The sequence below is a fragment of the Vicia villosa genome, linkage group LG4 (assembly GCF_029867415.1).
Source record: "Vicia villosa cultivar HV-30 ecotype Madison, WI linkage group LG4, Vvil1.0, whole genome shotgun sequence".
Taxonomy (NCBI): Eukaryota; Viridiplantae; Streptophyta; class Magnoliopsida; order Fabales; family Fabaceae; genus Vicia; species Vicia villosa.
Window position 1 is genome coordinate 50305903 of NC_081183.1, and position 72089 is coordinate 50377991.

At 37.4% G+C, this 72089-nt stretch overlaps 3 protein-coding genes across 3 annotated transcripts; 1 reads left to right on the top strand and 2 right to left on the bottom strand.

Annotated features, from left to right (window-relative positions):
• Nucleotides 1-6692: 6692 nt before the first annotated feature.
• LOC131597184 (uncharacterized) lies at nt 6693-19668 on the top strand. The gene is made up of 2 exons (XM_058869894.1): nt 6693-8224; nt 19630-19668. Exons 1-2 carry the CDS (start codon nt 6863-6865, stop codon nt 19666-19668), a joined length of 1401 nt encoding a protein of 466 aa, XP_058725877.1. The 5' UTR covers nt 6693-6862.
• Nucleotides 19669-61014: 41346 nt separating this feature from the next.
• On the bottom strand, nt 61015-61443 carry LOC131597185 (uncharacterized). Its single transcript, XM_058869895.1, has one exon. The coding sequence runs from the start codon at nt 61441-61443 to the stop codon at nt 61015-61017; it is 429 nt and encodes a 142-aa protein (XP_058725878.1).
• Nucleotides 61444-61532: 89 nt separating this feature from the next.
• On the bottom strand, nt 61533-62048 carry LOC131597186 (uncharacterized). Its single transcript, XM_058869896.1, has one exon. It carries the CDS (start codon nt 62046-62048, stop codon nt 61533-61535), a length of 516 nt encoding a protein of 171 aa, XP_058725879.1.
• Between the last annotated feature and the right edge of the window lie 10041 nt (nt 62049-72089).

Here is a 72089-nt window from a genome sequence, read left to right on the forward strand (position 1 = left end):
AAGCCTTTGATTTCATTGACACTGGTAGCATGATAGCTTTTGAAGCTGTATTAGCCTTGCTCATTTATGGGTTGGTTCTGTTTCCCAACGTCAACGACTTTGTTGATATCAATGCCATAAAGATCTTTCTGATTGGAAATCCTGTTCCGACTTTGCTTGGTGACACGTATTTCTCTATCCATCATAGGAATCGCCAAGGCGGTGGACTCATTGTATGTTGTGCACCTCTTTTGTACAAATGGATTGTTTCACACTTACCTAAGTCCCCTATTTTCACGGAAAACCGAGAAGGTTTACGTTGGCCTCGAAGACTTATGTCTCTTGCTAATAATGATATTCATTGGTATACCTTGGCTCGCTGTGGTACAGAAACCATTGATAGTTGTGGGGAGTTCGCCAACGTACCTCTCATTGGCACACAAGGAGGAATTAACTACAATCCGGTCCTAGCCCGACGACAACTCGGGTATGCAAATTCAGTTAAACCAATTGGTCTCACAGTGGAATGCTACTTTTACCGAGAAGGGGAAGATCCTCAAAGGTTGAAGACAAGAATGGTGAGAGCTTGGTACGACGTCCGAAGAAAAGAAAAAGGTGGGGAAAGAAATTGCATTGCTACAAACGCCTATACCTGCTGGGTAAAGAAAAGAGCAAAGGAGTTTCAAATGCCTTATGATTATGAAAAACCCATGTTCCCTGTGGTGTCTCAACTACCCAACATTCCCATTGACACTACGGAAGAATACCAAGAGATTTTAGCCAAGATGAGGTTAGAAAAAGACGCTTGGGAAGAAAAGTTTCGTAAAACTGATGAGGAAAATAGAAAGTTGAAGAAAAGAGTGAAAGATCACGAAGAAACTCTCTATTACCAAGATGGATGGCTCATGAGCAAAGATGAGAAGATTCGTCGGAAAGATGCCGCAATCAGAAGATACATCAAAGAAAGCAAGAAGAATCTTGAAGCCTCGACAAGCAACGCTCCGACTCCTGATGATTGGAAGAATGTTGTCGACAAACTGAGAGCTGAAAAGGCCGAGTTGAAAGCTTACTATGGGAAAGAAATCATGAAGCTCAAGCTGCACAATGCATTAGGTTCTTCATCTGATGAAGATGTTTAGGATTTGTTTAGATTTTCATTTATCATTTGCTTTTGTAAGGAGCTACGCTCCAATGTTGTAACATTTCCCATTATTGCAAAAAAAATATATAATGAGTAAATAAAAGATTTGTTTATGTTCCAATGTTTGCAAGGAAATAATCTTAAAAAATGTTTGGAAAAATCATAAATTTCTTTTTGCATACATCATTCTGCATATCGAGTCTGTTGTATAGAGTCTCATCTTTTGGATCTTTCTCCATTAGATCGTCAAGCTGTCGCGTCTCAAAGTTTCTCGACCGCGCTCGCAATCAGATCACAGATACAATACTCGTTCGAACAAAAGAAGAGTAATGGAACACTCTGAACAAGAGAATATTGAGCTCCGTGGTACAGTGACCACCCTTCAGGAAAAGTTGGAAAGTCTCACTACTCTGGTTGACTCTTTAATGGCCGCACAGAATCAGCCGCCACCACCCAACAGTCAAGCAGCGGTAACATCTGAAGTCACTACTCCAGTTTCTACAGTTGCATTCGGTATTCCATCTTTCTCCATGCCAGAAGGTTGGGGCCCGCCTTTCAGCTTTGGTACAGGTTTCCGCCATAATTTCTCTGGGGTTCAAACAGCTACAACGGAAGCGCCTGCTGCGCAAGGTTCAACATTTACTCCAAATCAGGGGGTAACTTTTTCTCAAGTCACTATGGCACTTTCTCAACCCACTATGACAGTTCCGACCCCTACGGTTCACACTGTTCCTTATGATGGCAATGAGATTTATCATGATCAGGGTGATAGCACAAATCAGCGTAATCTTGTGGGAGATCTCCAAGAGCAGTTTAACAAGATTCAACTGGAAGTTAAAGCTATCCGTGGCAAAGATTTGTTTGGAAAGAATGCCCAGGAGCTATGTTTGGTTCCCAGTGTACAAATACCAGCTAAGTTCAAGGTCCCAGACTTTGAGAAGTACAAAGGAAGTTCTTGTCCACAAAGCCATCTTGTGATGTATGCCAGGAAGATGTCTACTTATGCAGATAATCATCAGTTGCTTATCCATTACTTTCAAGACAGTTTGACTGGTGCCGCACTAAAGTGGTACACAAGCTTGGATAGCACTAATATTCGGACTTTCAATGACCTAGGTGAGGCCTTTGTCCGACAATACAAGTATAACTCGGATATGGCTCCAGACAGAGATCAACTCCGATCCATGGCTCAGAAAGACCATGAAGCTTTCAAAGAATATGCCCAACGATGGAGAGAAACTGCTGCTTAGATTAATCCACCATTAAAAGAAAAAGAGATGACAAAGATCTTCTTGAATACTCTCAGTCCGTTTTATTATGAACGCATGATTGCTAGTGCTCCAAGTGATTTCACCGAAATGGTAAACATGGGGATGCGTCTAGAAGAAGGAGTCCGAACAGGACGTTTGACTAAAGAAGGTGGATCTTCGAGTGGAACCAAAAAGTTCGGAAGTGGTTTCCCAAAGAAGAAAGAACAAAGTGTTGACATGGTATCCCAAGGGAAGCCAAGAGGAAATATCAATCGTCGACAACAGATTGCTGCTATTGCGCCAGTCGTTAATTCAGCACCGAATCCGGGATTTACCCCACAGTTTCAGCAACAACAGCCTCGACCACAGGCTCAGCAGCTGAACAATAATCAGAATCGTGTGCAAAGAGCTCCACAGTTTGATCCGATTCCGATGACCTACACAGAATTGTACCCTGCACTGATTGAAAGAGGCCTTATTCAAACTAAAGCACCACCACCAGTACCTGAGAGACTCCCATGGTGGTACAAAGCTGAGGTCTCTTGCCCTTATCATCAAGGAGCACCTGGCCATGATCTTGAGCATTGCATAGCCTTGAAATATGAAGTCCAGAGGTTGGTTAGATCTAATCTTCTCTCTTTCAGAAATTTGAATCCAAATGTGCAAGCAAATCCGCTGCCCAATCATGGAGGGCATGTTGTAAACATGGTGTATGGGTGTCCTGGTCCATACCGGGTTTATAATATCAATTACTCAAGAGCCAATTTGGTACAAATGCACGCCACTCTTTGTCGGGGGCAGAATTTTCGCCAGCATCAATACGGTTCCTGTAGAATATGTTGTGTAGATCCTCACGGATGTTCAATTGTGAGAAGAGATCTCCAAGTTCTGTTGGATAATGGTACTCTTCAGATCTTCCGAAATAGGGATGAAAATGAAGTTAACATGATAGGATGTTATCCGCATGAGCTTTTAGTCTCAGATATCAACTCGGAAATGCCTACATTTAACGTCATCATTCCTCATTTCAACATGCCGGAGCGCATGGAAGTTACTTACAACAAGCCGAAGGTTCCTATTGCTCCTTTGATCATTTGTTTACCTGAACCTGTTCCTTATGACTCTGACAAGGCAGTTCCATACAACTACAATGCCACAATGATAAAGGACGGACAAGAAGTTCCTTTACCAACTCTTTCATCTGTCGTAAACATCGCTGATGTAAGTCGTGTAACAAGTGGACGTGTGTATACTCCACTACCTCCAAAGCAGCCTGTTGCTCCTGCAACCAGGCAAAATCCTGTCAATACGCCAGTGGGGAATCCTGAGGAAACTCCTGTCAGTAATACAACCATTGATGTTGGTCAATCCAGTGGAACCAATGTCAATCCAGATTTTGATGAAATTTTGAAGCTTATCAAAAGAAGTGAATACAAGATTGTGGATCAGCTTATGCAGACTCCTTCAAAAATCTCAATACTTTCATTGCTGTTAAACTCAGAAGCCCACAGGGAAGCCCTGATGAAGGTCTTAGATCAAGCTTTTGTAGACCATGATGTGACTGTTGATCACTTTGATGGGATAATAGCCAACATAACTGCTTGCAACAATTTAAGCTTCTGTGATGAAGAACTCCCCGAGGAGGGCAGAAATCACAATCTTGCTTTGCACATTTCTATGAACTGTCAGTCAGACTCTTTGTCCAATGTGTTGGTAGACACCGGATCTTCCTTGAATGTGATGCCAAAGACGACCCTCGCTCGTTTGTCTTACCAAGGAATGCCTATGAAGTTCAGTGGTGTAGTTGTCAAAGCATTTGATGGATCGCGAAAATCTGTTATCGGTGAAGTCAACCTTCCCATGACAATTGGTCCACATACATTTCAAATCACCTTCCAGGTCATGGACATTCAAGCTGCTTATAGCTGTCTGTTAGGACGACCATGGATCCATGAAGCAGGGGCAGTAACTTCTACGCTCCATCAAAAGTTAAAGTTTGTAACAAATGGAAAATTGGTAACAATAAGTGGAGAACAAGCCTTGATGGTGAGCCATTTATCCAATTTCTCTTTCATAAGTGCCGATAATGAGGAAGGAACTCAGTTCCAAGGTCTCTCTTTAGAAGACGAATCTTCCAAGAAGAAAGCATCGATCTCTTCTTACAAAGAGGCAGTAAAAGTAGTGAAAGATGGAACTACCACTGGCTGGGGGCAAGTTGTGATCCCGACCAAGAATGAAACTAGAGCAGGTCTCGGATGTTCACCAACATTCTCAAACTGCACCAAGAAGGATGAAACCCTTCGTCCGATCAAAGAAACGTTCCATAGTGGAGGGTTCCTTAACCCAATTCCTCAAGAGGTCAATGTCCTTATTGAGGAATGCATCGAAGAAGGTCTACCTGATCCTGAAGAAGAATGGAAATGTTATCTCAATGACTCGGGATACATATCTCAGGAAGAACCATATCCTCCGTCAGAGAAATCCAAAGGCAATGAAACTGAGCCTGTTCCTGCAGAAATATGGGACACTTTGGGACAACCAAGTGGAAAATTTGATTATATGGTGAAATACACTGCACCTGAAAGTTACAAGATTGCGATTGAGGATATCCAACCAACCGGATGGGGAGATTCCTTTGAATATAATAGTCAACCAGAAGAGGCTTATCAGCCCTGTCAATTTTCTCAGCAGCCTGAAGTTACTGAAGATTTCGGATTCGATGTATCTGCCAAGGTTCATAATCCTGAAGATGGTTATTATCACATAAATGCCATTTTTGAAGATGAAGGGGAAGATGGTCCCGCAACTGACTCGGAAAGTGTCGCTGACAATGAGTCTCTTCATCCTGAAGATTGGGAAATACACCCTGAAAATTCTGAAGATTGTGACTCGTCTTATGCTCTTCAAGAAGTAGAAGAAGACCGTTTCAACTCTACAAAGAACAAGAGTGATAAACCAGGACCTTCAAATCCTGCTCGACCAGCGGTCAATGTCAATACTGAAGATAATTCTGGGGAGAATTTTCCTGAATACATAATACACAGAGGAGTTCGTTGCTACTGGAAGGCTGTCGACGTTCCGAATGTTGTTCGCCGCTCAAAGTAATCACCTCGCTGTTATTTTGACCTCCTGCCTTGCCCAAAGCAGAGAGATGTTTTATAGGGCTTTGCTTTTAAATGTTCCGCCCAAATAACTTTGTGTATAGGGCTTTGTTTTTAAAAGTTTCCCTCTTTGTCTCGCCCAAGACAAATGAGTTTGTGTTTAGGGCTTTGTTTCAAAAATGAATCATAAATAAAGTGTCATTTTGAATTCCCTACATTATGTGTTTTATTTTTGCTTTTTCTGGAAATGGTAATCCTAAAAAACCAAAAAAAAAATAAAAAAAAAAACTTTTTCAAAAAAAAAAATCTGCATACACTCCTGCATTCATAAATTTTCTAAAATAGATATAAATCACATGTGCAGATTAACTATTGATAAACCCATTGAATGCAATAACCCTATGCCCTCTCCCAACTTTGAGTTTCCTGTGTTCGAAGCCGAAGAAGAGGAAGAAGAGGAGATCCCAGACGAGATTTCTCGATTACTTAAGCACGAGGAAAGAGCCATTCTGCCTCACAAAGAGCCTTTAGAAAAGATCAACTTGGGTTCTGAAGAAGACAAAAAAGAAGTGACCATTGGATCGCTGCTTGATGCTGATATCAAGAGTAAGTTGACAGACCTTCTCAAAGAATATGTTGACGTGTTTGCCTGGTCCTACCAAGACATGCCTGGGTTGGATACCAATATTGTTCAGCATTACTTGCCATTGAAGCCAGAATGTCCGCCGGTTAAGCAGAAATTGCGAAGGACTCACCCTGATATGGCTAACAAGATCAAAGTGGAAGTTCAAAAACAGCTCGACGCAGGTTTTCTAGTCACCTCAGAGTATCCTCAATGGTTGGCTAACATTGTGCCAGTTCCGAAGAAAGATGGAAAAGTCAGAATGTGTGTTGACTACCGTGACTTGAACAAAGCCAGTCCAAAAGATGACTTTCCATTACCTCATATCGACATGCTGGTTGATAACACCGCTAAGTTCAACGTCTTTTCCTTCATGGACGGGTTCTCCGGTTATAATCAGATTAAGATGGCTCCTAAAGACATGGAGAAGACATCTTTCATCACCCCATGGGGTACCTTTTGCTACAAAGTGATGCCGTTTGGATTAAAGAATGCAGGTGCAACTTACCAAAGGGCAATGACTACTCTCTTTCATGACATGATGCATAAAGAAATTGAAGTTTATGTGGACGACATGATAGCCAAGTCCAGTACAGAAGAAGAACACATTGAATACCTTTTGAAGTTGTTTCAACGACTAAGGAAATATCAGCTTCGCTTGAATCCTAACAAATGTACTTTTGGGGTTAGATCTGGAAAACTCTTGGGTTTCATTGTCAGCCAAAGAGGTATTGAAGTAGATCCCGACAAAGTCAGAGCTATTCAAGAAATGCCTGCACCAAAAACTGAAAAGCAAGTAAGAGGATTTCTCGGACGATTGAACTACATCTCCAGATTCATCTCTCAAATGACTGCTACTTGTGGGCCAATTTTCAAGCTTCTCCGTAAAGATCAAGGGGTTGTATGGACTGAAGATTGCCAGAAAGCGTTCGACAGTATCAAGGAATACCTGTTAGAACCACCAATATTGATTCCTCCAGTTGAAGGAAGACCATTAATCATGTACCTTACTGTGTTAGAAGAATCCATGGGTTGTATGCTTGGACAGCAAGATGAAACTGGTAAGAAGGAGCATGCCATCTATTACTTGAGTAAGAAATTCACAGACTGTGAGTCTCGTTACTCCATGCTCGAAAAAACATGTTGTGCTTTGGCTTGGGCTTCAAAACGTCTCCGCCAATACATGATCAACAATACTACTTGGTTAATCTCCAAAATGGATCCGATCAAGTATGTCTTTGAAAAGCCTGCCTTAACAGGAAGGATTGCCCGATGGCAAATGCTGTTATCCGAATATGACATAGAATACCGTGCTCAAAAAGCGGTCAAAGGAAGCATTCTCGCCGATCACTTGGCGCATCAACCAATTAATGAATATCAATCTCTCAAGTTTGACTTTCCTGATGAAGATGTCTTGTACTTGAAAATGAAAGATTGTGACGAACCGTTACCAGAAGAAGGTCCTGAGCCTGGATCAAGATGGGGCCTAATTTTTGATGGAGCAGTAAACGCTTTTGGCAATGGAATTGGGGCAATCATCATCACTCCCAAGGGTACTCATATCCCGTTCTCCGCCAGATTGCTATTTGAGTGCACCAACAACATCGCAGAATATGAAGCTTGTATCATGGGTCTCGAAGAAGCCATTGACTTAAGGATCAAGATCCTTGACATATATGGAGATTCCGCTCTCGTGATCAACCAAATCAAAGACAAGTGGGAAACTTACCACCCTGGCTTGATTCCTTACAGAGATTATGCAAGACGTCTGTTGACTTTCTTCAACAAGGTTGAATTGCATCATATACCTCGAGATCAGAATCGAATGGCAGACGCCTTGGCTACTCTATCTTCCATGTTCAAAGTCAATCACTGGAATGATGTGCCTAAAGTCAGAATTACGCGCCTTGAAAGGCCTGCCTATGTGTTTGCAACTGAAGCAGTCATCGATGATAAACCGTGGTTCCACGACATCAAGCGCTTCCTTCAAACTCAAGAGTACCCGCTTGGGGCATCAAACAAAGATAAGAAAACTTTAAGGAGACTTTCTGGAAGTTTCTTCCTGAACGGAGATGTGCTATACAAAAGAAACTTCGACATGGTTTTGCTCAGATGCGTGGACAGACACGAAGCAGACATGTTAATGCATGAAGTACATGAAGGGTCCTTTGGAACTCATTCAAATGGGCATGCAATGTCCAAAAAGATCTTAAGAGCAGGATACTATTGGTTGACAATGGAATCTGACTGTTATAAACACATGAAGAGATGTCACAAGTGCCAGATCTATGCAGATAAGATCCATGTGCCACCGACTCAACTCAACGTTCTCTCATCTCCATGGCCTTTCTCCATGTGGGGTATCGACATGATTGGAATGATCGAACCAAAAGCTTCAAACGATCATCGTTTCATCTTAGTAGCAATTGATTACTTCACCAAATGGGTCGAAGCAGCATCTTACGCCAATGTTACAAGACAAGTGGTTGTGAGGTTTATCAAGAATAACATCATTTGCCGATATGGTATTCCCAGCAAGATCATTACTGACAATGGTTCAAACCTGAATAACAAGATGATGAAAGAATTGTGTGAGGAATTCAAGATTGAGCATCATAACTCTTCTCCTTACAGACCAAAAATGAACGGCGCCGTTGAAGCTGCTAACAAGAACATTAAGAAGATCGTCCAGAAAATGGTCGTCACTTACAAAGACTGGCATGAAATGCTGCCATTTGCTTTACATGGGTACCGTACTTCAGTGCGTACTTCAACAGGGGCAACTCCCTTTTCTCTAGTATACGGCATGGAAGCTGTGCTCCCCGTAGAAGTTGAAATACCATCAATGAGAGTCCTCATGGAAACTAAGTTATCAGAGGCTGAATGGTGTCAAAGCAGATACGATCAGTTGAACTTAATCGAAGAAAAACGTATGACTGCTCTATGCCATGGACAGTTATACCAAGCAAGGATGAAACAAGCTTTCAACAAAAAGGTTCGACCTCGTGAATTTCAAGAAGGCGACCTCGTGCTTAAAAAGATCTTGTCTTTTCAACCAGATTCTAGGGGCAAATGGTCTCCTAATTATGAAGGCCCGTATGTTGTCAAAAGAACATTTTCTGGCGGCGCCATGATTCTTACAACCATGGATGGTGATGAACTCCCACATCCTGTGAATGCTGATGCAGTCAAGAAATATTTTGTCTAAAAAATACAAAAGAACAGCTCGGTAAGTCGAAAACCCGCAAAGGGCGACTTAGGCAAAAATGAGCGTCTCGGTGGACTGAAAACCCGAAAGGGCGGTCCAGGCAAAAATTAGAGACAATAAACAGAAAAAATTCATCCTGGTAGATTGAAAACCTGAAAGGGCAATCTAGGCAAAAATTAGGGATTTATGACAAAGTAACTGCATTTACTTCGTCACCTGAAAAGTCTGCACTTCATCAAAGGATCTTCAATCAAATCATTATCAATCTGAAGCGACAAGCACAGTTGGAACTCAAAGTTATTAGAGGGAATAGTGGTTATTGCTTTCAATGTAGCCTTTTCCGCATAATTACCATTTCCAAATTTTGTAAATACTCTATGGAATCACGCCTTTAGCGGATTTCCATCCTATTAAATAAATTTGAGCCTTGTGCCCATTTGTTTGCAATCTTTAATTTCTTTCAGCCTGCAAAATGACGCTTTAATTGTGTTATTCGTTTTTGAAAAAAAGAAAAAATAAGTTTTAAATGAATTTACTTCACTTTTCTTTTTCAAAATAAAAGCGAAATTTTCCTTTGAGTTGTGAACAACGGAAGGAACATCAGCAGTCGTCTCCATAGGATGAACAAAAAGGATTCTCCCTGAAAATTGTTAAGACAACGGTATTCTGGTCCCAGAAAGAATTTCTGAAGCAATTACCCCTCGAGGTAAAGAAGCTCTTCTATCCCCAGTGAAGAAGCTCTCCTATCCTCAGTGACGAAGATTTTCCATCTCCAGTGAAGAAGTTCTTCCATCTCAATAAGAAAAGATGCTTATCTTCCCCAGAGAAGTTTAAAGCACACAGCATCATTCATCACCTGTGTTATCTACACCGTGTTGAAGAACATTTACCAAGTATCTGGTTGTATTGCGACGTTGGTCCGTCTCCAGTATATACTTCTTTGTCTGTCAGTATTGTCAACATGCATGCGACATTCATGACATTCATCATTCATACATATTTGCATCATTTATGCATTCTTGCATTTTTTCAATGTTTGCTTTAAAATCACTTGTTTAGGATATATCTATCCTAAAAAAAAAAAAAAAGAAAAAAGAAGAAAAAGAAACAAAAATGGGCGTGTCATCTCTCCAAGTAGGTTGTCACCCATAAGCAGAAAAGAATATCATTCTTTCTCCAGTTCCCCACTGAGATCATTCCTCGTGGAAGAAGGTTGCTTTAGTTTCTCCTCTCAAAACAAAGGAGAAAATCCCCAGTTGAGTTCATTCCTCACTGGGTACAAAGTCTTGTTTGACTGTCTCTTTCCAATTCATTCTTGGTTAGAACCTTGTCTTTACCAGAGATTCAAATTCCGATTCCTCAAATAGAGTCGTGAAAAAAACAGACAATAAGCAATAGCCTCATCATCTGAGCAGTTTATGTCTCTTTCAAAAATTTTCCTCTCAAGGAAATCAATCATGAAGACCATTTGACAATCAGGGCCTTATTACTGTTCACAAGGCTGAATAACCAGTAATTTCCCTAGCAAAGTCTCCAAAATCATTTTATCACTCGGCTGATAATTGATCTTGTCCTCAAAACCGCTATCACAAGGCTGGTAGTCGGTAACCTTTTGTTCTGGTTATATTATTAAACATGTCTATCCCAATGCTGATAGTCGATAATATTAACCGAACCTTTGAAACTTTTTTTACCTTGTCAAGTCTATCACCATGCTGATAGTCGGTAATACAGTTTCATACCTTTCACCTTCGCATTATTAAACAAGTCTATCCCCATGCAGATAGTCGATAATGTTGATAGGTAAGCTTTTCTTACAAAGCTATCATTCCCAGGTGAAGCATACACTTGCTTTCCCGAAAAGACAAAACGGATTCTCTTCCTAAAACGGATTGAGACATCCTTCCCGATCTCTTTTCCCCAGCGGAGTCAGTTCTTGATATCCCTCGGTAAAGATATCCTTGCATCATTCGCAATTTTGGTATCTTAGGTCCAAAATTTGCGTCTTCTGATATTTAAGTCTCTTCCACCCTATCAAAACGAAGATTTTCAATCTTCATGTCTCAGGTTGAAGAAACTTAAATAGGGGCATCTGTCATACCCCAATTTTTGACCTAAGATACCACCTCATATCATCTGCATATGCATCATTTGCATCTCTAACAAATTGCATAGCTTGTGTTTGTTACTTGTGACTCAGCAGGATTTAATCAGGAAATCACTTATCAGTACAAGTAACAATCAATTAGGGTTTTGTTCTCCCTTCATCTCAAAAGAACTATCTTCATCAACAATCAACATTTGGTCCTCAGAGATCCATCTCAACAAGCTCAAAGGCTCTGAATCGACTGAATTAGGGTTTTGCCTGAAGATAGCATACTCTTGACTTTTGCTCAGAATTTGACCTAATGGCTTGGGACATGATATCAAGACCTCAAGTGCATCATTTTGACCTAATCCATTGGCTCATAACATCTCCTACACAAAGATTGATCAGACAAATCCTCATATCAGGGTTTTAAACTATTAGGGACTGAAATCAGGGATCACATTTGGGAAACCATAAAAACCCCCAGGAAGTCAATCAAAGGTTTCAATCATCCTCAAATAATCCCTATGACAATATCCCATGGAAATTGCATCTCAATTCAATACCTACAGTCATCAATTTCATCAGGTCGACAATTAGGGTTTTTTGACCTAATTCACTGAACAACTGACTTTTTAATCAGGACATGGTGTCACAACTCAAACCATGGCTCAATATCCTCTAATGCTTCAATATGATCCATTCATACCATTCATATGGTGAGGATAGCCTGTTTCATTTGAAATCTCCAGAAACGCGATTCGTCTGAAAAAGTCAACTCAACAAGATCACCATTGACTTTTGGGGAATTTTGGTCAACCATGACTTTTGAAGTTTTGAATCATCAATATATGATATATGAAGTCATTTGATCAAGAAAAATCAAGAAAATCAATCAAGAATCAAAAAGTCAAAGTTTGACTTTTCATACTTAGAAATTTTTTTAAGTGTTTTTTCATGGTTTTTTCTAAACTTTGAAAGGGAATTTCTCAAAATTTCACCTACAAACTGAAAAAAACTTCCAACATGAACGTTGTAGATTTTGATCCAATAAACAACTTTGACACATATAAATTTTTTCCATAAGATCAACCATTTAAGAGATATGGTGCTTCAAAGTTGGTACTTTTTGAAAACTTCACTTGAAATCTCATTTTTCTCAAAGTTCATGGATCTTTTTCACCCATTTCCTTAAAGAGTTTGAAGAAACTTTCAACTAGGGTTTTGAAGTATGCAACATGAGCTTTCTAAAATGTCCAAGAGCATGAAAAAATATGGAGTGTAGCTATGGTTTTGAATTTTGCCATTAGTGAACTTTTCACTTGAAATTTCAAGCCATTTTTGCAAAGTTATGAACCAATTTGCCAAATGATCCAAGTAATGATGCATAGAAGCAATGATTGAATGATATTTTTAATGGAAAGAGATAAGAAGCTTGGAAAATAACCATGGTTTAGTTACTTTTAACCATATGCATTAAATGCAAAAGATGCCATTTTATCTCTTAAGCCAAGTCATCATTCTTGATCAACTTGCAAGAGCTCTTCATTCAGAAACTTTGGCCTATAAATAGAGGTTCAAATCACTTCCAAATTCACACCAAAACCTCACAATTATAGGTTTTCTCTCTTCTTTCTTGAATTACAAGTCATGTGTTTCAAAGTGAGGTAGAAAACTCAACCTCCATCTCTTGCAAGTTCTGACCAAAGTGATGCTTCCCACAAACCACAAACATCATATGGGATGTGTTTGATCCATCCATACACCCCAAATCACCCTAAATCTCAGAATCACTCTTCAATCACCATATTTGCATAAAATGAGCCTTAACATATCAATTCTCATACCAGGCCATATCTGTCCAAGTTAATCATCTAAACATACTCCATATACTTCACATGAACTGTTCCAACCATCATACATGATCTGAAACATCAAAATCAACTAGCTTGATCCTCACTTGAGCTAAACTGCAGTTCGGGTACCACAAGGTGATCAAGAGGGTTCCAGTTCATTCCAGGCATTCAAACACATCACATAAGGTCCATTGAAGCTATCCAGATTGATACAAAGCATCTGTAACACCTCCAGGCACGATTTCAATTTCCAGTTTGGCCGTTTTTGAGGTAAGTGCTCATGAACTTCAAACTCCATCATACATGCATCATAAATGAAAAATGAATATGCCATCTTGTTTCTGCACCTATGAGGATCATTAACCCTCAATCAATTGCATCATAACTTGCACATACACGATTTCACATTGAATTTCAGTTTTAGGGTTCTTCATGTTCATGCGAAAATTGACCCCCTTAGAGTGAAAATAAATGAAATTAAAGACCACCATCATGTTCGTCATGAAAAACCAAGTGGAATAGACCCTTTACCTGATCAAAACAACACAGATTTGAAGAAATTCAAAATTCAGTTAGGGTTGTGTTCTTGGCGCGTTTTTTGGTTTGGAAATTTCAAATATTTGTTTTAAAATATAATTCCTTGGAAGCGTATGAATAACAAGCTGCACGCGCAGCTCGCTTGGTTCATGTTTTGAGTAGTAAGCACAAGGGCGTGGGTTCAAGCCCTTTGGAAGACAAAACCAATTTTTTGACACTATTTTTCTCTATTTTCTTTACAACTTTAACCCATTAATTAACCAATCAAATTAATTTATTTTCTCTTCATTTTTTTTACACTCTTTATTTAATATATATATTTTAAGAATATCAAAAAAAAATCATCAAAAAATATTTATTTGATACATTTTTAATTGGTTTTAAAATGACTTGTTTTTAAGTAATTTTAATACTTTTAAATATTATTTTTCATTTGATTTTCAAATTTAATCACTTGTAAATATTTTTTGAAGCAAACCCTAATCATCTAAATGTTATTTGAAGACAATCTTCTTGTTTATCTCGATTAAATTGATTTCTTTCAAAATTCAAATCGTTTTAAAAACGAGCGATCACGATTCTTTTCAAAAACGGTAAACCATTTCTTTTTGATTTTCAAAGGAAACTATTGATTAAATCTTTTTAATTGATCAATTGATTTTCAAAACGATGTGGGGCCTCTCGAATATTAGAGAGTATAAGTCCCTTTCGTCTTTCTTTGTACAGTTTTTGTTTTAACAGAAAACTTTTTCCAAATAAACTTCCAAACAGTTTTTTTTAACAAACAAATCTTTCAACTCTTTTTTAAACCATCCACCATGTTTTATGAAAATAAAACATGGGCCTCTCGAATATTAGAGAGTATAAGTCCCTTTTCTTTATACAGTTTTTCTTTGTACAGAAAACTCTTTCAAAACAAATCTTCAAACAGTTTTTCAAAAGCGAAACCTCGCGTCTGTAAATAAACAATCAACCATGTTTTGTAAATAAAACACGGGCCTCCACGTAGGTATAAGTCCCAAGCCCCTTTTGTACATACCCACTCTAGTACATGAAATTAGGTATTTCATTGTACGCCTTTTGTACATATCTCAATCAATGTGTTTTGTAACTTTGAATAACAAACCAAAAATGAAGGTTTTCTTTAAATCTTCCCAAAAATATACCATGGGCCTCCATGTAGGTATAAGTCCCAAGCCCTTTTGTGAATACCTGTTTACATAGTTTTGAATAAACTCAAATGGACCTCTCCCCGAGTGTGAGTCCCGAGCCGTGTGTATACAAATGGATCATGCTTACAGGTATATTTCCTTCATAAACTCCATTATATACACACACTTTGTCATATATAATTGTTCATACCTGTTCATATTTGTTCATACTTGTTCATGTTTGTTCATATGTGTGATATGTGTGCTTGTTTAACTTAGTACAACACTAGGTTCCCCATAGCCTCCTATTGGGCTTCGTGCAAAGAATCTCCACTAGTTTAGGTTAGGACATAGAGTATGGTTTCCCGGTGAAATCGCTCTAAGAGCTCAAACCAACTATACCATGCCTCCCCTTGGGCTTTGTACAAACGAGTGACCCTCCCATAGCCTCCTCTTGGGCTTACAATGCAAGGACCCTGGATTGTCCCTCCCATAGCCTCCTATTGGGCTTACAATGCAAGGACCCTCGGATAGCCTCCTCTTGGGCTTCGTACAAGGACCCACGGGCTTCTTATAAGCATCCCCAATATCCAAATCAAATACCCTAGGAGATTAGACATTTTTCATCTCTATGCTAGGAGTATCTCTTATATATCATCACAAACAATCAATTAATCAAACTTCTTTTTGCCACAAGGCTGGCTAATCAATCCAACTTTCTTTTTGCCACAAGGCTGGCTAATCAATCAAACCGTTTTACCACCATACTGGATGATTAATCAAAGTTTTTGTCACAAGGCTGACTTCATTGAAACTTTTGCCACAAGGCTGGCTGATTAATCAAAGTTTTTGTCACAAGGCTGACTTCATTGAAACTTTTGCCACAAGGCTGGTTAAACAAAAACATCTTTATCATTCTAAGCACCCTAAGTGGCATGGCCCCGGGCTTATAATGAAAAGATTTTCAAACAAAATCAAACAGATGTATGTGATGATATAGATTAGATACATCTAGCATTTAGACGACATTTGTCTATTTTTCTTTTCTTCCACTAGCATAAGTGGGAACTACGATTGCTCTGACTTTCTCAACATCCCTTTGAGAATACGTAGGCACAAGGTCATACCCTTGGCGAGCAAAACTTCTCTCTCAAAAACCATTCAAACCTTAGCACCCGTAGACCCCGAGCTACAGATGCTCTGATTCCCTTTAGGGGATATGTATGCAGAGGATTGCGATGATCTTTGCAAGCATAATCAAACAAACACCTTAGGTCCCACCTATTTCACAAGAGCCTCCACCACAACAAGAATGGAATAAAACATAACAAAGAAACCTATAGAGTACTATAGATACGTTGGGTGCTAATACCTTCCCTTCGTATAACCAACCCTCTTACCCAAAGATCTCTCCCCCCACTTTTAGGTTATTGCAGCTTTTTTCCTTTTCCTCCTTTGGAAACAATAAAAAGTTTGGTCGGTACAAAAGAAAAATCATTTTTTTTGAGCACTCGAGCCCAAAGAAGGCATCAGGTGTCTCATCTCGAAAAAAGAGGAACAAACGATTTTTCGCCCGCGACATTGTTACCTATGGATAGAAACATTCTTGATGCTGCTAGTGGTGGAGCACTTGTTGACAAAACTCCAGCTGCTGCCAGGGCCCTCATTGAAAATATGTCCTTAAATTCCTAGCAGTTCACCACTCGAACCAATTATGTCCAGACCAAGGGTGTACATCAAATTCAAGGTTCCTCGAACAGAGCTTTAGAAACCAGAATTGATGAGCTGACCGCGTTATTCAAACAAAATGCAGTAGCGAAACCTCAAACAGCAACTGTATGTGGCATTTGTACAGTTCATGATCATCCCACTGATACTTGTCCTCTTCTGAAAGATGATACGGTTACCGAGCTGCCTCAAGCTTATGCAGCCAACCTTTACAACCAGAACAGGTACAACAACACCCCTGACTTGTCCACCAACAAATATCACCCTAATTTGAGGAATCATCCCAACCTTCGATATGGAAATCAGCAGCCCTCACAACAACATCTCACCCCTCCAGCCACTACTTTCGGACCATCATTGGAAGATCTTGTTAAACAAATGGCCGTGAACAACCTTCAGTTTCAACAAAGAACCGACACTAGCATTCAGACCTTGACCACACAGATGGAACAACTTGCTACTCAAATAAATAATATGCAAGCTCAAGGTTCAAACTAACTTCCAGCATAAACTGTTGTCAATCCGAATGGTAATGCTAATGTGAGCGCTATTTCTTTGAGATCCGGAAAGGTTACAGAACCAGCCCCTGAAAAAAATAAAAAAGTCATTGAGGTAACTTCTGAACTTTCTCCATCTGAACTTTCTCCATCTGAACCTTCCCCTGCTGCACTTTCTTCTCCTTCTTCTGTTATGGTCGAAACTGAAAAAATTAAAGAAAAGGAGTATGTGCCACCAGTTACTTTCCCACATAGAGTTCTGAAAAATAAAAGAATTGAGGAGGGAGACAAAGAAAAAGAAATTTTGGATATGTTCAGGAAAGTAGCGGTAAACATTCCGCTTCTTGATGTGATTAAGCAAGTTCCAAGGTATGCAAAGTTTCTGAAGGATATGTGTACAAACAAGAGAAAAGTAAAAGGAAGTGACAGAGTCAACTTAGGAAGAAGAATCTCTACTTTCATTCAGCCCAAACAAAGTGTTTCGGCCATCTCTCAGGTCTTGCCACAAAAGTGCAAGGACCCGGGAACTTTTACTATTCCTTGTACCATCGGGGACAAGAAATTTGATAATTGTTTGCTTGATTTAGGAGCGGGCATTAATGTTATGCCTACTGGCATAGTGGAAGACGTCCTCGTTCAAGTTAACGATTTAATTTTTCCTGCAGATTTTTACATTCTGGACATGGAAGGAGAAACTAAGTCAAGCAGAGCTCCCATCATCTTAGGCAGACCGTTCATGAAAACGGCGAAGACAAAAGTTGATGTTGATGATGGAACCATGTCCATGGAATTTGGTGACATCGTCGCAAAATTTAATATCTTCGATGCCGTGAAACACGCTGTGGAGGAGCATTCAGTTTTTAATATTGAGTTGATTTCTAAACTAGTTGATGAGAGTTATTCTGAATTATTTGCACTTGATTTTCCATCTCTCTCTGATTTTGATGATAATTATTCATGTCCTGATTGCACTGACACTAACGTTTATGTTTTTTGTGCTGAGATTGATCCTTCCTTGCAGCCTGATACATTTCCTACAGGTGAAGTTGTTACCGATGAGGCTGTTTTTGCCGTCGATGCTCTTGACATCCCGGTTGCCCCAATCCTTCCATCCATCGAGCAACCCCCGTCCTTAGAGCTAAAAGAGCTCCCTTGGAACCTGAAATATGCTTACTTGGAGCATAATGAAAAATTCCTGTTATTATCTCTTCTAACCTTGATTTCAATCCAGAAGACAGACTTTTGCAGGTATTGAAGAAGCACAAGAAAGCAATCGAGTGGACATTAGCCGACCTTCCAGGTATTAGTCCTTCGATGTGCATGCACAGGATTTTACTTGAGGATGGAGCGAAAACAGTAAGGCAGCCCCAAAGGAGGCTTAATCCTTTGATTCTTGATGTTGTAAAGAAAGAGGTAACCAAACTCTTGCAAGCAGGTATCATTTATCCTATCTCTGACAGTAAGTGGGTAAGTCCAGTGCAGGTTGTACCTAAGAAATCTGGACTCACAGTGGTAAAAAATGAAAATAATGAACTTGTTCCCACTAGAGTCTAGAACAGCTGGAGAATTTGTATTGATTACAAGAGACTGAACCAGGCTACTAGAAAGGATCACTTTCCTTTGCCGTTCATTGACCAGATGCTTGAATGGCTAGCTGGTAAATCACATTATTGTTTTCTTGATGGTTTTTCAGGTTACTTTCAGATTCATATTGCACCTGAAGATTAAGAAAAGACCACTTTCACGTGCCCATTCGGTACATTTGCTTACAGGAAGATGCCTTTTGGCCTTTGCAATGCTCCTGGCACTTTCCAACGATGCATGATGAGTATTTTCTCTGATTTTATTGAAAATTGCATGGAAGTGTTTATTGATGACTTTACTGTCTATGGTTCATCTTTTGATGCATGCTTGAACAGTTTAAGCTTGATTTTAGAAAGATGCATCGAGACTAACCTTGTGTTGAATTATGAAAAGTGTCATTTTATGGTTGAGCAGGGAATTGTTCTTAGTCACATTATTTCTGAAAAAGGAACTTTTGTTGACCCTGCTAAGATTGATGTGATTTCTACACTGCCTTACCTTTCTTGCATTCGCGAGATTCGTTCTTTTCTTGGTCATGCAGGTTTTTACAGGCGTTTCATCAAGGATTTCAGCAAGATAGCTCTTCCGCTGTCAAACTTGTTGAAGAATGAGGTCACTTTCGATTTTGATGACAAATGCAAACAAGCGTTTGACTTCATGAAGGAAGCATTGACCTCCGCTCCCATCATTCAACCCCCTGACCTCATGTGTGACGCTTCTAATTATGCTGTTGGGGCTGTCCTTGCACAAAGAGTTGACAAGGCTGCCCATGTTATTTACTATGCTTCTAGGACTTTAGATTCTGCACAGTCAAATTACACTGCCACTGAAAAAGAACTGCTAGCTATTGTTTTTGCTCTTGACAAATTCATATCTTATTTGCTAGGTTCTAAGGTTGATGTTTTTACTGACCATGCAGCTTTAAAGTACTTGCTGAAGAAGCCAGATGCAAAACCGAGATTGATTCGGTGGATTTTGTTGCTCCAAGAGTTTAATGTTGAGATTAAAGACAAAAGTGGAGCTGAGAACTTAGTGGCTGACCACTTGAGCAGGATAGAGAGAGATGAAGACCCTTTTCCTATTCAGGATGACTTTCCTGATGAGCAGTTGTTTCTTTTGCACGGGATTACACCTTGGTTTGCTGACATTGTTAATTTTCTTGTTGCTGGTGTTTTTCCTACAGGTGCATCGAGATCACAGGTTCACAAACTCAAGTGTGATGCCAAGTACTATGTTTGGGATGATCCATATCTATGGAAGTTTGGTAGTGATCAGGTAATCAGGAGACGTGTCCCCGACAGTGAGATTGAATCTATTTTGAAATTTTCTCATGCATCTCAAGTCGGTGGACACTTTGGTCCTCAAAGGACTGCGAGAAAAGTCCTTGATTCAGGTTTCTATTGGCCAACTATTTTTAAGGATGCTTTTGAGACTTACCGCACTTGTAAAGAGTGCCAGATAGCAGGTACAAACATCACTCGTAAGAGTGAAATGCCTCAGCAGCCTATGCTTTTCTGTGAGGTATTTGATGTATGGGGAATCGATTTCATGGGTCCCTTTCCTGTATCATTTGGTTTCCTTTACATTTTGCTTGCTGTTGATTATTTTTCAAAGTGGGTGGAAGCTATCCCCACTAGGACTAATGATTATAAAGTTGTTGCAGAGTTTGTCCGCTCTAATATCTTTTGCAGGTTTGGAATACCGCGAGCTATCATAATGACCAAGGCACTCATTTCTGTAACCGCACCATGGAAGCCTTACTCCGAAAGTATGGAGTTATGCACAGAGTCTCTACTGCATATCACCCACAGACTAATGGGCAAGCTGAGATCTCCAACAGGGAGATCAAACAGGTTTTAGAGAAAATGGTGCAGCCAAACAGGAAAGACTGGAGCCGTCATCTAGAAGACGCATTTTGGGCTCAAAGGACAGCTTTTAAGACACCCATTGGGATGTCTCCTTATCGACTTGTTTTTGGTAAGGCATGTCGTCTTCCTGTTGAGATAGAACACCCTGCTTTTTGAGCGGTGAAAAGTTGTAATTTGGAGATGCAACAAGCAGGTATTGAAAGAAAACTCCAATTACAACAGTTGGAAGAGCTTAGATTAGAGGCTTATGAGAGCTCTAAGATTTATAAAGAGAAAACTAAGCACTTCCATGATAAAATGATTTCTAGGAAGGAATTTTCTGTGGGACAACAGGTTTTATTGTTTAACTTCCGCCTTAAGCTTATGGCTGGGAAACTTCGATCCAAATGGATTGGCCCCATTGTTGATACTAATGTTTTCCCTCATGGTGCAGTAGAAATAAAAAGTGCAGGTACTGACAAAGTCTTCAAGGTTAACGGGCAGCGGCTGAAGTTATTCCATGAATGTTCGGTGCCTGAAAATGTCAGCATAGAGGAGCTTTCTTTGGAAGCACCTAACTACACTGCAACTTGATCAGGGAGTCCTTCTTTCCTTCTCTCTACTTTATTTGTAATGTCCTTTCATTGAGGGCATTGCTTAGTTTAAGTGTGGGGGAGGAAATCGTGTGTTTTATTTGTTTTTGTTTGTTAGTTTTTTATTTAATTTCAACCAATAAAAAATGCATCTTCTTGAAAGTTTTAGGCTATAGACTGATTTGAGTCGGGTTTGCGGAGACTTGGGAAAAATTCACAAGATCGGTATCGTTCTAACACCGTAAGTCTCCTGCATACGGAAATTGATTTGAATTTGTTATTATGTTTTAGCCTTAATTTCTCATTTTTGACAGCTCTTGAGTAGTTTATTTCAGCAGTCGGCACCATCTTTCACACACTTTACGCAGGGAAACCGATGAATATAAGTGAATGTTCCGAAAAGAAAAAAAAAAGAAAAAAGAAAAAGAGAATACACCTTCTAAGTTTGGTGACCCTCACCCAGTCACTTAACCCAACGGTTGTGTAATCTTAAAAAAAAAAGTTTTCAAAACACTTTGTTAGTTGGTTCAGCGGTTTCTGGTGCTGAACTTGGTAGGGAGGATTACGGTCCGATCCCCCGCAACTACATCTGAGTAAACAAAGGGTTATGCCACATAAGTACCAGAACCCCGTGCAAAAGGATCAGTATCACTAACCGGTCGTCCTGCTATAAGTGTGTGGAGATAACGGGCTTAATGTGATTGCGCCTGAATGAAACAGAGCAAAAAGGATGAGTAAGTTAGGCTATGTTATAATAATATGATTTGAATTGGTTTGTGTATTTAGGAGGCTTATGTCTGCATTTCTATGGTTAGTGTTCTTACTATGTCCTTAGTGTGCAAGATTAGTACCTGTCGATGCAAACTTACCCGAAGAAGATTTGTAGCCTAGGATGAGTAACTGTTGATGTATTTGTGTTTTCTTTGTTTTGTTTTACATTTTGCTCGGAGTGTAAAAGTTCAAGTGTGGGGAAATTTGATCAGTGCATTTTAATGCACATTCCTCTATGGTTGTACTTATACATTTCCAAGGTTTGCTTGTCTTATTTTTGTATTTTATAATGTTTTGATATTTTAATTTATTTTTATTGTTATTTGATTTTCGTATTTAATTTTCAGCTTTAGCAGTCTGCACGAAAACGATCATAACTGGAGTTCCAGGAGTCCGATTGAGGAGTTCTAATAATCGACGGAAAGCTAAGAGAAAGAGCTAGAATTCTTATGTTGGAGTCGAAGTCAGAATCGGACTGTAGAAGGGCCAGAATATTCGTTGAAGTTGCAGTACTAGTTTTAGTTAAGTTTCGGGTCAATTAGTTTCGGGCCTGGGTCGTATGTTTGACCCAGTTGGATTGTAAAACGGGTTGTACTCTTTCCCCTTAGGGTAGCAGCCGCGGTTACTGTTGATCATTTGTCAATATTCACGATTTTGAAGCTTGGTACAATTTCTATGGAGAACTAACCAAATCCTGTCGAATTGCTGTATTCAGGTTCCAACCTTGAGATTATTTTAATGTTTATCTAGTATTTATTCCTTTCAATTTTGTTCTATGTTCTTGAATACTTAATTCGAATTTCATAGAGTATTTTGATTCAATTCGATTGATTGTATGACCATAACAAATTAACACGTTACCGTTTGCTTAATTCATTACCGTGTATGATTTATCACGTTTGCTTAATTCCTGAAGCTTAACTCCGTTTGCTTAATTCGGATATTAGGATTATACATTGTACAATACTCTTCACGCTTGTCACTGAGTTTGTAGTCGAATAGGGATAGATTATCCGCTTAGGAGATTAAAATTGCTTAATCGATGATAGATAGGAACCGAATCATAAATTCGACAGGATTTAGTTAGTTCTCCATAGAAATTGTACCAAGCTTCAAAATCGTGAATAGTGACAAATGATCAACAATAACCGCGGCTGCTACCCTAAGGAGAAAGAGTACAACCCGTTTTACAATCCAACTGGGTCAAACATACGACCCAGGCCCAAAACTAATTGACCCGAAACTTAACTAAAACTAGTGCTACAACTTCAACGAATATTCTGGCCCTTCTACAGTCCGATTCTGACTTCGACTCCAACATAAGAATTGTAGCTCTTTCTCTTAGCTTTCCGTCGATTATTAGAACGCCTCAATCGGACTCCTGGAACTCCAGTTATGATTGTTTCTGTGCAGACTTCTAAAGCTGAAAATTAAATACGAAAATCAAATAACAATAAAAATAAATTAAAATATACAAACATTATAAAATACAAAAATAAGACAAGCAAACCATGGAAATGTATAAGTACAACCATAGAGGAATGTGCATTAAAATGCACTGATCACTAACCACGCAGTTAATATCAGTTATAATATGCGGAGATTAAAATGCGAAAAGATAAATCCTAAGCTATTACAAGGCTTCGGGGATTAGGGATACATAGCCAAAAACCCAGGGAAAAGGAAATTAAAATGCGGGAAATTAAAGGCGTAAATTAAAGGCAGAAATTAAAGAGTCCTAAGCTATTACAAAAAAACCCTTTTGCAAACCTATACACATTTTCTAGAATTGAAATGACAGAATTTAAATAAATAAACAAGTTTTACCCAAAGGTCGGGAATTAGCATAAGAATACGACAATCACAGAATAAGAGGTGAGAAGAGAAAATCGCGAATATAAATACAGTTAGGAAAATTAGGGTTGATGGGGAAACCTAAAAAAAACCTAATGGTTATAAGCCTTATGGCTAAAAATCCTAATGACAACATTCACCTAAGGGACAAACCTACAGTTAATGGGCAACACCTACCTCATGAATTATCTATGGTTCTGAAGTCAATGGAAAAGTCAACCATCTGGGCCCACACTGATATGACCAGCCAATGGAATGAGGGAAAATAAAGCCTTTCGCTGACTAACCAACAAGAAGGTGACAATGTGCGGACAACAAGTCTCCCTCATAGTCATCATCTTTAACCTCGGTACTTGCGGAATTACTTGCAATTCTTTCCACGGAATTTCCTGCGGATTTTCCTTTGCTTCTCCATGTTTATTCCTGCACTCTTGGAACCTGCACTACAACACAAATAAAAAGCAAAGGAAGACCTTATCCCCCTAAACTGGACCTCCTGAGTCCATTGGTGATATTGGTTTCCTCTAAAAACGACCATAAATATGGTTACGACCTTGTGCCCTAACAATGGTGTAATATGTTCCCGGCTCCAAAACTTCGCTTCAATGATTCAAATTCTCTTTAAATATTACCAGGAGCTTGTTAACACCAAAAAATCACGTTTAAACGCAAGGATATATGAAGAACGAATCTTGAAAGTATGAACAACTATGATGATCATGATGCATGACTTTGGTATATTATTACAAGTTATACCTTACCTGAACCTACCTTATAACGCTTCAGGAGTAGAATGGAAGTAGTAGCTTGCCCTGAAAGTTGCTGGAATCAAAGAGTAATTGTGCCTTAGTTTCCTGTGTTTTTGTAACTTTGAAACCCTAGTCCTATAGCCTCTTTTTCTCGTCCTGCTTAGGTGTTAGTAGCTTGTATATTTATAATAGATGGAATTAGGTTAATAAAATTGTGTTGCATCTCCTTGAATCATGAAATTTGGATTTGATTGGAAATTGATTTTTAATCTTTCTAATTATGGCCAATTTCCAATCTTTTTTCCACCAATCTCCATATGCACAAATTTGGTATCAAATAAGGTGTATTTTGATGATTGATTATGAACGAAACTCTCTCAAATCAAATCTTTGAATATTTTCCAAATTATTTGATTTATATTGTATTTTTAATGAATTAATTTCAATAAAAAATCAAATATTAATCAATAATTCGTGGCTTTGGATATGGGCCTCTTTGATAACTTGATTAACAAGATTGGATCATAAAAAACGTTGGTCCCTTTTGTAAGAAAATCCATTTTGACCCTTATTTGCTTCATGTACCTCACCCAAAATTGACCAACTTTGACAAAGCATATCTCCCTCAATTTTTAAGGTATGGAAGTGTTCTAGGACTTTTTGGGAAGCCCAGCATGTCCTCTACAAGACACTTTGAATCCTTTTTTGCATTTGTAGATTTTATCTTGATGATATTGACTTTGACAAAAAACAGCTTTTGGTTGACTTTCAAAAGACCTGTAATGTTTTAGCTTATATCTCACAAATGAAGCATTTTTGCCTTGGCTTTAGAGAGACAAAAGTTATATATACTTCAAATTCCTTCAAAATGAGATTTGATTGGGAAAAGTTTTGTTGACTTTTAGGTCAAAAACCCTAATTTAGAAATTTAGGTTTTGTTGATTTCTGAAATTTCCTTGATGAATCATGATCAACCCTTGATCAAATGATGAATGTAACTTCAAAAGGTTGATGTTGACCAAAAACCATGAGTTTTGACACTATGTTGACCATAGTTGACTTTTAGGTCAAACTAGTCGATTGTTGACTTTCTGAGCATTTGAATGAGCAATCTTGTGAATCAGAGCTTGAAACTTGGTGTGAGAATTCTATGAGGCCTATGAGAAGCCATGAAGTCCATTTGAGGTATCAAAACTTGATTTTACCTTGAGGGAAGCCAAACCCTAGTTGTGGGTTGATTGTTAAGGAGAGAGATAATCAGGCTTATTTCTCAGTGCTTGAGCCAAAATATTTTAAAATATGATGGGAAAATTTTGGGGTATGACAGCTGCCCCTGTTCAATCTTCTTAAACCTGAGGATGTAGATTGGCTTGTATGCCTGTCGGAATCTGAAGGTGGAAGAGGATTGAACACTAGAAAACCAAGAAATTTGCCCTTGATGATGCAGGGACTTTTTCGGAGATGGGCTTTAAGATGCCATCTGGGCGAAGTATTGTCGGAGATGGGCTTAAAGATGCCATCCAGGAAAAGTATTGTCAGAGATGGGCTTAAAGATGCCATCCGGATGTTGACTGAAAGTTATCTGAGATGGGCTTAAAGATGCCATCTGAGTTTGATAATATGAAAGTATGAATGAGTCGTTCATTAGATTGTATCTGAGCTCGATGTATTGAGAGGTGTTAGGATGAGCCATACACTAGGCCATGTGCATGTTGAAGAGTCCTAGAATGAGTCGTCCATTAGGCTATATTAGATAGTACCATCCATTAGACTGTATGAGAATGAGCCATCCATTAGGCTATACAGTCAGCGGGATGTTTCGATTTTTGATATGTCTCCTTCATAGGTTTTGACTTAACCATTTTTTTCTTTTGATGGATGTTGGCTGCCTGACTTAACGACTACAGGAACCCATTACTATTTGTGTAAAAGGAATATTGGCATAACTGAGTTAACTGAGTAACTACCCTGCCGCAGGTCATGATTAAGGGTTTTAATAACTTGTACGCGAAAGAAAGACTTCTTCACCTTAGGCTCAAAGGGGTTAACTATGGATGAAGATCCTTATATCTCCATTGTTTAGGAATTGAAACAATGCATGTACATCGTCTAGAGAATTACTGGAGATGAAGGTTGACCTTACTGGAGATGTTACTCTATTGAGAATTTATTGATGGAGGCTGACCCTTCTAGGGAAGATCGTACTTCTTGTTTAAAGCCCAAGATTAAGGCTGACATTGTTTGAGGAAAACAGATGTGAAATCTTGACTGTACTAAGGAGAAGACTTAGTGGAGATTGAAAGTATGGGTGATAGTGACTGTCCATGTCTCTCATTTCAAAAGGTGAACTCAATACTGAGATTGAGACATACTTGGCTTATTTGAAGTCTGGTTTGAAGAATAGAAGAATCTCGCCAGGATGGGCTAAAAGGTAACTAAAGACCTATTCCTATGTTTATAAGAAACCTGATGGGTCCTTGTATACAAGCTCAAGAGGAAGCTGTGAGATGTGCTTTTAAGAAGCCCGTGGGTCCTTGTATTGTAAGCCTAAGAAGAGGCTAATCGATGGTCATAAAGGGTCCTTGTTATAGCACAAGAGGAAGCTATGTTGGCTTTGAACTTAGTTTGGCTCTAAGCAAATGGGTAAGAGGTTTCACCGGGAATAATTCCTCTTGGGTGGATGTGCCCTATTTTTTTTCTAAGGCTTTTTTCAAGATGTTTCACCGAGAATAATTCATCTTGAGGTAGAACTGTAGAAATCTAATTAGGAAAGAGCCTTCACCGGGAAGACATTCTCAATCCGTGGTCATAGTCCTATAATATATATACAGTTTATTTGTCCTAATATTTTTCTCAGAAGGAGTTCTAAACAGCGTATATACAGTTTATGTTTGATAGTAATTTAAATGAATGATGTAAACTGAAAGCTGTAAAGCCTAACCTGGATGAAGAGGAGGCCTTTGAAGATGTATGTACAACGCCTTACCATTAGTTTGGTTTTTTATTGGCAACAGTAAGAAATTTTTTTTGTTTTAAAAACAGAAGAAGTGAAGATGGACACTAGGTTACATAGGTATATGAAGAGTTTCGCCGATAATAATGCCCTTCGATACCGAGAAGAAAGTTTTGAAAAACAGATAAGGAGTTTACTGTTTAAAAAGAAATGTTTGAAAATGGAAAGAAAAAAAAGATGGGACTTACACTCTATTAGAGGCCCAAAAGATTTATATTGATTACTGTTATGAAAATAGTTGATTGAATGTATTTTGAAAATTTGAAAATTAAAAGGGTTGGGTCTTACACTCTCTAATATTCAAGAGGCCCAAAAAGATTTGAATTGATTACTGTTATGAAAACAGTTGATTAAAAAGAAATCGAATGTATTAAAAAAAGGGGTTGGGTCTTACACTCTATTAGAGGCCCAAAAGATTGATTGAAAATGAATAAGGTTTGATCACAAAATATTTACAAAGTGATTAGGTTTGAAAAATATAAAGAGAACTATTTTTTAAAAGTATTAAAAATACTTAAAAATACACCATTTTACACCTAATAAAAATATATCAAATAAATAATATTTTTTGTGATTGTTTGGATATTCATGAAATAGGTATGATAAATGAAAAGTGTGTGAAAAATCAAGTGAAAATGATTAATTTTGATAGGAGAAATGATTGAGTGAAGTTGTGAAAAGAAATGAAAAAAACATAAATGGTTGATTTTGTTGGTAGCGTGGTTTAAACCCTTGTCAAACTAGGGGGGTAACACAAACCAAAGCCACCTGTGCTACACTCCATATGTGTCAAAGGAATGGAAGCATTTTGTAATATTTGAAAACATGTTGCTTTTAAAAATGTTTGAAAAATGAATAGAACAAAAGGTCTGAGGGGGGGGGGGGGGGTCGAACCCCAGACCTTGTGGCAAGAGTTTAGACGCACGCTTTGACTACTGGGACAATACGATGAATTCGTAAATAACACGCCAACCATTCAATATATTATAAACTTTGCCCTTAGAAATTTGAAAATGGCGCCACCACCATCTTCGTCTTCAACCTCTCATCACTCCATTTTTGATTTTTTCAACTCTCTCAATTCTCAACCATTTGCCAAGATGTAAACATCAAACTTACTCTAAATTCACTCACGATTCCAGATATGTAACTAACATAGATTAAAATTAACTACATCTATTGAATTAACTAAAACACATGAAGAACCCTAAAAATTGAAAATGAAATTAAATGATGATGCTAATGAATAAATGATGATAGAGGGGTTTTGATCCTCTAATGATGCAGAATAGATTGGTATCGAGTTTTAATGAAAGGGGTACTTGAATTACAAAGATGAAGTTTGAAAATTTACATTTGAAAGTGAAGGTCGTGGCTATGGCAAACGACTCCCAGTAATGAACTGAGGATTGCAAAAGCTTCTTGGTAGCTCACTGGATCTAACTGGATGCTTGTTTCCCTTTGGAAACCTTTGAATTGTTCTACCCGACTCCTCTTGCTTGAGCTTCAAGTGAAAATGGAGGATGATGATTCTGCAGTTACAGAGGTGTTGCAGGCGTCTGTGAAATTCTTGTATGACAGACTCGGATGTCATTCACGATGTCAAGACATCTTATCTGTTATTAATGTAGCAGAGGCAGAACAAAAAGATCCCTCAATTTTTAATTACTCCTAAGACGGAGTCAATGAGACCTGGGATCACATATGTTCAGTCATCATAACCAAATTGTAAAGTTTATATGGTTTTGTAAAGGAACAACTAACACTTCTGAACCTGATGTTATACACGATGTAATAACATCCATGACTGAACAAACAAAACAATGCAGAAGATAAATAACACAGTCAATTGTTAACCCAGTTCGGTCTAACTACCTACTCTGAGGGCTACCAAGCGAGGAAGAAGATTTCACTATCAGTAGTACTATTTTATGTAAACAACCTTAGGTTTACATATAAACAACCTCTGGTTTACCTAGTCACTACCCAATGCAACCTTTATCTCAGACAAGAAAACATGTGCTCACTCCCTAGTGATACCTAACTGTTACAACCCTGCTACAGCTATTTACACAATTAACAATGAATAATAACTTGATCTTGCTTCACAGCTTCAATCAAGAATACAATATTCAACTCTTAGCTACAGGTTTCGAGTGAGAACAATTACTTCTCTTACCTACAGGTTTCGAGAAGGACATGGCAGCCATCCCACAACCTGGATGCTCTATCTATAGAAACCCAAATGACTACATCTTTTCTAAACGGGGTTTTCTCTGTCAAACTAGGTTACAAACATTTCTATTTATAACCTATTCCCAATTGGAATTGGGCTTACAAATCGTAGCACTTCTTGCTATTACAAATCTGCAGAAATCTTCTACTACAAACAAGGTCTTTTTAATCATGAGTTTCCTAATTTATCTCCTAAATTAGAAACTGCTGAATCTTCAATCTTCTGATCTGATTCTCCCTGAATCTTCAATCATCTGATCTGATTCTTCAAATATTCTTTAGACCCTTAAATTTGCACCACATAGGATTACAAAATATTCCATGAATATCCTGTATCTGTTGAGAAACAAACTGAATCTTCCTTCCAGTTCTGTAGGTGCGATGTCATGAGTTGATGTCATGACATTCCATATAACATCTTGCTTGCACCTATTTTGTTCTTTTTACATTTTCCAGATTACACTTGTATTATGTTTTACTGCTATTATGTTTTAGCCAAACATAGATGCCAATCATCCAATAAAAACACTAACAATCTCCCCCTTTGGCATATTTTGACTAAAACTAAACATTCATTAAAAATGGAGCTGTAATACGGTGAACTGACTTTTTATAATCGAAAATGTCGCGGTTAAGCAAGAGTCGCCACCGACTTTTATTTTATCCAAACTAAATCAGAAAGGCAAAAAGAAACAGAAAAAAACCTTTTAAAAGAAATCTAAGTTCGGGGGGTAATTTATGCAAAGGGAAGGTGTAAGGCACCCTTTGCATCCATGGTTTTCCATGGGCTCTTAATTGCTTTGCTTGCTCGTTTGTTTAGAAAATGTAGATGAAAGAGATAGGGACTTTAGCTTGTGAATAAGCGTTGCCCTTTTGAAAAAATTATGAGAAAGAATATAATAAAAAGGTTTGAGCATTGCAAGGCAATTAGGGGCAATTACCTTAAACTCAGATGATAGGTCTCTTTTTAGCCTTTCAGAATGAAAGGGTCTATCCTTGCCATAAGAGGGCAGGAAGCCTTTCGTTTGGAGGTTGAAGGGTCATCGAAGCATCCTTTGCCATAAGACTGTCCCATGCCATAGAGGGGCAGGTAGTCTAAGGCAAGGATCAGAATAAGCCATTTTTGTTAGGCAACCAGAAGATACCTCAGCCTTTTTTCGTGGGCAACTTCCGAGGGTCGAGGTCATATTGTGTATCGAAGGCAGCATCATTTAGGGTCGTATGACCTTTAGTATTCGAGGCAACATGGCTGAGGTATCCTCATATTCGAGGGACGTGGCTTATTCTGCAAAAAAACACAAGGCAAATGCAACAGGCAACAAGGCAACAGAGAGGTTACCCAAAAGTGTGCGTGTGTGCACCAATCACGTGATTCAATTCGGATATTTATCTTTTAATTAATTATTCTAAGTCAGTTTAAGGTTGCCACTCCCTATTTTACTAACCACGCAATAATATAAAGCAATAAAGGGGAAGGGGAAAATGAAACCAGCGGATCCCTTAATAGGGTTTGACATAAGTAATAATAATAAAAGGCATAAAATAAAATGAGGTTTAGGGTTACCAAACTCGTAGCTTTGGCGATCAACGAACCCTGAAAAGGCAGATAACAAATAGGGTGAGTGTATGACTAATTCAGAGGCGAACATTGCTAACCCTAAAAATAAAAGATAAAAAAAAATTTAAAATAAATAGATAAATAATAGGTACTTAGCTTCGAATTTGATCTGATATGGTTAGTAGTCGGAGGTAGCTTGAGGGTAACCCTGAAAAGTAGATAAAAATAGGCAAGGGAGGAAGTGAGTGTAGAAAGTGTTCGTTCAATCTCGAGGTCGACTTTGATAACAATTTTATCATGTAAATAACATTAAAAGAAAAATAAAATCAGAACTTAGCTTCTTAAAAGGCGTGGCACGTGATCGGGATGTGTCTGAAAATAACCCTGAAAAGAATACACAAAAATAATATTTTTCAGTGTATGACAAGTTCTAAGACGAAACTCGTAAACCCTAATCAAGGCACAAATTGCCCTAGTTAATAAAATAACAAATTAATTGAAATAAAACCAAAGTTATGAAGAAAAATCGAGAGTTCGAGTCAATACATCAATTAAATAACTATTGGATGTAATCCTAATTATTTAATTGATAAAAATATTTATTTAAAAATGAAATTAAAATTTAAATAATAATAAAACAATTAAGAATAAATGTGAAAACTCGAAATTTCGATAAAAACATCTATTATAACAATCCAATTTATTGGAGTAAATAAATATAAAAGAAATAATGATTATAATAGTTAAAAAGAAAATAAAAAAACAATTATGTAATTGAAATTAAAAAAAAAAAGAAGAAAAAAACTTAGCTGAGCGCTTGGGATCTAATGGCGATGATTTCTGGGGGCCTATGATAGTTCTGCAGGCTGGAACGTTTGATCAAATTCCCAGGAAATCTGATGGTCTAGATCGAGTGTGTATCATGGTCACACATAGCCGAGTGGTATTGGATCTGCAATCAAACAATTAGTAAAAATATTGAGTCCTTAACTGGGGATCGAACTCGGATCCCCTTGGTTACCAGCGTGCGTTCAAACCGTGTGTGCTGCGTTCGCTTCTTGCAAGTTTAACGTAATAACATTAATATGATAAACGAAAGAAAAAAAACTGAAAGTCAATTCGAATTGTGCAGCAACACGCGAGCTGCAGAACTTCATCTTCTTCGCGTTAACGCTTTTCCGTCCGAATCCCTCTGCCTGAACCGCGATCAATAAATGGCAAATAACACCGTGGTTTGAATCGAAATCACCCCATGAACATGAAAACGTGATTAATTTTGGTTAATTCGGTCTCTCCTCGTGTGGCCCCAAATTATGAATTCGGAACCCTAGCCATGGCCAATCCTTCAAACTGCAGCCAAAATCAAATTAAACCATCCAGAAAGTTTTCAAACATGATTATAAACATGATTATATGTCCAAACATGATTTATGATGCAGTTATGGATGAACTCGAATTTAAACAAGAATTGAGACAAAACTTGGATATGAGGATACGATTTAGTGTGTTTTAATCGATGGTGAAGGTTGGTTCACGCTCAGGAAACGGCCAGGGAACAATTGAGATGCTTTGTATGATCTGAATCGAACTCGACACTTCAACTCCTATCTCTTTTTGGTTCACGGTTCTTTACAGGCAATTGAGTAAGGTTCCGGCTTCAATCCCTCTTTTTTTTTTATCCACTGAATGCAATGTGTTTATATATGAGTAGGTTTTAGGTCAATGAAAAGAGAAAGAATCAAGTGATTGGAAATTTTGAGATTTGATTGAAAATATTGCATGAAATCTTTCTTCTTTTGGAAAATCTCTCTTCCAATCTCTTCCATCGTATGCTTTTGTTTTCAAGATTGTTTTGTATTGCCAAGAATATTTAAGGGACCAAATAATACCTTTTTATCTATTAACTTAGGATTTTATTTGATTTTAAATTGAATTTAAATAAATAAAATCAACTATAAATAAAATAGAAACCATAGAATAGATAATATTTAATCCATGTGCCTTTTGGATGATTAAAACAACTTCCCACAAATTAATTCAACTATTTTTTATATTTTACTTGATTTATTTAGATTTTAAATGAATAAAATCCAAAATAAAATAAGTAAATATTATAAGAATAAATGAATGTCATTATGGGTCCTTATTTAGGTCATATTCATGCTTTAAGTCCAAAACCTAGGCCCATTAGTCCAAATATCCAAAATTGGCCAAAGTTACTTTCATGCCCTTCTTTAATTTTGACCAACTTGTACACTTCATATCTTTCTCAATCTTGATCATATGAATGTGTTCTAGGACTTTTTTTTTTTTTTTAGAAAGCTCAAAGAGTCCTCCAAAAGCTCCTTTTGGTTTCATCTCAATTGAGTTTACCATGTTCAAATTATGAGCTTTGCCATTCAGATGAGCTTGAGTATGGAAATGTGATGGGCAAATTTTGGGGTATGACAGGAGCAAAACATAAATACTTCAACTTTCAAGACAACAAGGAAGAACAGAATTTTACATTCTCAGAATTGGGCTTTACCTTCTGTTCTTCAGGACTTGAACCAAATCATAACATCTTCAACCTGCTACAAGATCCTTTGTTTCTTTTTACAATAGCAAAATCAGAAGATGATATTCTCTCCCCCTTTTTAGACATAATATGACAAAGAATAATCTGATGTCATAATATGCAGTTGAACACCTTCATGCAACACTGAGGCACACGAGGAAGACGATGGGAGAAAACCTTTGTCTTGGCAGACCAATGGTGGCATAAGAGACCCCTTCCTTAGTCTTGAACCAGAAACAAAATCATATCTTAGACCCTGAGAGAGGCCTTGAGTGAAAATTTTCCACCAGTCCTAGTAACTCAGAACACAAATCACAATTGTGTTCATAACTCAGATCACAAATCACAACGACAATGGTTCCTATACTGAAGGTTGTATATGGTGGAACATCATTGTTGTTATTGCAGAAAAACCCATGGTAGAGACCATCAACATCCCCAGCCCGCGTTTTTCTTTTTCTGAAGAGGTTTTGGTACAGCAACCCATCATAATACCAAACCCAGACACGACTCATAAGAATACACACGAACGACATTTTGAGAGAGTTTGATTTATGTTATTCATGGAGATGCCATTATATAGCCATTGGAGATTATAGGAAATAACGATGGTCTTTGGTCTTGTTCAACGGTCAAACGGTTAATTAGGAAACAGTTCCAAAAGCAATGACTCTTTCCAAAGCAGTTTTTGACTGTTTTCTGATAGGAGTTATCTTGAAATACCAGTGCATGCATAATCATTGATTGTACTTTACACTTACCACTGATGTGTAGATAAACTTCAAGACAGATTTCCTTCTTTGACTTAGAGGATTCAATGTCTTTAAACATGTCATGACATCTTGTTAGACATTGTCACTTTTCTTCCTTTTAAGCACATAGCTCAAGATTCTTTAAAAGATTAAGACAAAGCCTCCTACGGACCAAGTAACAGACTCCCCACTTACTCACTAGTCATAGACATAGACTTCTGTTGTTCTGAACACCTTGAGACTGTTAGACATACATCTATCTCATTAGTGTAGAGAAGGAATTGTGGTTTCTAGTTGCACATGGTTAGTATAACCATTGACAAATAATTGAAAAAAAATGTCACATTTTCTTCATGATGTTAAAGTATTTTTAACCAAGAAACTTTTCTTCATGAGATAGTCTGAGCTTCTTCAAGGAATAAGCTTGAAATGATGAATGGAAAATATAAGACGCATCTTCATATCTTTAAGAGCCGCACCCTCTGTTCAAATATCCTGCTGAACACACTCACTATAGAAAAATTGCTCCTTTACATTAAATACTTACACCAGAAGTAAGATGTCATAACATTGTGTCTGACATTTGTACTACCAGTATTTTCCACAAAGTACATCTCTTTCTTCAACAGACCCATGTCTATTAACTTATCTCCTTCAGAAATGATCAACTGATGACCTCTTGACCCTAGAAGCACGCACAGAGAGGTTGCCATAATCTCAACATACAAAACTGCCACTTCTTGAACTTTGTTGAGCATAACCTTATTATGTTTGGATCAGATCATGGTCTGCTTAAGAAAATTCGAAATCCTTCTTGATATGGTGTTTCTCAATCTCACACATTGATTAACATGCTCCTTGAACCGGAAGGATTCTCCTTTGTCCTTAGCTGTGTTGATCAGATCATAGAACTCTTTGTCTTCATAGTCATTTTCACTAAGTGAAGTCTTCATCATGAAAGTAATTATGTATTTCCAGAACAAATTACTTACATCCATATCAGAACCTGCCCATTCTAATCCACATTATGCCTGAACTGCCACTTTAGACAATAATGTCGCTTTTTCTAACTTCAAATGCATATTCCTAGTCCTTCTTCCAGGATAAACGCACTTTGTGATGTTGACATTACTCAAGACATAAGTTCGTCTGAACTCAAACAAACTATGACTATCTATAGAGATAACACTTCTCTACAGAGGACTTGGAACACAATAAGCAATTTGTGTTCACGACACGAAACAGGACTCTTATTCTTTACCAAACAACTGTAAAGAATGACCTCAGACTTAACAATGTCTGAACACTATCCTTAAACCCTATGATTGTCACAATTAGACAACCATAACCTAGACTCTATATATTTCTCATATTCGAAAGAAGAACATGAGGGACTCAAACAAGTCTCAAACAAAACGAAAAGACTCTATAAACCTGAGCAATTTAAACAACATACATGGACTTTAACTAAAGTCTCGATCAAGAGATGTTATTTGAAGATGAACTGCACCACGTGAACTTGTGCATAGGTTGGATCATACACTAGGTCAGAACAAGTGATACACACCTTCAATCCATGTCTTCGAATGATAATGCAAATAATAATCTTTGCCAGTTTTTGAGAACAAACATGTTTTGAGTTATGTTCTGACATCTTGTGTGACTTTGTTCTTCTGGCTTCAAGGTTAGTCTTTGAAGGACTTTACATTAGGATAGAAGCAGAATAACATTGTCTTTGCTGATCTTCATACTCTTTTACTCCCCCTGAGATATACAAATTTAGGACATTTTGATGTTCGTCCTTGAAGTTCCCTTCATTTGGAAGTTGCCACGGTTTCCAAGTTTAGAAACCTCGGTTTACTTGCTACACAAGATTCAGATTGCCACTCTCTGCAACTTGAAGTAGAAGAAACTATGGTTGTAAAACCATAATTCAATCTTCATCATACACGTCTGAGTCAATTCATACAGAAATTGTAAATATCTAGCTCCCATCAAGATATTTAACATAATCAGTATGCTACACCAGATACTCTTGCCATTCTTCCTTCATGGGTGAAGATAATTGAGAACACAGGGCTAGAAGAACTTTTTCTCGTTCTAGCATCCAGGTTCTAAACTCAATAAGTACTAAGTCTCCCGTCAAAGTACTTACCAGCTTTTCAGTTAGAATTTGCTACTCAGGCTAGGTCATTCTGACTGATTACCTCTTCACATTTATACTTCTCTTGGAAAAAATACTACAAAGAAACTGAATATCTTGAGATGATGTTGTGACATCAGATATAACATCATCCTTCATGGTTCTTGGTTAACATTCTTAATGTCAAATTGACAATACTCGGGTGGGAATAGAATATTCCAATTATCAGCAATATCCAGACATATCAAGGAATACAATAGCAAGCATCTCAATAAGCTTTTCTTCAGACATTTATTCTGATTTTGAGATGATGGATGCCATAGTCTGTACCTATAGAGGAGATTCCCTCATTTTAGGTTTCTGGAGCAAACTTAATTATAGCATGATACAGAATTTGTCAGATTCATCTGACTTCCTTGATTCCAAACAACACTACCCTTTCTGGATAACAACTAGTGTAGTACACATTCTTGACCATATTTCACTGTGGTAGAATCACAATATTTAGGTCCATCAACTGCTCTATGGTTATAAATACACATATCTGGTTCCATTGATCAGAGGAAATGCCAGATGTAAGCTCTTCTTAATTTAATCATAAAGGATCGGAAAGGAATACCTTCATGTGTTTTCTTGAGGCACTGAGCTTTTACTTCTAACTGAATTGGAGTAGAAGCACATGTTAATTGTGTCCTGATCAACTTATAGATGTCTCCTCTTCCAGACCAGGAGTAGGTTCCAAACTAATGTTCTCACACTACATTAGTTTAGCACCAGAACATCTGTTCTTCAGCTGGTAGCAGCATACCAGTGCTAGTGTCCCAACATCCAGTAGGACATCTGTTCCTCCTTCTAGGAACTTTTCAGCCTTGAAATTTTTCAAGGATCATATTTGCATATGATTATGAATATCATTGATCAGTTGAGATTCATCATCTCTAATAAACCATGCCATTATGAGTGGACTTGAGAGATTACCCAAGTATCTTTGACACTTTAATTACAGTTGTATAATTCTGCCATACATTCTGTTGAATATACAAATCCCTAGAATATTTCTTATACACATGGGTTTGCACAGAGACTATGCAGCGGAAAATAGTCATAGTTCAACAGAATTCACACAATGCTTACTTTACGTGTTTGTTGTAAGAACGACAACTACAGATTGATTGCTGCTCAACCTTGCACAATGCTTGCTTCTGCACCAAGAAACAGACTAGACCAAACCAAAATCCTGACCTGATGAACTCACATATACACAGAGATTACCTTATCAATATCTTCACTCCCGCATGAAGGTTTTGATGTCATTCTTCTCTGTCCATAGATGCCGATCGAATTAGTTCTGAAATTCAACTTCTTCACTCCCGCATGAAGCCTTTGGATTTAGCACTCTTTGTTCCAGCATCACAGCTCTTAGTCAGGTTGATATAATCTTCCACACATAGGTTCATCCTCCACTTCAAGGGACCATACAATATGAACATTCCTTGTTCACACAATCTTCTACCTTTACCACAATCAGAATATATCCCTCATGGATCTCATCCAGAAACAGACAGGATGCTTGTTCTGATACCGATTGAAATTCTGGTATGACAGACTCGGATGTCATTCACGATGTCAAGACATCTAATCTGTTATTAATGTAGCAGAGGCAGAACAGAAAGATCCCTCAATTTTTAATTACTCCTAAGACGGAGTCAATGAGAACTGGGATCACATATGTTAAGTCATCATAGCCAGATTGTAAAGTTTATATGGTTCTGTAAAGGAACAGCTAACACTTCTGAACTTGATGTTATACACGATGTCATAACATCCATGACTGAACAAACAAAATAATGCAAAAGATAAATAACACAGTCAATTATTAACCCAGTTCAGTCTAACTACCTACTTTGAAGGCTACCAAGCGAGTAAGAAGATTTCACTATCAATAGTACTATTTTATGTAAACAACCCCAGGTTTACAGATAAAAAACCTCTGGTTTACCTAGTCACTACCCAATGCAACCTTTACCTCAGACATTCATCCAAGACAAGAGAACCTCTGCTCACTCCCTAGTGATACCTAACTGTTGCAACCCTGCAACAGCTATTTACACAATTAATAATGAACAATAACTTGATCTTCCTTCACAGCTTCAATCAAGAATACAATACTCAACTCTTACCTACAAGTTTCCAGTGAGAACAATCACTTCTCTTACCTACAGGTTTTGAGAAGGACATGGCAGCAATCCCACAACTTGGGTGGTCTACCTATAGAAACCCTAATGACTACATCTTTTCTAAACGGGGTTTTCTCTGTCATACTAGGTTACAAAGATTTCTATTTATAACCTATTCCCAATCGGACTTGGGCTTACAAATTGCAGCACTCCTTGCTGTTACAAATCTGCAAAAATATTCTGCTACAATCAAGGTCTTTTTAATCATGAGTTTCCTAATTTATCTCCCAAATTAGAAACTATTGAATCTTCAATCTTCTAATATGATTCTCCCGGAATCTTCAATCTTCTGATCTGATTATTCAAATATTCTTTAGAACTTTAAATTTGCGCCACATAGGATTACAAAATATTCCACGAATATCTTGTATCTGTTGAGAAACAAACTAAATCTTCCTTCCAGTTCTGCAGGCGTGATGTCATGAGTTGATGTCATGACATTCCATATAACATCTTGCTTGTACATGTTTTGTCAGATTACACTTGTATTATGTTTTACTGCTATTATGTTTTAGCCAAACATAGATGCCAATCAGCCAATAAAAACACTAACAATCTGGATAGCTTCACTACACCCCAAGGAACATGTTGGAATGCTTAGATTGAATTGACACCCTCTGAATTGCTCTGCATGACTCTAATTGCTTAAGCTCCAAGTTGAAAGTGGATATGGTGATCATCCACTTTCAGAAGTGTTCCAGGTGCTTGGATCACTTCTAATGAACCTCCTTAAGATATTAGAAGGCTTACTTTCAAAGGAAGAGCTTTGGATTGAAGAAATCGATTCTTCTTGCCAAAGAGCCTAAGAAAACAATAAGCAAGAGGGAAAGAAGGAGAAAGCAAGAATTGTAGTTGCTTTGGTGCGTTTAATACTGAAGAGAGCACTTCTCTTTATATGCAAAGTAATCAGAGTACTTGAGGGAGTGAGCTTACTTAGTGAAGTCATTTTGAGTTACTTGGTCATGAAGAAATTCAAAGAATATCCAAAATGCAATGATGACAATTTTGATTCCACTTGATCAACTCCCTACCCATCAATCTTGTATGATCTTAGGGGACAATTCTGTTGCAGAAGTGAGCTCCAATTGGTTGGGAAGAGATTCCTTTGGTGATTCACTCATTTGCCATAAATTCCCAAATATAATCATTACATAATCATATGTCTTTGTTTTTGGGAATATTCTTCAATCCTTATTGTAATACGGTGGGAGAACTGACATTTTGAAATGTTGCGGATAGCAAGAGTCGCCATCGACTTTTACTTTATCCAATTAGAAAGGCAAAAAGAACAGGAAAGACCTTTTAAAAAGACTTGAGTTCGGGGGTAGGTTATACAAAGGGAAGGTGTAAGCAACCTTTGTATCCATGGTTATCCATGGGCTCTTAATTGCATAGCTCACTTTTGTTTTCAAAATGTTTGAATTGTAGTGTGTGAATAGAAAAGGAATTTGAATAAGGACTTTAGCTTGTAAAATAAGCGTAGCCTTTTTTGAATTGATTTGAAAAAGAGTGGGAAAAGATATTTTGAATTTTTAAAAGAGCAAGCAATTAAAAGCAATTACCCTAAATTAAATTTTTTGTTCTTTAAGACTTTAGTTGGAAAGGGCTATCCATACCATAAAGAGGGCAAGTAGTTCTTTCATTGGATTTGAAAAGGGTCGTCGGAGTTATCATTCGCCATAAGACTGACCCTGCCATAAAGAGGGCAGGTAGTCTAAGGGAAGGATATAATAGTCATTTAATCTTTTAGGCAACAGGCGAGGATACCTTAGCAATTAGGACAATCATCATGTTTTAACGAGGCAACTTCGAGGGACTAGATCTTATATGATGATTTCAATGATTAAGGCAACCTTTGCTTTAGGTATCCTCGGAATTGAGGGACTTGACTTTTGGTTCAAAACCCTAATTTAGAAACTTTGATTTTTGTGGATTTCTGAATTTTCCTTGATGAATCATGATCAATCCTTGATCAAATGATGAATGCTACTTCAAAAGGAGGATGTTGACCCGAAATTATAAGTTTTGACTGTATGTTGACCAGGGTTGACTTTTAGGTCAAACTGGTCGACTGTTGATCTTTTGAGCAGTTGACTGTGCAATCTTGGGAATTAGGGCTTGAAAATTGGCATAGGGATTCTTTGGGACATGTGGGAAGCCATGAAGTCCACTTGAGGTATCAGAACTTGAGTTTCCTTTGAGAAAGGCAAAAACCCTAGTTCAGAGGCTTATTGCTTTGGAGAGTGGTACATGTTTCCTTCTTGTGTATCTTTGAACTTTTGAAAGTCAGGTGAATTGAAATATGATGAAATATGATAGGCAAATTTTGGGGTATGACAACTGACCCTGCTCAATCTTCTTACACTTGAGGATGTAGATTGGCTTGTGTGCCTGTCGGAATCTGAAGGTGGAAGAGGATTGAACACTAGAATACCAAGAAATTTGCCCTTGCTGAGATAGGGACTTTTTTGCCGGAGATGGGCTTAAAGATGCCACCCAGATGTTGGCAGAAGGTTATCTGGGATGGGCTTGAAGATGCTATTTGGTTTTTATAATATGAGAGTCAGAATGAGTTGTCCATTAGACTATATTCGAGCTCATAGTATTGAGAAGTGTTTTTTAGAGATGGGCTTAAAGATGCCATCCAGGCGTTGACAAAAAGTTTATCGGAGATGGGCTTATAGATGCCATCCGGATGTTGGGAGTATTAAGTGAATTGATTGTAGTGACTCTATTGTCATGACACCATTTTCGTATTGTCGTGACTCGATTGTCGTGACTCTATTTTTATGATCGTTTCTGAACTGAGTACCAGGATTAGATATGTGACTCTATTGTCGTGACTCCATTGTCGTATTGTCGTGACTTCATTGTCGTGACTCAATTGTCGTGACTCCATTGTCATAAATTCAATGTTGTGACTTTATTATCGTGACCCCGTCGTCGTGACTCTATTGTCATGATCGTTTCTGAACTGAATACCGGGATTAGATATGCGACTCAATTGTCATGACTCCATTGTCGTTACTCCATTGTCATCAGCTAATTGTCATGATCAATTGCGGTGACTCCATCGTCGTGACTCCATCGTCGTGACTCCATTGTTGTGACTTCATTGTCGTGACTCCCTTGTCGAGACTCAATTGTCGTGACTCCGTTGTCGTGACTTCATTGTCGTGACTCCATTGTCGTGACTTTATTGTCGTGACTCCATTGTCGAGACTCAATTGTCGTGTCTCCATTGTCGTGTTCTTTTCTGAATTGAGCGTCATGATTAAGTCTGTCTCTTTCTTTGATCGTGTCAGCACCATTCGTGATGATAGAATTAGATCTTTAAATGTTGATCGTGTCAGCACTGTTCGTAGTAACTGAATTAGATCTTGGAAAGATGATTGTGTCTACACCGTGATGATAGAATTAGATCTTTGAATGTTGATCGTCTCAGCACCTTGTGAGGTAACCAATTTAGATCTTGTAATGTCGATCGTCTCAGCATCGTGTATAGCCACTGATTTAGATCTTGGAATGATCGCCTCCACCGTTTGTATTGATGAATTTAGATCATGGATTGTTGATCGTCTCGGCGCCTTGTGGGGTAACCAATTTAGATATTTGAGAATTGGAGATATTGATTATCTGCTTGTACCTGTATCCTGAAAAAGGTAAAGTTAATCTTTATGCAATGCCATGATGCATGCATTATGTGATGAGTCTCTCAAAATAAATGAGAAACTTGTATGTTATGTATGAATTTATTAAGATATATGATGTGTGAGCATGATTTATGCTATCTAGAGTATATTAGTAATTTTTCTTGATTGAGAAAATAAATCTCTATATCATTGTGATTTTGATGTATGATCTTGTTTTGAAGATGCTCAGCTGGGGATTCATGATTTCTGCTTCGGGATGAGAGCCATTTGAATGATTGATCCTTGATGCACCCTGACTGGGGATAAGAGAGATGAATAGACCCTATTGGAGGAGGGATTAAAGATAAATACTTGAAGATTACTTTGCGGGGATATGATCCTGTGACACTGGCTCTGTGGGAAGGCATAGGTGCCTTGAACATTACCCCTAGTGTTATAGTGACTGTCATTCCTGGACTTGTATTGATTGGAACACACCGATGAGTATTGATCGAAGTGTCAAACTGGCCTTGCATAGCTTTGCCCTAGCTAGTAGGGTCCTTGGAGAGATTCTCCTTGTGAGGGCTTTCTGAGATATATACTATGGGTGATGCCCCTGGTACTCATAAGCTTAAGGTGATGCCCCTGATTTTTCGATGCTCCTGAGAGATTTTTTTTTAATCTTGACCTGATTGCCCTTGATTGGTTAGACAATAATGTCATGCCCCTTGTAGGAGATATTGCTTTCTAAGTGATCTTGTCTGTCGGGATAACTTTTGGTCATTAGTTGTACCCTGTGCAAATTCTTCCTGATGCTAACATTTGAAATTATGTAGCAAAATATGTTTAATAAAGAATTCATGAGATGCAATGCATATGTCTGTCTTGTTTTTTTGGAAAACATTAAAACAGGAGGTGTAAAAGCGTGATGTTTATAAAACATGATGCTTGTAAAAATGAAATATCAACTTAGCATGTGTGGTAAACCTTAAGGAGTCAGGATACCTTTTTGATGACAGTATGCTTTCGAACTAACCATGTTTTAGTTAGGACTTTCAAGGGTTGTAACGTGGCTTGGTTCACGGTTTAAGAAACAAAGAATAGTGGCTCAAAGTTTATTTGTATCCATCCCAATCTTCGTGATGTTCTTCGATCCTATGCTCAGTTAACTTTGCGTTTAAGTTCTAGCAGGTCTTGAAGTCATACCACTGACATTTGATGATGGTTAAGGCATTGTAAGTTTATTTGGACAGGCGGTCATCCTTTTTTTGTAATATATTTTTTTTCGAGGATTTATAACAACCTCTTTTGGTTTTTTGACTTTATTATCTCTAACTTTTGCCTGAACTGTTTATTTTGAGATTACAGTCAGCGGGATGTTTGGCTTTTTGATAAGTCTCCTTCATAGGTTTTGACTTAACAGTTTTTCTCTTTTTGGTGGATATTGAATGCCTGACTTAATGGTTGTGGGAATCCATCATTATTTATGTAAACAACAACTAGTATAATTGAGTTAACTGAGTAACTACCCTGCCCCAGGTTATGATTAAGGTTTTAATCTGTACGAGAAATAAAATTTCCACTTCTTAGGCTCAAAGGGTTGACGAGGGATTAACATCCTTATATCTCCACTGTTTAGGAATTGAAACAATGCCTGTACATCGTCAGCATAGTCCGTTCAGAAGCATACTATATGAGGTTGCGGTATCGTTTTCGTCATCCTCCCTCAAAAGGCATACAGCTTTAGCAGGAATCGAGTATCATAAAACATATACAAAGTAAAGACACAATTTAAAATGAGTGATAGAGAAATAATTCATTCAAGACAAACATATGCAATGCACTGATGATGATTATTAAAACAGATAATGTCTATCATAAGTCGAATGTTTAAACAAACAGAATAGAAATTGCGCATGAAAATAAGTCTAATGATTAAAAAGTTCATCCTTCTAGACAATAATCAGTCTTGTTGTGATTAGGCATGGGAGCAGTGATCAGTACAAGAGTCTTGGGAGGGTTGAATTCAATTTCCCGAGCATCAATCATATCTTAGATATTGTTCTTCAATGACCAACAATCATTCGTATCATGTCCAGGGCTATTGGAATGATATACGCACCTCGCATTGGGCTTATAGCTAGGAGCGGGAGTGTTGGGCTTCACAGGAGGATCCCTTACAGTAATCAAGTTTGCCTTCAGCAGATGTTGCAGTACCTGAGCCAGCGACATATTGATCTTTGTGAACTGACGCATAGGTGCACCTGGCTTGCTTCGTTGTTGTGGAACTGCTTAAATAGATAGGTTGCGTTCATTGTGACCTTTCTGGTTGTACATAGCATTAGCCATATGAGGCTTATCGTGTGAGTTGAAGTCAATGATCTTTTCGTCAATTAAGTCTTGAATCCTATGCTTCAATGGTCCACATATTGATGATGTGCCTACTGACACATTCCCTTCACGCCATTGGTGCCGATCAACACCTTTCCTTCCAGTCTCAGATATCCAAAACACAACCATCACCAACATCACAGCAATTATTTCCACATCGATCACAGTTTTGATTCAATCAAGCATTCACAGAGAAACACAAATAGACTGTAGTGGCAAAACAACAGATTCTCACAAATAAAATTCCAACACAGTAACACACAATTAACCATACATATTCAGAAAATTTCAATCGAAACACAAAGATAATAAAATTTCCCAAGCCCACATACAGTTCATCATGTCCCCAATTATAGAGCAAAAACCCCACCCTTACCTTTGGATCGAAGGTCGCTCTAATTTTCGTTCCCGTTGAAACCCTAAATTGCTCTACAGGCTATATCCGAAACTCTCTTCTCTTCCTATTTTTCTTCTGCTTCGGTTATGGAATTTTTCCTCAATGTTGTACTCAGTTTTTGCACCTTAGGATATCACTACCTCTTACTTTCCAATTGGGCCAAATTAATTCACTCGGGTAACACTTAGCCCAATTAATTCATTTTCACATAGCCCTTCTAACTCTTAACTCCTAATTTACGGTCTTATTTTTATTTACTCGGAATATTCCCAAAATAATACACGACCGTCTAATATTATTTTTAATACTGAAAATATTAAAATTCATGACTAAATAAAGATCCGCTATTCCGCACTAATACCAACTAAATTGTCCTAAAACGCGAAATTCTCAATAAATCTCACAAATATCAAAATTAAGCGAAAAATCAATTTTCCGGGCGTTACAACTCCCCCCACTTAAAATATTTTCGTCCTCGAAAATTTACCTGATTCAAACAACTCTGGATAAGCTTCTCGCATCCTGCTTTCCAATTCCCAGGTCATTCTTTCTCCAGCAGCTCCCGTCCATACCACTTTCACCAAAGCAACATCCTTGCCTCTGAGTGTCTTTGTCTCATGATCTTCAATTCGCACCGTCATCATCTCCACCGTGAGATTATCCCATACTTGCACGTCATCCATATGAATTACATGCGACAGATCAGGAACATACTTTCGGAGTTGCAATACATGGAACACATCATGCAAATTTGAAAGATTAGGCGGTAACGCCACTCGATAAGCCATGTTTCCAACTCTGTCTGATATCTGATAAGGACTGATAAAGCGAGGAGTAAGCTTCTTAGACTTCAATGCTCGCCCAACACCAGTCACAGGTGTAACTCTCAAAAACACATTATCACCAGCTTGAAACTCTAAATCCTTTCTTCGCATATTATGGTAACTCTTTTGCCTACTTTGCGAAGCTTTCATCTTCTCTTGTATCAGTTTCACCTTCTCGGTAGTTTCTCGAATGATCTCTGGTCCAAGTACTACACTTTCCCTAGAATCATGCCAACATAACGGAGTCCTATATCTCCGACCATACAGGGCCTCAAAGGGTACCATCCCGATACTAGAATGGTAACTGTTAATATACGTGAACTCAATCAACGGAACATTGGTATCCCACGAACCTCCCTGTTCAAGAACACACGCCCTCAACAAATCCTCCAATGATTGAATAGTCCTTTCAGTTTGACCATCTGTCTAAGGATGATACGCTGAACTCAACCTCAGCTTAGAACCCAACGTCTCTTGCAAACTCGTCCAAAAATCCGATGTGAACCTCGGGTCTCTGTCTGACACGATACACAAAGGAATACCATGTAGCTTCACAATCACACTGGTAAAAATCTCCGCCAACTTCGACACTGGATACGTGATGTTAATAGGAATAAAATGAGCCGACTTCGTAAGCCTATCAACAATCACCCAAACAGAATCACGCCCTCTTGAAGTGTTAGGCAATCCTGTCACAAAATCCATTGAGATACTATCCCACTTCCATTCCCGAACCTCCAACGGTTGCATCAATCCTACAGGCTTCTTGTCATACCCCAAAATTTGCCCACACTTTTTAGTGACAAAAAATTCTCGAAATTATTTTTAAAATTGGATTTTATAAAATCTCGGGTTCGTTTACGTTGACATCTTGAATTTTATAAATATTCGATTTAAAGTCTATTTTAAAAATATAGTAGTTTACTCTTAAATTGCTTTTATTTTAATAAATAGAAAATGTTGGCCGATGCTTCATATATTTTCAATTGGCTTTTTATTTCAAATAAATAACATAGCACAATTGGTAAGAATGAAAGGCTTGCAAACAAAAGGTCACGGGTTCAATTCTCGCTTGGTGCATTTTTATGTATTTTAACTTTTTTTTTAATCTTTTTTACACCTGGATGCACCTGGACACAAGTACGTCCAGGTTCTTAATCTTGTTCATCAAGGAAGGTCCATGGGCCTTTGGGTTGGATCATTTCCTTTTTAGGATCGATCTTGACCTAATTTCAGTCTATAAATAGTGGCTCTCCACTCTCTCATTTTCACTAACAATTCTCATCTTCTCCTGATCAACAATTTTCAAACCTTCATCAACAATCACTAACACGGTTTTCATATTTTTTACAAATCGTTTTTCATAAACTTTTTCAAAATCTTTATTTTTCTTTGGCCAATGATGATCTCTGAGGCCTACTTTTTTTTTTTCTTTTCAAAATAATTTTACAGTACTTTTTGGCCGATGATTTATATATGAGGCCGCCCCCCTCTTATTTTTGATTTTTACTTTTCAATTTATTTGCGGTTTCCACCATATGATGATTTCTGATGGTAACTTATTTTAGAATTATATTATCATATATATTTTATTTCTGGTAGGAAATTCACGTACATACACCATGAATTTTTATTTAGTCAAAACCTATATCACATTTTTCCAAACAAATTCACACTAACAATTAACCTTTTCTTTTCTAAACCAAAAAAAAAAAAAGAGCTCTCTTCCCGAAGGAAGTCACGTAGAAATCATAACTTTTTCCGTTCATATTTTATTCTTTCTTTCACATAAACCAAACCACCATATCATAACATTTTTCATCACTAAACCATTTCCATAAAGCTTTTTAATATATCTTAACAATTCTCACAACAGAATCAGAACGTATGCAGTGGATAAAACATAATTAATCAACCTTTTTTTCTTTTCATCTAAACACAACACAAACAATAGTTGAAATTTTTTGAATTAGAAGAGAAAAGAGATCTTAACAAATCATCATCCTCACATCACTAATTCAATTTCAATTTCAAATGGATTTTGTTTTACAGGAAAAGATCAAGAACAAAAAAAAAGGAAAAATCAGATGTTGTTCATCCTCTCAATCGCAACAGCGACACCGCGGCCAACACTGAAATCGCAACCCTCCAATTACGCTCTCTCGCAAGCTATCGGCGCCGACAAAGCAGACGCGCACCATCAAAAGCTCCACCGCATCCAGCATCGGATGCCGCCAAGCGATGCTTCCGATTTCAATCAAACAACAACTCGCAAACGATTCCTCAACTTCGCAACCTCTGATCAGCCATCAGAGCCATCACATCCCAATCGGTATTCACTTCTCAGCTTTTGATTGTTGTTGTTATTGTTTGAATCTCTTCATAAGTCAATTGTTATTACTGTTGTTCATTCTGAAATTTTAAGGAATAAAATTGAGAATAGAGGTGATTAGAAAGAAGGGGGAGAGGTTGTTGTTGCTGTTGTGTTCATAAAACCGGGAAGAAAAAACTGAGAGATTAGAGACTTTATTGTTGCTGATTTGTTCATTTCAGAAACAGGGAAAATATTAACAGGGGAGAGAACCGAAAATGATGATGGAGGAGGCAGACTCCATATGGCCTCTTTAGGGTTTCGTTGCTTAAGTGTATTTGGGCCTGGTGTTGTTCATAAAGCCCAATCCGCCCCTTTATTATTTATCACCCTTTCCCAATTATACACCCCTCTTGGGGTTTGAATTATTTGTTTTGGGCCAGTTTACACTAAGCCCAGCGTGACCTTGTTCCACACCTCTATTTTCTTCTTTTAACCCTTGTTAATTGTTTGTTTTGTTATATCTTTCTCTTGTTTATTTTATTTTATTTTAATAATATGATAAAATATAAAAAAAAATATTAGAATTAGATTTTATTTTTCATATTAAAAAATACAAAAAAAATATATATGATTTCTTTTTAATATAATTTCTCTTTTAATCCATTCATTTTGGTTCATATTCTTACTTCATTATTCCATGTTATTTTTTCTAACATTTTATTGTTTATTGCGAGGTAATACACTTAAGGCTCTCGGATTATCTTCATGAACATTTACAAGTTATTTAATTTTGCACACTTAATCGCTTTATTTTTATCCGAGTTTGTAATAATTTTTCTATCCCCATTTTTGGTTATGTAATCCCCTCCCCGAAGCCTTGTAATAGCTTAGGTTTACGTTTCCGCACTCTATATTTATGCAAAATTATATCTGTTTAGATGTATGCTTAGGATTGTATGGCAAGATTTAAAAGCAACGTTAGATCACTAACCACAAGATTAACATAATTGTAATTAACACACTCCTGTGCACACACTCACCTCTAAGGTACGCCCCTCTTGGTTGCCTTTCGAAATAAGGTCGTGTCCCTCGAAATGTAGAGGTACTCTTCAGCAAAAGTCCCTCGATTAAAAAATCATCGCAAAGATCATAAGTCCCTCGATGACCCACGATGTTGCCTACGATGATATGATCTAGTCCCTCGAATGGTTGCCTACGAAACGATGATTGTCCCTCCGAATATTGCTAAAGGTACCTCTATCATGTTGCCTTCAAACGACCATCGATGACCCTTCGTTGTCCCGTACGTCCAATATAAACAAGGACTACCTACTTCTATATAGTATGGATAGTTCTAGGAACTTTAAAAAGCATAGGAAAAGACCAACTATTAAGGTAGTGCTCTTAGATTGCTTGCTCAAATACAAAAACTATTTTCACACTCCTTTCAAAAACAAAGGCTACGCTTTTAAGCTAAAGTCCTTTTATTCAAAAAGAAAAACTCTTTCAAACAAATCAAGCATTTCAAACAAACATGAGCTAAGCAAACTAAGAGCCCGTAGATAACTACGGATGAAAAGGGTGCTTACACCTTCCCTTTTCATAACTTACCCCCCGAGCCCGTTTTCTTTTAAAAAGGTCTTTTTCTGTACTTTTTACCTTTCCTAACATTGGACAAAATAAAAGTCGGTGGCGACTCATGCTCACCGCAACATTGTTGCTTTTAAAATAAAAGTCAGTTCACCGAGTTACAGAACTGGCGACTCTGCTGGGGATAAATAAAAAGAGGGGTTACCTTAGAGCTTAGATCATTTATAACTTGTTTGTTTTGATTGCTTTACTTTTCAAAGTTGTTATGGGCATTGAATAGAAGATGAATCCTATACCCGGATTCGAGTGCACCTTAAGATAGGAAGTGGCATAGTCATGGCGACCTCCTTCATGTATGTGGAGGATTGGTCAATATGAGAGTTCACGCTTAAGTTAGGCCTCTATGGGTGTTTGCATGCTTCTCTTGTATGAGGGAGGTTCGTGTGGATATCTGTGGGTGAGTCGGAGCTTAAGGACCTTTAGTTACCTTTAACCCATCTTGGCCTTTAGGAATGTAGTGGGGGGACTACTCTTGATGTATGTTGAGGGCATAGTCGCTACCCGATACTACAACTCAGATAGGTTCTTTCTCAAAGTATCATTGCATGGTATGTATGTATCATGTTCGAGGGTGCTTTAGAAGGACTGACCATTCTGAGTAACTTTGTAGAACCTGTTGCTGATTTCATCCTTATCCTTAGAAGTACCTATTTGGGAGGGGTAGTCACCTGGTCATACTTCACACAAGCCTTTAAACCTAAGGACTCTTGTGTGACTTGTTTGTTATCTAACCACTTGATTTCCTTGCAGGTTCTGTTTGTAGAACATACTTGTCCATACTACCTTATGCTTTTACATAACCTGTTGACTAACCTTTTTCAAGGATCTTAGGGATTCATGGCGCAGGTAATAGGGAAGGACTATCAAGAGCCTAAATTTATGTCAAGGGGCAAGAGGATTTATTTTCCTCTGGCCAGATGCTTTTCAAACTTGAAAAAGAGCCTAAACTTCTGTCAAGGGGCAAGAGGATTTATTTTCCTCTAGCCAAATGCCTTCAAACTCAAAGGTACAATTCCTATCAAAGGGCAAGAGAATTTATTTTCCTTTAGCCAAATGCCTTCAAACTCAAAGGTACAATTCCTATCAAGGGGAAAGAGGATTTATTTTCCTTTAACCACATGCCTTTAAACTCAAAAGTACCGTACCCCGAATCAGAGGCTATGACCCACTGGATATGGTGAGCTTGATTCTTATAGAAGGACGTCCAAAGGTGAAAAGTCAAAGTTCTTCAGGTGAAGCTGCTACCAACAGACAAGTTTCTCATCTTACTATTTTATTCTCCCTGGAGCTGGACACTTGCAACTCTTATGTGACTTCGTCAGAATCTCCTTCCTAAAAGTAATTTGGAGTTTCAAATACTAACACTTGGTTTTTCTCCCGCTCTGGGGCACTTGACCCTTCGATTGATGATTGTCCGCCATTCAGAAACAAGGTTCAAAGCCTAATCGATGCAAAGGTTATCATCATTTGTACCTGAAAGTTAGATTTGAAGTTCTCCTTCGACTCAATGGATCTTCTGAATCAATAAGTCCATACGGAGAAAATCTCCTCAACTTTGACAATCTCTATATCATCATGCATGTTCTTGTGTAGTATTTCTTGTTTTGATTCAATACTGCTTATATGTCATACTTGTTTTGTTTTTAAACTATAATAATGATGCATTGAATATGTTTGTCTTGGAAAAATTCTTTCACTTTCGCTCTAACATGTTTTTCTTTGCTTGTCATGGCAAACTCTCGGCGATAAAGCATGACAACTCCGAAGGGAGAATGACGAATACATAATACCGATAACCTCAGTTGGTGTGCTTTCGAGTAAAACCCTGTTGATGATGTACAGGCATTGTTTCAAATCCCCAAACACTGGAGATATAAGGAAGTTAATCCCTTGTCAACCCCTTTGAGCCTTGAAGTAGGAGTTTCTTTTCGATACGAAAAAACCCTCACATTTAACCTAGGGGCAGGGTAGTGTTCAGTTAATCTGATCGAGCGTTCAAAATTCATCAGAAGTGCACATCTAAGGATACAACAATGGTTATCCTTCAAAAGGTTGAGGACAGTAAAAAACGAAATGGTTATCCCTCGCAATAGAAGGTCAAAATATGCCGATACAACAACGGTTATCCCTCGTCGACCAAGAAATGAGGTAGTCACGATCTTTCCAACAAATCGAAGACGTCCCAGGATCATACAACTTGTTCAAAAAATGGAAAAAAATGAATCAAAAAAAAAAAGAAGAAAAAAGACCCGCTAAGTCAACAACTTGAAAACAAGTGACTTAGGCAAAAATTATGGCATACCGCTGGACATCAAAATTCAAAAGAATTTATCCAGGCAAAAGTTAAGGAACATGAAACAAAAAAGATCCTTAGCAAAAGGACGAGGTCGTGTGACAATAAATTCAAATAACAAGATCGTGTGATCAGACACCAAGAATAAAAGGTAAATGATTGACATGTCCAAACACTTCATCAATTCCTCAATCGTCTAAAGCTCCTCTTGAAGGATGAATGCTCGCATCGAGTTAACTGAACTTAGGTTGGAGAACATCACGAAGGGGGTGGGCACCAATAAAATTTTGAGCCTATATATCTTTTTTTCTAAAACCATGAACCTGACCACGTTACAACCCTCAAAAGTCCTAATTGAAGCAGGGTTAATTCGAAAGCATACTGTAAACGAGAATACTGTAAACCGACTCCTAGGAGTTTTGCTAAAACGTTTGAGTTGGTATCACACCACTTTTCACAAAAATCGATGTTTTGACATCCTTTCAAAAAAAATATTTTTTTTAAATCTTCAAGACAAACATGAACTTTGCATTAGAATTATATTTCTCATACTAAACATTCTTTGCATATGAACAAGTACTTGACACCAGGAAAGCTTCCATCATGAGCTGCAGATGAAAAGTTTAATTCTCCCAAGGGACAAGTTGTCTTCAGAACTCCATTGAGTTCGAGCATGAACATCTCAAATTATAATCACCCTCAGGGGCACAAAAGCAGTCGAAATACTCCGTTGAGTAAGCGCTCAGATATCTGGGGCAATTAGGTCAAGATTCGAAGAATCTCTCAGAAGCGTTGGGCAATCAGGGGCATTTGCCCAAGCATAATTGAAATTACCTCCAACCCTGATCAATCAGGGGCATAATTCCTAAGTTCATGATACAGGGGCATGTTGCTCATGATAACACAAATCCTAGAAAGTCCTCCCGACAGACAAAGTTGCTTCAGAAGCGCATCAAAAGGCAAAGATATTTCTTACGCTTGACTTAGTTAGCTAAAGGACAATATACACAAGGGGCATGGCATGGTATTATCCCATTCATCTGAGGCAACCAAGTCAAGATCCAGAGAATCTCTCAAAGACGCTGAACAGCCAGAGGGGCAAGTTTATCACTTGGGACATGTTGCATCGATCACAAATCTCAGCAAAAGCTATTTCGCTACTAGCAGCAGGATCAGTATCTCCTTCGAAGTTCTAATTCCAGTAATCTCAAGAATCAAGTATACCAAGTTACCGACTCCAGGGGCAAATAGACTTCCCCATTCAAAGGGCCACATATGGTTAAGAAAATGTTTTCCAACATCAAGTGACATGGGGGCAATGAAAATTGAAATCTCAAGGGATCTTACCCACAAAGTTGTTTTGACAACAATATCCCCAGAAAGTAATCCTCGAGGAGTTACCTTCAAATAATCTCTTCCCAACAGAGACTTGGCTCCCTAACACTACAGGCTCTCCGATACAATCTTCTTCTCCAACAGGGTTTATTCAAACTCACTGTTCCCAGTAAAGTTGGCACTCACAGTGGAAACTTGGTTAGTTATCCATCTCTCTTATCCCTAGTCAGGGCACATCAGGATCAAATCACTCAAGCTACTTTCATCCCCAAGCGGTAATAAAAATCCCCAGCTGGATTTCCTAAAACAAAAGATAGGAATTCTCAACCACCCTGTCATTATCTCCAGCAGCATACAGAGATTTATTTTCTCAACCAGAAATTACCTTACAAAGTTACCAATATTCTTCGACTATATAGTCAAGCCATGCATCATTCATAATACATACATAACATACAATATTCTCGTTTATTTCGAGAACCTCATTCACATTACATGCATAACATACAACATTCTTGTTTATTTTGAGAACCTCATTACACAATACATGCATCATGACATTGCATAAAACTAATTTCGCCTTTTCAGGTCATTTCACAATCAAAAGAACATTATCATCCAAGTACAGTGCAAAGACGATCGTATCAACGATTCAATCCTAACACTCATTCAAGACAAATACAATTCTAATGCTTCATTCCAAGTCTTTCCCCAAAGATAACTCAGAAACAATTAAAGAACTTCTCATCCTTTATCAAACCTTTCTAGGTAGTCTTTTCTAAGACGTTTATCAAACCTTTCTAGGTAGTCTTTTCTAAGACGTTTATCAAACCTATCTAGGTAGTCTTTTCTAAGACATTTACCAACCTTTCTAGGTAGTCTTTTCTAAGACGGTTATCAACCTTTCTAGGTAGTCTTTTCTAAGAAGTTTACCAACCTTTCTAGGTAGTCTTTTCTAAGACGGTTATCAACCTTTCTAGGTAGTCTTTTCTAAGACATTTACCAACCTTTCTAGGTAGTCTTTTCTAAGACGGTTATCAACCTTTCTAGATAGTCTTTTCTAAGAAGTTTACCAACCTTTCTAGGTAGTCTTTTCTAAGACGGTTATCAACCTTTCTAGGTAGTCTTTTCTAAGACATTTACCAACCTTTCTAGGTAGTCTTTTCTAAGACGGTTATCAACCTTTCTAGGTAGTCTTTTCTAAGAAGTTTACCAACCTTTCTAGGTAGTCTTTTCTAAGACGGTTATCAAACTTTCTAGGTAGTCTTTTCTAAGACATTTACCAACCTTTCTAGGTAGTCTTTTCTAAGACGGTTATCAACCTTTCTAGGTAGTCTTTTCTAAGACATTTACCATCCTTTATAGGAACCTCTCTAGCTAGTCTTTTTTTAAGATATTCCTCATCCTTTCTAGGAGCCTTTCTAGGTAGTCTTCTCTAAGACATATCTCCACCTTTTTAGGTAATCTTCCTTAACATCTTTATCCGATTTTTTTAAGACATCTCTTGCCCTTTCAAGGAGCTTCTCAGTTAATCTTCTACAAGATAGTTCTTCCCGAGCTTTGTTTAAAGCCTAATCTTATTTACATCAGTCATTGATCTATCCTATTTAGGAACCTCTCCAGGTAGTCTTATGTAAGACATCACTTCATTTTGATGAATTCCTCCATCTCAGACAACATCTTACCAAACATCTAGATGGCATATTTAAGCCCATCTCCAATATTACTTCCTGCACCGGCGAACACAAATTTTTGGGTACTCTAGTGTTCAATCCTCTTCCACCTTCAGATCACGAGTGGCGAATACGCCAATCTACCTCTTCAGGTTTAAGAAGATTGAACAGGGGCAGCTGTCATACCCCAAAATTTGCCCACACTTTTTAGTGACAAAAAATTCTCGAAATTATTTTTAAAATTGGATTTTATAAAATCTCGGGTTCGTTTACGTTGACATCTTGAATTTTATAAATATTCGATTTAAAGTCTATTTTAAAAATATAGTAGTTTACTCTTAAATTGCTTTTATTTTAATAAATAGAAAATGTTGGCCGATGCTTCATATATTTTCAATTGGCTTTTTATTTCAAATAAATAACATAGCACAATTGGTAAGAATGAAAGGCTTGCAAACAAAAGGTCACGGGTTCAATTCTCGCTTGGTGCATTTTTATGTATTTTAACTTTTTTTTTAATCTTTTTTACACCTGGATGCACCTGGACACAAGTACGTCCAGGTTCTTAATCTTGTTCATCAAGGAAGGTCCATGGGCCTTTGGGTTGGATCATTTCCTTTTTAGGATCGATCTTGACCTAATTTCAGTCTATAAATAGTGGCTCTCCACTCTCTCATTTTCACTAACAATTCTCATCTTCTCCTGATCAACAATTTTCAAACCTTCATCAACAATCACTAACACGGTTTTCATATTTTTTACAAATCGTTTTTCATAAACTTTTTCAAAATCTTTATTTTTCTTTGGCCAATGATGATCTCTGAGGCCTACTTTTTTTTTTCTTTTCAAAATAATTTTACAGTACTTTTTGGCCGATGATTTATATATGAGGCCGCCCCCCTCTTATTTTTGATTTTTACTTTTCAATTTATTTGCGGTTTCCACCATATGATGATTTCTGATGGTAACTTATTTTAGAATTATATTATCATATATATTTTATTTCTGGTAGGAAATTCACGTACATACACCATGAATTTTTATTTAGTCAAAACCTATATCACATTTTTCCAAACAAATTCACACTAACAATTAACCTTTTCTTTTCTAAACCAAAAAAAAAAAAAGAGCTCTCTTCCCGAAGGAAGTCACGTAGAAATCATAACTTTTTCCGTTCATATTTTATTCTTTCTTTCACATAAACCAAACCACCATATCATAACATTTTTCATCACTAAACCATTTCCATAAAGCTTTTTAATATATCTTAACAATTCTCACAACAGAATCAGAACGTATGCAGTGGATAAAACATAATTAATCAACCTTTTTTTCTTTTCATCTAAACACAACACAAACAATAGTTGAAATTTTTTGAATTAGAAGAGAAAAGAGATCTTAACAAATCATCATCCTCACATCACTAATTCAATTTCAATTTCAAATGGATTTTGTTTTACAGGAAAAGATCAAGAACAAAAAAAAAGGAAAAATCAGATGTTGTTCATCCTCTCAATCGCAACAGCGACACCGCGGCCAACACTGAAATCGCAACCCTCCAATTACGCTCTCTCGCAAGCTATCGGCGCCGACAAAGCAGACGCGCACCATCAAAAGCTCCACCGCATCCAGCATCGGATGCCGCCAAGCGATGCTTCCGATTTCAATCAAACAACAACTCGCAAACGATTCCTCAACTTCGCAACCTCTGATCAGCCATCAGAGCCATCACATCCCAATCGGTATTCACTTCTCAGCTTTTGATTGTTGTTGTTATTGTTTGAATCTCTTCATAAGTCAATTGTTATTACTGTTGTTCATTCTGAAATTTTAAGGAATAAAATTGAGAATAGAGGTGATTAGAAAGAAGGGGGAGAGGTTGTTGTTGCTGTTGTGTTCATAAAACCGGGAAGAAAAAACTGAGAGATTAGAGACTTTATTGTTGCTGATTTGTTCATTTCAGAAACAGGGAAAATATTAACAGGGGAGAGAACCGAAAATGATGATGGAGGAGGCAGACTCCATATGGCCTCTTTAGGGTTTCGTTGCTTAAGTGTATTTGGGCCTGGTGTTGTTCATAAAGCCCAATCCGCCCCTTTATTATTTATCACCCTTTCCCAATTATACACCCCTCTTGGGGTTTGAATTATTTGTTTTGGGCCAGTTTACACTAAGCCCAGCGTGACCTTGTTCCACACCTCTATTTTCTTCTTTTAACCCTTGTTAATTGTTTGTTTTGTTATATCTTTCTCTTGTTTATTTTATTTTATTTTAATAATATGATAAAATATAAAAAAAAATATTAGAATTAGATTTTATTTTTCATATTAAAAAATACAAAAAAAATATATATGATTTCTTTTTAATATAATTTCTCTTTTAATCCATTCATTTTGGTTCATATTCTTACTTCATTATTCCATGTTATTTTTTCTAACATTTTATTGTTTATTGCGAGGTAATACACTTAAGGCTCTCGGATTATCTTCATGAACATTTACAAGTTATTTAATTTTGCACACTTAATCGCTTTATTTTTATCCGAGTTTGTAATAATTTTTCTATCCCCATTTTTGGTTATGTAATCCCCTCCCCGAAGCCTTGTAATAGCTTAGGTTTACGTTTCCGCACTCTATATTTATGCAAAATTATATCTGTTTAGATGTATGCTTAGGATTGTATGGCAAGATTTAAAAGCAACGTTAGATCACTAACCACAAGATTAACATAATTGTAATTAACACACTCCTGTGCACACACTCACCTCTAAGGTACGCCCCTCTTGGTTGCCTTTCGAAATAAGGTCGTGTCCCTCGAAATGTAGAGGTACTCTTCAGCAAAAGTCCCTCGATTAAAAAATCATCGCAAAGATCATAAGTCCCTCGATGACCCACGATGTTGCCTACGATGATATGATCTAGTCCCTCGAATGGTTGCCTACGAAACGATGATTGTCCCTCCGAATATTGCTAAAGGTACCTCTATCATGTTGCCTTCAAACGACCATCGATGACCCTTCGTTGTCCCGTACGTCCAATATAAACAAGGACTACCTACTTCTATATAGTATGGATAGTTCTAGGAACTTTAAAAAGCATAGGAAAAGACCAACTATTAGGGTAGTGCTCTTAGATTGCTTGCTCAAATACAAAAACTATTTTCACACTCCTTTCAAAAACAAAGGCTACGCTTTTAAGCTAAAGTCCTTTTATTCAAAAAGAAAAACTCTTTCAAACAAATCAAGCATTTCAAACAAACATGAGCTAAGCAAACTAAGAGCCCGTAGATAACTACGGATGAAAAGGGTGCTTACACCTTCCCTTTTCATAACTTACCCCCCGAGCCCGTTTTCTTTTAAAAAGGTCTTTTTCTGTACTTTTTACCTTTCCTAACATTGGACAAAATAAAAGTCGGTGGCGACTCATGCTCACCGCAACATTGTTGCTTTTAAAATAAAAGTCAGTTCACCGAGTTACACTTCTGATGTTCGACTTTCAATTTCTGACAAGTCAAACAAGCATAAACAAACTGCATTAAATATCGTTTCATTCCAGGCCACCAAAATAGCTTCTTCAAATCTTGATACATTTTAGTAGCTCCCAGATGAATACTTAAACTGCTTCTGTAACTCTTTTAAAGAATCATCTTCTTCATCTCTATATCATCAGGAATGCAAATTCGATCGCGGAACCTCAACACACCATGTGCATCCAGCTTGAAATCATTATTCTAAGATTGATCGACCTCAACCATGGAAGCTACCAACTCCACACCGAGCTTCTAAGCCTCTCTGATGCTGTCCAGAAATTCATTATTAATTTTCAGCATACCCAACATTATACTTTTTGGTGTCATTTCACACACTAAACTCATATCTCGAAACTGTTCAATCAACTCGAACTCTTTAACCATCATCGCGGACATATGCAAGGTCTTACGGCTTAACGCATCCGCTACAACATTCGCTTTACCCGGATGGTAGTTTAAACTGAAATCATAATCCTTTAGAAACTCTAACCACCTTCGTTGTCTCATATTCAGCTCTTTCTGATCGAATAGATACTTCAAACTTTTATGGTCGCTAAATACTTCAAATCTAGAACCATACAGATAGTGCCTCCAAATCTTCAGCACAAAAACAACTGCAGCAAGTTCTAAGTCATGCGTTGGATAATTCTTTTCATGATTCCTCAATTGCCTCGACGCATAAGCAACTACTATGTCATTCTGCATAAGCGCACCGCCTAAACCCATCTTGGATGCATCGCAATACACTACAAAAGATTCTCCTAGATTAGGAAATGTCAAAACCGGAGCCGTTGTCACCGTCTTCTTTAATTCAGTGAAAACTTCTTTGCATTGAACATCCCACACAAAAGCTTTGCCCTTGCAAGTCAATTTAGTCAATGGAAGTGCCAACCTCGAAAATCCTTCAATAAACCTTCTATAGTAACCGGCTAATCCCAAAAAGCTTCTAATCTCGGTAGCCGAATTTGGAGTCTCGCATTGCAACACATCAACTACTTTAGACGGATCTACAGCAATCCCTTTACCCAAAATGACATGCCCAAGAAAACCCACCTCCGTTAACCAAAATTCACACTTGGACAGTTTCGCATACAATTTCCTCTCTTTTAGCACTTCCAGCATAATCTTCAAATGTTCCGCATGTTCTTCCTCCAACTTAGAATAAATCAGATATCATCAATAAATACTACTACAAACTGATCCAAATAAGTGTGGAAGATACGGTTCATATACTCCATAAATACTCCCGGCGCATTGGTAACACCGAAAGGCATCACCGAATATTTATAGTGTCGATACCGCGTTCTTAACGCTGTCTTCTGAATATCTTCGTCTTTCACCTTAATCTGATGGTAACCCAACCTAAAATCAATCTTACTGAATACGGGAGCACCCACTAACTGATCCATCAAATCATCTGTCCTCGGAAGTGGATACTTGTTCTTGATAGTCACTTTATTCAGTTGTATATAATCAACACATAACCTCATACTTCCATCCTTCTTCTTTACCAACAGCACTGGCGCTCCCCACGGTGATACACTTGGTCTCACAAACTTCTTCTCAAGTAGGTCCTCCAATTGCTTCTTTAATTCTGTCAATTCAGACGCCGACATCCTGTACGGTGCCATAGAAACAGGTTTGGTACCAGGTACAGGATCAATCATGAACTCGACTTCTCTTTTAAGTGGTACGTCTGGAATCTCATCAGGGAAAACTTCAGGAAAGTCTCTCAACACTTGCACTTTGTCAATTACAGCTTGGTTCTCCACTAACAAGGTAACCATTAACGAGAACATATGAGTTTCCTCTTCTTGCATCAATTGTCATAACTGTTTACCTGACAACAAACTTGCTTCTTCTTCTGGAGTATAAAATCTCACTGACTTGTCATAACAATTGATATGAATGTGGTTATGCTCTAACTAATTCATACCTAATATCACATCTAATCCCCTTAAAGGCAAACAAACTAGATCAACAACAAATTCTCTGTCAAAGATCGAAAAAGGAAACTTTAAACATGCAAGGGAAGTAGTCACCGACCTCTTAGCTGGAAGGTCGACGACCATCTCTCCATTCATAGTAGACAACATAAGTTTCAATCTTTCAACACAATCAGCAGCAATAAAACAATGAGTGGCACCAGTGTCAATAATAGTAATTAGAGGGGTACTATTAATGAAGCATGTACCTCTAATGAGTCCATCTCCAGTGCTCGTCTGAGTTCCAGCTGATGCGAACACTTTCCCACTTCCTGGTGCCCTCTTCGGCTTTTCACAGTTAGGACTGATATATCGTTCTTCTCCACAATTGAAGCATATAACTTCCTTATGCTTGCAATTAGAAGTCATATGTTCAATCTTCCCCCAGAGGTAACACCTCATCGCTCCAGAATTGCATGCAGTACTCTTGTGACAAGGTTTCCCGCATTTGAAACACACTATACCAGCAAGGGCATCTCCCCACTAGTTCTCTGCCGTTGTGCAGCTTTCTGCTTACCTTTACCAGCTAGAGGATCATACGGCTTGCCACGGTTCTGGTTGCTTTTTCCCCGCTTCTCACTGATTATCTTATAGTGAGCAGTGTTGTCATCCTCATAGATTCGACAATTGTCTACCAAATCAGCAAACATCTGAATCTTTTGATAGCTAATGACCTTTTTGATCTCTGGGTGCAACCCATTCTCGAACTTGATGCACTTCGAGAATTCTCCAGTTGGTCCATCATAGTGCTGATAAAACTTAGCCAGCTCACCAAATTTCATAGCATACGCAGTGACCGTCATGCTTCTTTGTTTCAGCTCAAGGAACTCGATCTCTTTCTTGCCACGGACATCCTCAGGAGAGTACTTCCTCAGGAAATCCCTACGAAACACAGCCCAATTCAATTCCTCACCAGCGATCTCCAATCTCTGACGAGTCTCTAACCACCAGTCGTCAGCTTCCACTGCCAGCATGTGATTACCATACCGAACCTTCTACTCTAGAGTGTAATCCATCACACGGAAGATTCTCTCGATCTCTTTCAACCAGGTCATCGCACCATCAGGATCATAGGTGCCCTTGAAGATAGGTGGATTTTCTCTCCAGAAGGTAGCCAAACTGTGAGATCCAGCATTCTCACCATCGTTCGGCTGATTTCCCAAAGCTTGAGCCATAGCTTCCAATGCAGCACCAATCGCAGCGTCGTTTCTTCCAGCCATCTCAACTTAAATCTACAACACAACAGTGGTTAGAATCAAATAAAAATACTCAATTGTTAAACAACTACGAAACGACACTTGGCCGGACGGACCGACCTACTCTGATACCACTAATGTAACACCCCAATCTACCCGATAATTTATACGGAAAATCATAGTATAAAATTCCAGAAAAACAATACACATTTGGGATATCACATATTCGTCATTCAAAACATTTACGGCTTACTTGCCTTCACCTGGATACATAGCACATAAACTTAAACGGACAATTTAAATTAATTCTCAAAACCAAATTATCCAAATAATTATTTCAAATCGCAGCGGAAATCACCAAACTTCATAAAATCAAATAACGTTGTAGCATTGTTGAAATGTATACTGCAGTACTTCTCGTTTATATCGTATCCACAGGGATTATTGCGATATCACCGTTGTTCTATAGTTTATATTGCGTTTAGTTAAGGTTACTTTGGTTTTGGGTTTGCAAAAGATCATTCAACAATTTAGTAGCAAGGCGTAAAATTAAGAGAGTGCTAAATTTAAAAGAATGTATCAAGATTTGATTTCACCGACCTAACTTTGTATGTCAACCTATAAATATATATATATATATATATATATATATATATATATATATATATATATATATATATATATATATATATATATATATATATATATATGAACTCGCTTAAACAATACAAATAACGTTTTATAAACCGATACAAAGTAAACATCAAACGCTAAATCAATGTCTGCAATTTATAGTTTGATGGATGATAAAATTAGGTCAAGATACAATTATTGATGTCTCAAACATTTATACCATAGAAAAGCTTTAATAAAGAAACTAAACCATCTATATTGATCATCACTTGTTCATACACATATATTCACAAGGAAAACATACAAAAGTAAAGGAGGATTACATCTTGTCTTGATACAAAATAGATTTAGCTATCCATAGACATGGTAGCTTGCTCAATAAGGTAAGGATGAAGAATAACAAGCATCTACAGCGATTAATCGACGATCAAAGCTTCGATTCTTCACTTCTCAGTTTGCTACAGTAGATAATGATATATTGAGCTCTCCAAAAGTTCAAGAAGAAGTAAAATATCTGATTTTCTCTTTATATAGTAATTCTGTTTTCTGTCCAGGGCGCGTCGCGCCCTCTAGCGCGCATCGCGCCATGTCACTTGTAGATCAAACTGCCCAAGCGTGCCACACGCGCTGTTCTCTGCAGCAAGCTTCACAAAATATCTAGACCCAGGGCGCGACGCGCCCTATTACCGCGCGACGCGCGCTATGCTCTGCCCACCAGACTTCAATCATGGCCAAAACAAGTTCAAAACTTCCAAAATTTTCTAAGACCTACAAAATCATAACTAAAACACATATTAACATGAAATAAAAGCTAAAATTATAAACTACAAATAATTATATAAACCTACAGGAAATTGTACGAATACTCGATAAAATCGGTCGAAAGGTGCCACTAATTAAACTTGATATTAACATATTTTGGCACTTAACAAGCATCCTTGCAAAGTAATTATAAATTACAATTCAAAACATAATTCACTTAAAATTCAGCAAAAAAAATAATAAATAAAACAATCGTTTTGTCCCCCGAGTGCTACGTATCAGAGCGACAACCGACTCGACTCCCAGCAGCTAAATCTTCACTCACTAGCATCACCTGCATGTTACCAATATAAAGGAAACGGCGAAAACAAATAAAAGTGTGAGATATCAAACCATATAAACGAAATTATGATAAAAAAGTATATTACGGTTCGAGTTATAATATATATTTCAAGTCTATATTTCAATCACAGCGATTCAAATTCAAAATCACATAATCATACACAACGTCACACCAAAACAAATGAATGAGACTCGACGATGCATCATGCATGTGGTACCCAGGGGTTCAGCCCTCATCGCCAATTGCCAATAAATAGAGGCATTCAACAGGCATAAGCCTACGTCGCATTTGCCAAATCAAGGCAGTCGCTAAAATATGCAATTCATGAGACACTAATGAAATGCAACAAATCACAATCAATCACATAACAACGTCACATAAGGAATTCACCTACATCGCCAAAATATATCAATCATTATTGATAATTACTTATCACAATAATTTCCTACAGCATCACAAGAATTCGCAACATGTCAAGATATGCATTACGTCACAACATCGCCAGACGTCGCCAATTTACGGATACCGAATCAATTCTAGACTCGCCTAAATTATACTACTCGGTTAATTAACTTTCGGTCGATTATTTACTTTAGCTCACTGCTGCTGTTATGCTACCAAAATTATCTCTGCTAAATTTACATATACAGTTTGTAATTATATTGGCCTACTTAATCCAATTGAACTCTACTATGCATATTGATACTACTCTTAATTTAATGTATTAACATTATAATAATATTTACTATTACTATAATCATTATTATAATATATTATTAAAATGCTAAATATTGATTATTATTATTATTATTAGACACATCTATAAAATATTACATATTGTAAATTTGGAAAAGGTCTCTCACTTTAACACTACAGTATAAACCTATGGTTATAGTTTCACTTGCCAATTGATATATATATATATATATATATATATATATATATATATATATATATAATACCTGTCATGCTTCTAATCTCAAGTTAATTTCTAGGTGTGTTGCATTGTAAGTGATAAATTAGTACTTTGATACATGATTTGAAATTGATATGATTTGCCCCCCATCATATTGATGATGTGCCTACGGGCACATTCCCTCCACACCATTGGTGCCGATGGGCACCTTTCCTTCCTGTCTCAGATTTCCAAAACACAACCATCACCAACATCACAGCAATTATTTACACATCGATCACAGTTTTGATTCAATCAAGCATTCACAGAGAAACACAAATCAACCATAGTGGCAAAACAATAGATTCTCTCAAATAAAATTCCAAGACAGTAACACACAATTATCCATACATAATCAGAAAATTTCAATCGAAACACAGAGAAAATAAAATTTCCCAAGCCCACATACAGTTTATCATGTCCCCATTTATAAAGCAAGAACCCCACCCTTACCTTTGGATCGAAGGTCGCTCTAATTTTCGCTCCGATTGAAATCCTAAATTGCTCTACGTGCTATCTTCGAAACTCTCTTCTCTTCCTATTTTTCTTCTGCTTCGGTTATGGAATTTTTCCTCAATGTTGTACTGAGTTTTTGCACCTAGGGATATCACTACCTCTTACTTTCTAATTGGGCCAAATTAATTCACTTGGGTAACACTCAGCCCAATTAATTCATTTTCACATAGCCCTTCTAACTCTTAACTCCTAATTTACAGTCAAATTTTTTTTACTCGGAATATTCCCAAAATAATTCACGACCCTCTAATAATATTTTTAATACTGAAAATATTAAAATTCCTGACTAAATATCGATTTTCTATTCTGAACTAATACCGACTAAATTGTCCCAAAACGCAAAATTTTCAATAAATCTCACAAATGTCAAAATTAAGCGAAAAATCACTTTTTTGGGTTACACAATACAATCATCAAGGTGATAATTGCTTAGCTCACAATAAAACACAAAGACAAAACACACGTGACAATACAAGCACAATGCACAGTATTCTTCACTTCAAAATCTCTGCCTCTTCAAGTAGGATTACCAATCTTCTTATAGGCAGAACATGGGCCTTGGGCCTAACAAACACAAATTAGGGGTAACAAAGTTAACATAATTTTCACATATCAGGGTGCTAAAAAATCAGCCCATGGCTCGTTCTATTACTGATATACAATCAGCATAATAGTTAGTTTCCTAAAATATAGGCTTAGATTTATAAGGAAACATAACAGAAAACATAACAGCCCATGCTGTCAGATACTGATGTCACAACATTCAGCTTGACATCCAATAAACTATGTATTAGCTAACCATAAAAATCCTGCAGTACACTACACATGCATGTCATGACATCAGTCAAGACATCTAAAAACAAAAATATGTTTTACCATAAAATGCAGCCAATCAAGAACATCTACAAGAGGGGACTAAAAACTTTAAATTTGTTGGATGTCAAGTAGAGTGTCATATAACATTTGATATGGGGATTTTTGGTGAAGAAGATTGGTGGTAACTTTGTTAATGATAAAACCAGCATATGAAACAGCATAGGACCAAAAGGTCTTTGGCAGATTAGACTGAAAATGGTAAGGCTTTCCCTGCATTTAGAAGGTGCTAGTGTTTTCTTTCTACCCTGCCATTTTGATGGGGTGATTCAACACATGACCTGTGATAGACAATGCCTTTTGAAGCATAAAATTAAGAAAGATAGAATTCAAATCTAATGTGTTTAGGACATGTGTGAAGATGGTTTTCAATAAGAGTGACGAATTGTTGAACATGGTTAGATACTTCAGCTTTTGATTTTAGCCGGATGACCCAACCAAATCTACTATAGTCATCAAGGACTGTAAGGAAGTATCTATGACCATTTATGGAACTAGTGAAAATGGGACCCCATATATCAAAGTGTAGCAACTCAAATTTACTAGTAGCTTTAGAATTGCTTGGAGTGTAAGGAAGCTTCTTATGTCGAGCAAAATGACATATATCACAAACAGCTTTGTTATCATTAACAATTTGGGGATACAAATGGGACATTTTTTATATTCTTTAATGAGATAAGTGACCTAACCTAAAGTGCCACAAGGTCTTCGTAGGTATCACTTTACAATTATTGATGCTAACACTGGGGGAGACAGATTTGTGTAGAGGAAGGTTATGGATTTCGGAAGTAAGGGAAAGAGTATTAGCATCATGCCAACAATCATCAATCTTCAATTTGTGTAACCCTTCTATTTGACTAGCCAAACCAATCATCTTCTAGGATGTCATGTCCTATATAACACATTTATCAACAGAAAAACGAAAGACACAATGATTAGAAACACATAGTCTTGACACAGATAGCAAATTAAGAGAGAAATCAGAAGTGTATAGGACATTATTACTGCATATTTGAGATGAAAGCTTAGTTGTACCAGCTTTGTTGGCTACAACAATAGAACCATTTGGTAAAAACACATTAACTGGCTGAATATTATGACAAGAACTAAACCAATGTATGGAAGAACAAACATGGTCATTGGCACCAGAATCAATGATCCAATATTTTGACTTATTTTGAGTAGAACAAGAAGCTATAAGAGATTGGGAATTACCTGAGTACTCATGTGGTGTATGACCAATATGAGTGGGAGAGGTAGAAATATGGTTGGAGTAGAGGTAGTACTGGGGCTAGGGGTCTAAGATATTAAGTTTGTTTGCTGCAATAAGCTAATCAATTGAGAGTATTACTCCTGAGTAATATTGGCATTTTGGTTGTTGGATGCTCCTTCTTCACTAGTGTGAGCTATAGCTGTGTTATCCCCATTAGAAGTAGTAGTGGAATTAGCAGCAACTTGTTTTTTTACCAAAGTTGGGAGGAAATCCATGTTTCCTATAGCATACCTCCATTGTATGACCTATCCTATTGCAGTGTGTGCATAATATGCTATCTCTTTTAGAGCTTTGAGATCTACCATTGTGGCTGGAAGCCTTACCATGATCAGAATACTTTCTTGAATCATAGGCATTGATTAAAGTATTAACTTCTTCAGGAGCCAAAGAAGAATCAGATTTAGGAAGAAGAGAGATATTGTGACTTTCTTCTTGAATAACCATAGAATAGATCTTGTTTATAGATGGTAGAGGATCTATCAAAAGAGCTTGAGTTTTGATGATAGAAATTTTTTTATTCAAACCTGTAAGAAACTGAATGAAGTGATCTTCGATGCAAAATTCTAGTGCACATCGCATAGCTTGACATCTGCATTGATGGATACATGTGCATGCTGAGAGTGGCCTATGAGAGTTCAATTCTTCCCATAAACCACGCATCTTTTTGAAGTAATCAAGAACGGATTTCGAACCTTGTTTGAGATTATTGATCTGAAGGCGAAGGTTAGACACACGAATTCGATCAATTTTGGAAAATCGTTCTTGGAGATCGTTCCAAACATCGAGAGCATTTTCCAAGAACACGATTGTTTGAGCAATCGGAGGCGTAATAGAATTCAAGATCCATGAGTGAACTAAGCAATTACAATGTTCCCATGCACTGTATCATACCCCAATTTTTGACCCTAAGATCATACATCATTTGCATCGCAATCATTAATAAAGAACTCCATCTTGAAGATTCGTTTTCGGTGTTGTGCTTACTTCATCTCTGAGGGTGTTACAAAAGATTTCAACTTCCCTATATCTAGAAAGAGACGAAAGTGAGTGATAAGTTCCAAAATGTACTTATTTTGTGTATGTAAATAGTGGCACTTATCGATACTTTTGTTAATACCGTTTGAATAATTCCCCGTTTTGTGTATAAATATGTATACTTTGTGAATAGTTGTATTTTTATATAATTTTATACCATTTGATAGTTTTTCCTTTGTTTTTATAGGTATTCATGCTTATTGGAGCCTTGAGGAATAAAGTGTCAAAGGCACGACTTCGATTTCGCAGTTTTGGTGCAAGCCCGCTTAGCCACCGTCAAGAGGACTTCCATAGGCTCAAAATAAGGATGACCAAAATCATCATTTTGGTTTCCATTCTTCATTATTGGATAGAGCATTGAATAAGCTTTCCAACTCTTCGAACCGGGCGCAATTCGGAGTTACGGTTTTCAAGTTACGGCGAAAACAAAAATTCACTTTTGCTGTCAGCCGCTAAGCGGGATCCTTCCGCTAAGCGGATCTGCTAAGACAACTGCTCGTTAAAAGGGGCCAAAAACAAAATTTTTAGGTTATGATTTGGGGTAATTGTTCCCAAATCATAAAACCTTAATTCTTAGGGTAGATTAGCTTAGAAAACAACTTCGGAGGTTGCATACGGATGATCGGGGGTGGATTGAGCGTCGAACGGAGGTGACAAATCGGGTGATTTTCGGTGCATTTCTCTTCTTCTTTGTGTATTTCTCTTTGGTTGGGCTTTGTTTGTATATTTACTTGAATCTTATGTATATTTACCGATTATAATGTTATTTTTAACTTGCTTTACAAATCTGTGTTGATGTTGTTCTGGATTTTTGCTCTATGCTGGGGATTTGGGTTGCTTTAGAGATAAACTTCTTGAATCCTTATCTAGGATGATAATCTGTTGGTTCTGAACTCTAGAGATAGATTTAGAGCTAGCATTCACCGTTTGTATCTGTTCGTAATGCTTTCGTGTTTGAGCGGCGCGCGAGAGATCGCCGACGCGAGAATACGGATGTTCTCGCGACTTCGCGTTAGAGATAACCTTAGTTGTGAGATGATCTCGTTTGTGCTCCAGAGATGGACGCTTATGTGAGAGATACGTGATGACATAGATGGGTATCGTAGGTTGAGTATAACGGGTTGGTAAGTGTATGTTTGTGAAGAGTGAATATATTTACATTCCTGATAAGTTATTTCTCTTCTAAGAATGTGTTTATTCTTTTCCTGTCTATATCTTTGTTTACTTTTTGCTCATTCAATCCAAAGTTCCAAACCGTAGAAACTGTTGAATAGCATCTCTCCATCTCTGAGGACGATAATTCCCGGATCAATATTTTCAAATCTTTTGTTGCTTGCCGCTATGCCTGCTTCAACAAAATGGCGCCGTTGCCAGGGATGGTTGTTTGAATTGCATCACAATAGTTTTCGTGGTTTTGAGCTTTGTATATAACGTATATATTGTATATTTTCACTTGTGTGTGTGTATATATATATATATATATATATATATATTTACTTGTACATGTTTACTTGTTTATGTTCACCATATAAGTTTACTTGTATATGTTACATATAAGTATACTTTTATTGGTGAATGTTGGTGAAACATGTTGATCTCGGATGAGCTCTTTAATAACAAATCTTCACTTTTCAACTTGTGAATCCAACATTCACCAACTTTTCTCTTTTTGTATAATAATACATGTATGTGTTAATACTTGTATATATGTGTTTGTTTGTGTACATATTTTTATACTTGTGTTTTCTTTTATGTTTGTGAAATTGTTGTATATATTTTTACTGTAACATTTGTTAAGTGCTTGGTTAGGACACTTTCTTTAGGCTTGTGCGGTGATACGTCACCATGGCATGACGAGAGGAGGCTACTTTCCAAACACCGAAACAATAAAGGCGTCGAGCTAACGTCGTAAAACAAGCCCTTGTTGGGAGGCACCCCAACGGTTGTAAAGTTTTTGGTTATTTTTATGTTTATGAGGTGTTTAAGTGAAGTGGAGAGGGCTGGAACACCTAATTATGTTCTGGTTTTTCTGGTTTTTTCTGCGTCCGCTAAGCGGAACAGAGCTCGCTAAGCGAGCATAGCAGAATTTTGTTTTCTTGCTTTGTACCAGTGGGGTCCCTATTCCACTTGGTTCACTCATTTTTCCCACTTTCACCAAGGCTATTTAGTAGTAGAAATTAGTTTTATTTTTTCTAATTCTTTTATTGGTTGTTTGTACTCGAATTTTGTCGGTAATTCGAAGATTTTTGAGGTGATTTTCCAAAGCTTGAGTGTTTCAACTTGCGGATGTATGGTAGGATATTGTTTTTGAAGTCGTATCATTCAAGGTACTCATTTATCGTTTTCTATAGCATAACATGCTTAGGAAACTTTTCATTTGTACAATTATCATACCATTCATTCTTGTGCATTACTTGCTTGTTGATTGAATCACTTTAGTTCCCAAACCATAAATGTGAGGAAGCTTTCCATTGTTTACATATGTTGGAGGCCACAATCTTTGTTTTAACTGGATTTTATTATGCTTAATCTTTTGTTTATATTGATTTTATGAAAGCATGGAAAGGATCAAGGCATTTTGTTTCATTTTGAGCACAACCACCGTAACCAAATAGTCAATTCACCTTGTGAATGTGTGATCATTTGTTAACCCTTTTGAGCTTTTTGTCAATGTCCATGTTGTATTTGCTAAATGCTTATCTTTGAGTGTTTATTTCTCATATTTGCATGGATGATTGATTCTTTGTTTTCTTAAACCCTCAACCATGATTTTTGGTTTGAATTTTTACCTTGCCTTAGAAAGTAGGGAGTATTCACATTATGATGTGGTTGAATTCAAGTTGGGAAGAAAAATGGTTTCTACTTATGTGGTTGTTGCTATGAGGTTGAAAAGAAAAGAAAAAAAGATGAAAAGAAAAGAAAAGAAAAAGAAAGAAAGAAATGTGAAAAAGTTTTGAAAAACAAAAAGAAAAGAGAAGCGAATAATTATGCTAATAAGTATTGTGATTGGTTTGAGAAACTTGTGGTTATGGAAGAAGTTTAATCGAGGTTTTGTTGTTTGAATATTTGGTGGATTGATCACTCCCTTAGGTTTAGGCAAGCTTTTGTTTCAATTAGCCTTAGGACTTATCCCTTGTTTGTTAACCAAGCCACATTACAACCTTGAAAAGTTCTTGTGATTCTTGCTTTTGTATATTCAATGTGATTTTTGGATGAATGCATAATTTAATCTTTTGTTTGCAAGATTGTTGGATGAATGTTAAAAGTCCTTCACCTTTGTGTGTTCTTCATCCATTGATGAATTTTTGCTAGGTGTGATTCATGATGTGAGCTTGTATTGTGTTAGAATGTTTTGTATGCTTTTTGTACTTAGGATTAGTTTCATTTACATGTTGTCGTTGTAGGATAGTGGTAAGTATTTACTTGTAT

Excerpts from the sequence above, each read along its gene's own strand:
- LOC131597184 (XM_058869894.1), top strand. The coding sequence starts at position 6,863 with ATGCCTGCACCAAAAACTGAAAAGCAAGTAAGAGGATTTCTCGGACGA. Across the intron at positions 8,225-19,629 it reads GATGCGTGGACAGACACGAA|GTTCTAAGGTTGATGTTTTT; the intron begins GCAGACATGTTA and ends CTTATTTGCTAG.
- LOC131597186 (XM_058869896.1), bottom strand. The coding sequence starts at position 62,048 with ATGCTGGCAGTGGAAGCTGACGACTGGTGGTTAGAGACTCGTCAGAGA.
- LOC131597185 (XM_058869895.1), bottom strand. The coding sequence starts at position 61,443 with ATGACTTCTAATTGCAAGCATAAGGAAGTTATATGCTTCAATTGTGGA.